Below are 62,506 nucleotides of genomic sequence, written 5' to 3' on the forward strand. Positions count from 1 at the left end.
CTAGCACACCAGAGCCGACATCTTGAACTCATCGGTTTGAATATCAGCTCTGCCATTTGACAGGCTGGGTGCTTACATGAACAACGATTGGCTTGTTGTTCCAGGAAAGGGGGGCGAAGAGGACCTCATAACTGATGCAATTACGACCTCTGCTGGCTGATTGATGGCGCCTGTACAGAGACAGGGGATAATGGGATCAGGGTGTGGCTCTCCGTACACAAAGCTGATCCACATATGAACTCGTGAAAGGTGAACAAATGCAGTCGGCTACTGCACATGTGTCAGAGGGGGCGTGTGTTAGTCACGGCTCTCCTCAGTCAAAGTAGAGGTCAGCATCAGTAGAGAGGAAGCGTAATGCAATCAGGTTATTGGATACGACTAAATTGGGAGGAAAATTGCGGGGAAAATGCAAATAAAAATTCATTTATAAGCTAGCCCTTTATCACTAATAGTCATGGACTGGCCTTCACAGACTCCTGGCTGTCAAGGATTCAGCCCCTCTGTGTTCCTGGAGAGTGCCTATGTGCCACCCCCCACCCCCCCCACCCCCTCTCTCCATGAGCACTCTCAGTCTCCAGACAACACCCGTCCCTTGCTAATTACCCTCGGGGTCATAAGGAGGCAGCTGGGAGGACTCAGTGGAGACTATTTTGATGTGACTCTGTTCTGTTGGTTTGGTTTGTTTGAATTGACCTTAGCTAGTGATGGCATAAATGGGGCTTTTGAGAGATCGAAGCAAATGAAACAAATGATTCGGAAAAAGATTCGAGCTTGTGAAACGTTTGAATCATCGCACCACAGTGACGTCTAACGTCCAATCAGTGGTCTAACAGTAAGATCTGTCTTATAGATCACTGAAAGAAGTGTGTTTTGATAGTGGTATGAAACATCATTCCGTCATACTGTATAATGAGTGTCCTTGACACTGACCATTATTTATTATACAGTCAAAAGGGAAAGTGCTTGTGCAACCAGACTGTGCAATATTATTACACATTGACACATACAGTTGATCAGTTTCGAACCATTTCGAAACAGCTTGACATAATGAAACCTTTTCCGGGACAGTCACATGACTTTTTCATTTCGATATGGACTTTGAAGCAAAGTTTCGAAACACTGAGCTTCAAATGAATCGATTCAGTTACGAATACGAGTTTCGAGGTTGACATCACTAACATTACCAAGTGATTTTGGTCTGTCTGTCTGTTTGTCTGTTCTGCCTTAGCCTTTGTTTGTTAGCCTTTGTCTTTGTTTGTTAGCTTTAGCCTATTTAGTTCTGTTTGGCTCTGTTTAGCTCTGTTTAGCTTAGTGTTTAGCCTTTAGATTAGATTTGCATTGTTCATGTATGTTCAGTGTAGGTTAGCATTTAGCATAGGTCTTGTTAGTTTGTCTTATCTAGTCCCTACCTGTCTTGTGTAACCTTGTCATGTGTCTTGTCTTTGTTAGTATTAAATCTTTGTTAATACATCTCTGCATGTGTGTCCGCCCTCTCTTGTCTTTCATAGCCCATATCATTACACTGGCCTACATATTATTACATAACATATCACCTGAACCAGTGTAAATTTAAGTAAGAACTCAGGAAAGTGCTGAAAGAAGCCTGGTAAAATATATCAGAAGATTACGTTAAAAAACCTCAGGACAAAAGAGTTCAAGAGTTAAGTTTAAGTTTAAGAGTTTAAGGTCACACTAAATACTGACTTTTGCCTGTATAAGCAAAATACTGTATGTGTGTGGGTGTGTGTGTTAAAATTTTCGATGGTTCAACATTGGTGTAGTGTAATGAATAGTAGGTGGAATATGCAGCCATGTACATTTGCATACATGCACAAGTGTGCAAATGTGTGCCAGCCATACTTGACTTTACTCCAGTGCACATATCTGGACACGTGTTTGTTTGCCATCCTGCTGTGCTATAACTTACCAGGCCAAAGCAAAGGGAAGAATTCTCTGTTTGAATCATGAGTCATCACTGGTTGGGTGTGTACCATGTTGCATACACTCACAATACTCACCACATACAAACTTGCTTTCACTACCACACCAAGGTTGGCAGAAACAAAGAGATTTATTTAGCATCTGGATGAATAAGCGTCTGATCTAAATAAAACTTAACACATTGTACTGTGGTAACACAGGTTAAGGTACTAGGCTAGTATTTAGAAGGTTGCTGGTTCAAACTCCATCATGGTCAGGTTCTTACTTATGGGCCCATGTGCAAGACTCCTAACCATCAGTTGCCTAGACTGTAGTCAGAAACAAAGTTACTTTGATAATAATAGATGTTTACTGTGAATGCGCGTCATGTATCATGCTGAGCATAAGCAGCTAAATTGAACTCAATAAGTAGCTAAATTGAACTCAATGAGTAAGATAGCAGTGGGCAGGGCATTGTGACTGATTTGTTCCTGTATCTACGTGCACCTGTCTGTCACTCATCATTGTGACCTTGCGTCTGGGATCCTGTGACACAGCTGGCGAAAGATGAAAGATGGACATTCTCTCTCGTCATTGATTTTAGGAAAAAGAGCCTCTAACTGTGCACACACTTTAATATGAGAGTGGCTCATGTGAAGCAGTGGGTGAATAAAAATAAAAAAAACCAATGCAGAACAATATATCTGTAATATAATATGCTTTATTTCCCAAACTGAACTGTATATCAAAGTCAGAATCAGCTTCATTCACCAGGTATGTTTGCACACACTAAGTATTTGTTTACTGCTGTTGGTAACTCTCTACAGTGGTACCTTGAAACTCGACGTCAACAGGTTCTGGGAGTGGTGTTGAGTTTAAAAGGCGTTGAGTTTTAAGGTATTTTTCCCAGTAGGATGTATGTGATACCTGTTAGTGCGTTCTGTGGTTCAGTGGAACTGCATATATTTTAGGCTAATGTAAAATAATGGGGTTGTTTTTGACACTTATACACTGAAAATAACACAAATATAATATACTCAATTAAATACAATTAAAACAGTTAAAAACTAAAATAAAAAGTGCAATAAAACCTGCACTTTACTTCTTTAATGTTTTCTCTATGCTTCTTAATTATGGAAATGCTTGATCTTGGAATACTGCATTCCGTTCAGTACCGGCACATTCACATGAGAAGCGGCAAAAACACTTTTGCGCTGGTGCACAAAGCTTACCGTGACTTATTCTGCTAAAACAAAGAGCAAGGGATTTCATTAGTGGAGAGAACTTATGAGCAGTTTTCATGTTCTCCTCGTGTCTGCGTGGGTTTCTTCCGGGTGCTCCGGTTTCCTCCCACAGCCCAAAAACATGCCACCAGGCTAATTGGAAACACTGAATTAGTCCTATAGATACCTAGCCGCTAGATGCACAAACCAGTGCATTGTAGTGCCGGTCCCAAGCCTGAATAAAATAGGGAGGGTTGTGTCAGGAAGGGCATCCGGCATAAAAATTGTGCCAAATCAATGCGGATCATGATCCGCCGAGAGCCGACCCCGTAACCGAACGAGACAAAGGCCGAGGAAGAAGAAGAAGAAGAAGTGAGAAAAATACAGATAAACACAGATACATGCGGATGCCTTCAGAGTGAATTTGACAGTTAGTTCATGACGTTTGTTTAATGACGTTTTACCGCACCGTTCACTGTTCAATAAGTTTACTCCAAGTCACGCTGTTTTAATACCGTTTTAATTGAATGTCCAACAAGCTCATGGTCAGGTGTCCAAATTTTTCTGGCCATACAGTGTAGCTCCGAACATTCACATTATCTGTAAATCTGTATAATTTTATAATAATCTATATAATTTATCTGTGTGGGAAATTGTGAGATAACTTTGTTTTCCCTTTATCACCCAACAAGTGATGCAACTATTTTAAAGCTAGAGCTGCTAAGAAGTGATTTTAATCTAGCCCAGACATAGATCATCAAATGCTGAAGCTCGATTACAGGCTGAAAATAGCAGAAGCTTACTTTAATGAGATTTCAGCCTACAGTAAACACTAGAATGGTTCTGTACAGCCTTTTCAGTGCCTCATAACCCATTATTAAAAAGGCATGCAAAGCTTATATAGAGCATTAAATGCAGGCTGTCTGAAATGAAGAAGACGTACAATGATGATTTAAACAGAAGTAAATACAGACAGCAGAATAAAAAGAAGCACTGATTATAGACCTTCTGTGATGAAGATAGTTCTTATTTCTCAGAATATTTCATGCCTTGCTTTTTATTTTCAAGTATGAAGTCAAGTCAAATTTATTTGTATAGCGCTTTTTACAATGGACATCTCCATCTCAAATCAACTTTACAGAATCCAGGATCGACAGACCAAAAAACCCTGTTGAGCAAAACAAGGGTGACAGTGACAAGAAAAAACTTGAAGCGGCCTGGAGGACAACTTAAATGAACACAATCCACACAAATCATACATTGAACTTAAAGTTATAACTAGCAAAAAAATTGTTCTTCATCATTCAGTCCAGTCTGTGATGAAGTCTGTAGTGAGTTCTTGACATTTTTGGTGCAAACACACCAGGTTCCCCTCAAATCTAGCAGGAGCAGCATTGTTGGCGCGGCAGTCTCGACAACCCCGGGTGGGTGAACAGGTTTCCATCAGAACCACCTTGGGGTAAAACAACAGAAGATGTAGCCAAAATGTGAAATCATTAAGAGTAAAAATGTCAGTTCTGCAGAGAGTAGCTTTAGACTCCGGCACCTGTAATTATTACAGCATAACTAAAAGGGAGAGTGAGCGGGTAACACAGTCATGAAGGCTTTCAAAGGACATCAGTGCCCATCTCACCCACCGTCATCAAACTTGAGTGATTGGACAAGAGAGGCAGAATGACAGCAACCCAACATCCCTAATCACCACAAGTCTCTATGACCTAGAACCCCCAAGCTCTGTGCCTTTGTCTATAATTGTGGTGGGCAGCTCCAGTCCTAGGGGTCAGAGATCAGGTGCAGCCAGAAGCAAACATAAGAGCACCAGACTGCCCAGACCCCAGACCTCCAGGATCAAAGCCACACACCTCTAGTTTGGAAAGACTAATCAAAAGCCTGAGTAAATAAATATGTTATTTATTGTATTCACTGTTAAACAGAAAAAGAAAAGATCTTGCCTTGCTAATTCATGTCAGTGACCAATAGCAGGGCTGTTTTGCAGTGTCATAAACTAGATAATAATCTATCCATGAAAATCCTACATAACTCAAATGATCCCAATAAAAGCTAATAGCTAATGGATTACACAGATTAAATCTATTTTATGTTTGTGCTTTTTTTATTGTTTACAAGGACTGAGTTAGCTTAGCTTGCTATCTGTGACTTGGACAGCCAAGGCACACTGACAACAACTTTCCATTGTACTTGACTTAATGGGTAAGACTAAATTTGGTCCCTTAAACACATTTTGAAAGATAATTATGAAAGCTTTAATAAATGTAGCAAAACTATTTTTAAAATTGCAAGTTAGCCATAGCTAAAATGCTACGTTGTGACTAAATTGCTAACTAAATCATATAGGCAGGCTATTCTGGGAAGGAAGGAGTTATATTTTACACTTTTGTATATCTGTGTCATGTGTAAGATGTAAGTATTTTGTTTATATAACAATGGACCTCATGTTCGACCTAGCTACATGGAAAAATGTATTGTATGTGTTTTCTACTGCAGAAATGACTTTATTTATACAACCCCAAATCAGAAAAAGTTGGGACAGTATGGAAAATGCAGATAAAATAAAAATGCAGTGTTCCTTTCATTTACTTGACTTTTATTTGATTGCAGACGGTTTGAACCTGAAATATTTCATGTTTTATCTGCTCAACTTCATTTCATTTGTTAATATACCTCCATTCCTGCATTTCAGGCCTGCAACACATTCCAAAAAAAGTTGGGACAGGGGCAAAAAAGGTGAAAAAACTAAATTATGTGATTCCAAACTAGTGATGTCAACAGATGATTGTAATCATGGTTTGGTACAAAAGCAGCATCCAGGAAAGGCTGAGTCTTTGATGAGTAAAGATGATCAGAGGATCTCCAGTTTGTCAACAAATGCGTGAGAAAATGATTGAAATGTTTAAAAACAATGTACCTCAAAGAAAGATTGGAAGGGATTTGCATAATTCTCCCTCTACAGTGCATAATATCATTAAACGATTCAAGAAATCAGGAGGAATTTCACTGCGTAAAGGCCAAGGGTGCAAGCTAAAGCTCAACGCCTGTGATCTTCGATCCCTCAGACAGCACTGCATCAAGAACCGCCACTCAACAATAGCTGATGTAACCACATGGTGAGGGATTACTTTGGCAAACCTTTGTCAAGCACTACAATACACAGTTACATGCACAAATGCCACTTAAAACTTTACTGTGCAAAAAAGAAGCCTTATGTTAACCATGTCCAGAAGCGGCGTCGTGTTTTTTTTAATTATTATTTGCATTTTCCATTCTGTCCCAACTTTTTTTAATTTGGGGTTGTACTATAACTCAAATAACCTTTACATCTTTACATCTACAGTGAGCAGAAAAGGATCTGAAAATGCCACAAAGTGAAATCTTCAAAGAGGATGAACTACATCAGAAGACCACTCCTGTCAAAGAACATGCTGTTTATGTTAAATTCTGACCTTACTATTTGCATATCATAAATCTAGATTTATCAGACCAGGCAATGTTTTCCTATGTTTCTTTCAAGGCCGTAGCCATGAACTGAACATGGGGGAGGGGTGTCCTGCCATTGCAAAATATTCTGCAACATCAACAACGTATGTGAACACTGACAGATCCCAACATTTTGCAAAGCTAGTGAGCAGAATGAGTTTATTTATAATTTTAACAGTATATTGGGTGGGGGTGGTGGCATAGGCTTGTTTTAGAAAGGCTATGCACATTGTAGCCTCAGATTCCAGTTGTTAGCTGACAGGAGTGGAACCTGCTTCTACAGTTGCATTTGCCTCAAGGTTTGTTCTGTTTGTTTCTGCTCACTATGGTTGTAAAAAATAGATATTTGAACTAAACTAGTTAAACTAGTCAGGACATTCTCTTGAGGATTCGTTAAGCAGTTTTATATTAGTTCTGGTTCTCTTAAACCTTTTAATGAATGTCCTGTGGGTTGATACAGGTTTTTTTAGGTGTGTAGTGGGATACATTTTATAGCTGATAGTTACACTGATCAGGCATAACATTAAAACCACCTCCTTGTTTCTACACTCACTGTCCATTTTATTAGCTCCACTTACCATATAGAAGCACTTTGTAGTTCTACAATTACTGACTGTAGACCATCTTTTTCTCTACAAACTTTTTTAGCCTGCTTTCAGTTTGCATATACAGTGGTAGCTTGTAACTCGACGTCCTCTAAACTCTAAATCTTTGAAATTCAACGGCCTTCATTGAGAAATTTGTACCCTTAACCTTGACATTTAGTTTAAACTCAACGTGTGCAGCGTTTTTAAAAATTATTTATTTAATTTCAAACTAACAATGAACAGCCACACTCTAAAGTCATGTGTTAAAAACGACACACACTGTGTGGAATTTCATGTACGGAGTGTGCTCAGGGACGACACATACTGTGTTGATTTAAACACTGTAAATGTGTCATCCTGTTTTTGCACACCCACCGTGTTAGGGTACTTAACACACACAATGTGGTGTTCTCACACAATGTGTGTTGATTATGTGTAATCAAGAAAATGGGTAAAATAAAGACTAATACAAATATAGCCATTTTATTTTACTGTATAATATTACAAATGTTTAAATAACATTCTTTTTTTTGTGACAATACATTAAAACAAGATTACAAACAGTTTAACAGTAAATGTACAAAATACAGTGTATCACAAAAGTGAGTACACCCCTCACATTTCTGCAAATATTTTATTATATCTTTTCATGGGACAACACTATAGACATGAAACTTGGATATAACTTAGAGTAGTCAGTGTACAGCTTGTATAGCAGTGTAGATTTACTGTCTTCTGAAAATAACTCAACACACAGCCATTAATGTCTAAATAGCTGGCAACATAAGTGAGTACACCCCACAGTGAACATGTCCAAATTGTGCCCAAATGTGTCGTTGTCCCTCCCTGGTGTCATGTGTCAAGGTCCCAGGTGTAAATGGGGAGCAGGGCTGTTAAATTTGGTGTTTTGGGTACAATTCTCTCATACTGGCCACTGGATATTCAACATGGCACCTCATGGCAAAGAACTCTCTGAGGATGTGAGAAATAGAATTGTTGCTCTCCACAAAGATGGCCTGGGCTATAAGAAGATTGCTAACACCCTGAAACTGAGCTACAGCATGGTGGCCAAGGTCATACAGCGGTTTTCCAGGACAGGTTCCACTCGGAACAGGCTTCGCCAGGGTCGACCAAAGAAGTTGAGTCCACGTGTTCGGCGTCATATCCAGAGGTTGGCTTTAAAAAATAGACACATGAGTGCTGCCAGCATTGCTGCAGAGGTTGAAGACGTGGGAGGTCAGCCTGTCAGTGCTCAGACCATACACCGCACACTGCATCAACTCGGTCTGCATGGTCGTCATCCCAGAAGGAAGCTGACACACAAGAAAGCCCGCAAACAGTTTGCTGAAGACAAGCAGTCCAAGAACATGGATTACTGGAATGCCCTGTGGTCTGACGAGACCAAGATAAACTTGTTTGGCTCAGATGGTGTCCAGCATGTGTGGCGGCGCCCTGGTGAGAAGTACCAAGACAACTGTATCTTGCCTACAGTCAAGCATGGTGGTGGTAGCATCATGGTCTTGGGCTGCATGAGTGTTGCTGGCACTGGGGAGCTGCAGTTCATTGAGGGAAACATGAATTCCAACATGTACTGTGACATTCTGAAACAGAGCATGATCCCCTCCCTTCGAAAACTGGGCCTCATGGCAGTTTTCCAACAGGATAACGACCCCAAACACAACCTCCAAGATGACAACTGCCTTGCTGAGGAAGCTGAAGGTAAAGGTGATGGACTAAACCCAATTGAGCACCTGTGGCGCATCCTCAAGTGGAAGGTGGAGGAGTTCAAGGTGTCTAACATCCACCAGCTCCGTGATGTCATCATGGAGGAGTGGAAGAGGATTCCAGTAGCAACCAGTGCAGCTCTGGTGAATTCCATGCCCAGGAGGGTTAAGGCAGTGCTGGATAATAATGGTGGTCACACAAAATATTGAGACTTTGGGCACAATTTGGACATGTTCACTGTGGGGTGTACTCACTTATGTTGCCAGCTATTTAGACATTAATGGCTGTGTGTTGAGTTATTTTCAGAAGACAGTAAATCTACACTGCTATACAAGTTGTACACTGACTACTCTTAGTTATATCCAAGTTTTATTTCTATAGTGTTGTCCCATGAAAAGATATAATAAAATATTTGCAGAAATGTGAGGGGTGTACTCACTTTTGTGATACACTGTATATCTTCCTTGAACTTTCTTTTCCATTCTTAAAGATGGTTGCAAAAACTCGTAAAACGTCTGTTCCTCTGTCCTAAAAGAAAGACAAAAAATATCATTACAAGGTACTGTGTAATCACAATACAAAATATTAACTGAGACATTTACAACATTTAATATTTTGTATAACATTCTGATTAGTCAACCAACCAAATGAGTAATCAGCTAACAACTAATATTCCTCCAAATTTGTCATCAGATGTCTCTAATTATTCACATAGGCTGTTTAACAAATTATTAAACAAGTCACCTGAAAACTAGTTACAGCATACAAGCTAAAATGTTTACTTTACCAGAATAAAGTAAATCGGATGATGAATTTTGGAAGAGTTGTGCTTTACCCTAAATATATCCACCACTACTACAGTACTTTAATGCTAATAACAATAAGCAATGTTGCTAACGATTCGATTTAAAGAACCGATTCTTCCGAACCGATTCTGCACTTCGGAACCAACTGCATTAGGACCACTAATGAATCAATCGATTCAGTTTTTCGATTCGTTTAAACGGATGATTTAAAAGAACCGATTCGGTAAAACGAACTTTCATTTTCAGCATTTAGCGGACGCTTTTATTCAAAGCGGCTTACTGTACACAATGAGCAATTGAGGGTTAAGGGCCTTGCTCAGGGACCCAACAGTGGCAACTTGGTGGTGGCGGGGCTTGAACCGGCAACCTTCTGTTTACTAGTCCAGTACCTTAACCACTGAGCTATCACTGGCCTAACTGAGCTAAACTAAGCTTCTCATAATGAGATTTAACTTAAATAATGTTACTCAATCACTGTAATCACATAGTTCCAATAGGTCAGTTAAGTAAGTTACCTTGAGAACACTGAAAACACAGAGGGTTGCTATGGTAACCTTACCCAGTCATTATCCAGTGGCGCCATTTTGACCAAACTAAAAGTCCAATTTACGGTTAGCCAGTTAGCTAACGATAAATCATACCAATAAAAAGAAAGACTAGTCAGGTTTAACAGAACATTTATTACTGAATAGTAACAGAAAAGCAAACTTAGGTTTATATTAATGTAATTCGTGCTTCCTTTTTTACTTAACTAAGTCATTTGTGAGACTATTGTAAGTTAAAAAAGGTCACAGGGTTAAAACCTACTTTTTATAGCTTTGCTTGACTTCATAAAACACACAACAAAACACTGATAAACATGAACTAAATAAACATTAATAAAACATACTCGATACTAGACTATTTTGAAACCCCACTGCTTTTGCAACTTACCAATAAGGATAAGTCCTGCTCCTTTCCTTGCATGGTCCTAAAGGAGGAAATCAACCGTGAAACACAGATATACTCGATAGGAGAAATGTGATTGGTTAACGCATATTTTTAATTTATTAATTTATTTTTAATCTTTCATGGGAAATAATCTATGTTTCTAGTCAGAAATGCCATTATTTTATCCAACAAATTTAAGTAAAATTGAATAAATATATATTTTTACACAGTGTATTTTCTCACAGTTCTACACATAAATGTGTAGACTAACTATTGGAGTTACTTTACACGTGTCTGTGTAAGAAGTGGCCAGAAATGGCACAAAACATGTTACAGACCACAGGACACAGTAGTTGTGTAGAAAAAATGACACATTTTTTAGAGTGCACTTTTAGAGTGCACTTTGTTCAGCGCTCGGCTTGAGCGGTGCGATAAAACGTCATCAAAGTGCAATATGAGACAAATCTGCATTTGTGTGGAATAACAGTCAAATCCACTCTGAAAGCTCCACATGTATCTGTGTTTATCTGTATTTCTCCTGTTTCACTTTCAAACTTGTGTTATAGCTCGGGGTTCTGAGAATCAGCTTTTTTTCTTGAGAGTCTAAAACACTTATTGTTAAAAAAAAGCTTAACGTGACTTAATGTATTAAAAGAACTACACAGAAACTCTAAATCTCTCTTAATTATTACTGCTCATAAGTTCTCTCCACCAATAAAATTCCTTGCTTGTTTACTGAATGGAATACTGTGGTACCTCAACGTCAATTGGTTCTGGAAGTGGTGTTGAGTTTAAAAGGCATTAAGTTTCAGGGTATTTTTTCCCATAAGGATGTATGGGAATTCGGTTAATGTGTTCCATGGCCCTGTAAAACTACATATATTTTAGGCTTATGTAAAATAATGGGGTTGTTTTTGACACTAATACTAATACACTGAAAATAAGACAAATATAATATTAAAACACTGAAATACAATTGAAAAACAGTTAAAAATCAATATAAAAATACAATAAAACCTGCTCTTTACCTTTACTGTGGCGGTGCACAAAGCTTAACGTGACTTATTGTACTAAAACAACAAGCAAATTTTATTAGTGGAGAGAACTTATGAGCCGTAAAAATTAAGAGAGGTTTAGTGTTTCTATGTTGTTCTTTTAATACATTAAGTGTTGTTAAGCTTTTTTTTTTTAATGATAAGTGTTTTAGACTCTCTGAAAGCTGATTCTCACAATTCTTCAGAACCCCGAGCTATAACAAGTTTAAAAGATACATGTGGACGCTTTCAGAGTGGATTTGTCAGTTGTTCCACACAAATGCAGATTCATCTCATAAGTACACTTTAATGACGTCTTACTGCAACGCTCCAGTAACAATCCATTTATTAAAAAAGCTGAACACGTTAAGTTTAAGCCAGTGATAGCTCAGTGGTTAAGGTACTGGACTAGTAAAAAAACAGAAGGTTGCCGGTTCAAGCCCCGCCACCACCAAGTTGCCACTGTTGGGTCCCTCAGCAAGGCCCTTAACCCTCAATTGCTCATTGTGTTCAGCTCATTGTGTAAGTTGCTTTGGATAAAAGCGTCTGCTGTAAATGTAAATGTTTAAGGGTACAAATTTCTTGACAAATGGGGTCGAGTTTCAAAGATTTTGAGTTTAGGGGGTGTTGAGTTACAAGGTACCACTGTACAGTATTCCAAGATCTAGCATCTCCACGCCTAAGAACAACAAGGAAACAATAAAGAAGTAAAAGTAAAGTGAAGGTTTTATTGTATTTTTTTTATGATTTTTTAACTGTTTTTAATTGTATTTCAGTGCTTTTTATATTAGATTTTCAGTATATATTAGATATATTAGATATTCAGTGTATAAGTGTCAAAATCAACTCACTATTTTACATAAGCCTAAAATATACGGGACCATGGAACACATTAACAGGTTTCCCATACATCCTTATGGGGAAAAATACCTTGAAACTCAACGCCACTCCCAGAACCAATTGACGTCAAGTTTTAAGGTACCACTGTACTTGTAAGGGACATGTACTTTACTTTATTCAGTTAATTTTTGCAACTGTTTTGTGACTTAATGACTGGTAAACATTTATTTGTCTGAAAAATGTTTTACAAATGTTAGTTCTTTAATAGGTTTATTGTTCGTTTGCTTAAAATATATACAAACCTCATTTCTAGAAAAGTTGGTGCAATAAAAACAAGATTTTTTTTATTTGTTGACTCTCTTGAAATAGAAATAGAATCATACATGTACAAACATTAACTTACTTTGGTAGTGTACAAAGTTCTCTTTTGGTATTAAACTTTGTGCAGTTCATTTTCTTTTTCTTCTTTCGGCTGCTCCTGTTAGGGGTCACCACAGCATCTCTAAGAAGCTGAGAAATGTATGAGTTGGATGTCGACTGTGATTCTGGGACACCAATAATCCTGATGTTCTGCCGGCGAGACCTGGATTCCAATTTATCGCACTTAGCGTCTAGTTTACTGAGCTCTGCGATTGAATAATTGACCTTAGCTTGTAGACCCATGACATCATCTGAAAATCAGGCGAGAGACTGTTCCTCATTTGAAACAGTCTTCTTGAGATCAGTGAACTCTGATCTCAAAGCAGCGTTATCTCGAAAATGTCTGCCTTCAAAGCCTGGAACTCCGACCGAATACTAGATCTAAACTCCTCCAGTGCAATGCGCAGCTCCTCTTGCACTGGGCCCCGGTGTTTTTGGAGGCATCGTAACAACAAAAAACCGATCCAAAATAAATAACTAAAAGTTAACATATATTCAAATAAAATAAAGACCTAAATGTGCCTTAAAAAAAAAAAAAAAAGATGACTTAGTTCAGGGGGAAACACAAGCGCACGCTCCATGTGGCGTCAAACCAGAAGTCTCCACACAGCATCTCATTTGACTCCATCCTGACCTGTCCTGAACATCCTCCTCTGTCAACATCAACAACCTGAATGTCCCCCCTCACCACATTCATAACCTCTTCTTTCTCATTTTCTTTATTCATTAGCTCCACAAAGTTCTTGTTCAACCTTCTCAATACACACTCCTAATTTGACAGCACATTCCATTTCACCTTCCCTAGAGTCCAACCTCTCACACAGCTTGCCATATGCCGTTGCCAATGCCGTTGCCACTTCTCTCTTTGCCTTATGCAACATCTTTTAATACTGTCTACTTTTTTGTCTCTCAGGAGATTCTGCTTCTTTTTTGTCAAACTTTTCCCTCTATAACTTTCCTGCACTTCCTCATTCCACCACCACGTCTCACTTTTTGTGATGTCACAGCAAGTACTATCATAGCCTATTCCTTTACCAGTTTTGCTGTTGTTGCCCACTTGTCTAGCACTCCTTCACCACCACCCAGTCTCACCAATTCCCTGAATTTCACACCACTCTCGTCCTCCTTTAACCTCCACCATCTGATCCTTGGTTCCACCCTAGTGATGGGAATTATGGCTCTTTGAAGGGAGCCGGATCTTTTAGCTCTGTTCCTTTTAAAGAGCCGTTCAAAAAAAATGGCTCTTCGTTCTTTTTGTTTCAGGCAGTGGGAGGCGCACTTGGATACCCCGATAATAATATCAATGATCAACAATAATGCACATTTTGCTACCTTGCCTTAAATGTAGGCCTAATTCAAACAACACTTAAATGATAAGAAAAAAAAGGTTCGTAATCCGAAATTTGTTCGTACGTTAAGTTGAAAAAGATCGTTTGTAACCAGAAATGTTTGTATGGTAAACCGCTCTTAACTCAAGGGTCGACTGTAGTTTAACAAAAATAGTTTTAAATATTTGCAAATAAATAAAGTTTGTATCATCTGTTGTGCGAACGACCCATCACTATTCCACCCTCACTCCCTCCTCTTCACCTCTAATGACACTCTCCCCTGCCACCAGTAATTAATACAATAACAGTAGCAATAACAGGACGATTTGCTGTTGTTGTGGTGGTTGTTTTTCTGTAGCCCTGTTTCTTTTGTTTGTTTTTCACAATGTTTTAATGAAATATATTGCAGTTTGATTTTAATTATAGTGCTTTTATTATCTCACTCCACTGGTGATTCTGTTTGATCAATCATAGTCCAAGTGAATGCTTAGCCCCTGGTCAAGAAGGTAACCAAATGCAGCCATAGTAATTAGGTACAATACAGGTCACGCAGCAATGGAAACAACCACTTAATGTTGGATCATGGACTTAACAACCTGCCCTAGGTTACCATGCAATGGAAAAGGGGCATAAGGCTGCATTATCATGGAAGAGATCTACAGTCTTGAACCTGTCTGGGCGTGCCTGAACAAGGTTTTGCATGTCCAGACATGACTGCACCACTGTATTCTAAGAATACATCTTTCTCTTATGTTTTATTGGCTACACCAGTCAAAAAGACCCACCCCTAAAATGTAGAAAGCTTTGAAGTGTCATTTAACTTTGTACTATGTCTCCTAATTACTTATTTGTGATTATTATTGACCATAGCTGTTGACTTGCCCAGATACATTTGCAATTGGAAATACAGTAGACCCTTGAGTTATGAACGGTTTACCATACGAACATTTTGGGTTACGAATGATCTTTTTCAACTTAACGTACAAATTTCGGATTACGAACCAAAATTCGCTAAACACGTGACGTCACAAACAAGTTGACTTCGACAGTCTAATCAGCCCCTTCACCTTAAAAAGTAATAGGGTGATGTGTATACTGTAGAATGTTATAAAATATACAATAATATTTATTAATACATACAGTACATTTTAATAACACAGGTTGACAATGTTACATTAAAAAAAAAAACATCTAGTTCTCTTGACAAATGTCTATGTGCACTATTACTGAACCCTCAGCCTCAGTACTTGGTGAAACATTATTTTGACTTTTAGAGAGTGCTTACATGTTTCTGACACATCTCTTTTGGAATACACTCCCTCTCTTCTCATGCAAAAGCTTTTAGCTCATTGTGGTTAAATGGCATTTGTGCTGCAACTGGACTGATTGTTTAACCAAAATTTGGTTGATCTGGAAGTATGCTTGGGATCATTTTCTTGCTAAAAAATCCAATTATCTAGGTAACATTTCTCTTCTAAATGCCTTGGTATTTCTGTGAATCCATGGTGCCAGTCAGATGGTCAAGATTGCCACTTCCCTCAGACGGCACTGCATCAGGAACCGTCACTCAACAATAGCAGACAAACCACATGAACAAGGGATTACTTTGGCAAACCTTTGTCAGGCACTACAATATGGAGTTACATGCACAAATGCCACTTAAAACTTTACTGTGCAAAAAAGAAGCCTTATGTTAACCATGTCCAGAAGCAGCGTCGACTTCTCTGGGCTCGGAAGCATCTAGGATGGACCATCACACAGTAAAACGTGTATTGTGGTCAGATGAATCAGCATTTCAGGTCTTTTCTGGAAAAAATGGACGTTGTGTGCTTCGGACCAAAGACGAAAAGGACCATCCAGACTGTTATCAGCAACAAGTCCAAAAGCCAGGGTCTGTCATGGAATGGGGCTGTGTCAGTGCTCTTGGCAAAGGTAATTTACACTTCTGTGATGGCAGCATTAATGCAGAAAAGTACATTGAGATCTTAGAGCAACATGCCTTCAAGATGTCATCTGTTCCAGGAAAAAGCAAAACCACATGCTGCACACATTACAAAGGCATGGCTGTGGAAGACGAGGGTACGGGTACTGGACTGACCCGCCTGCAGTCCTGACCTGTCGTCAATAGAGAATGTGTGGAGACTGTTTCACATCTTAAGACGTGTTTGCAGGAAGAATGAGACAAAATAAAAGCTGAAACACTAAATCACTTGATATCCTCGGTGCCAAAACGTCTTTTAAGTGTGGTGAAAAGGAATAGCAACATTACAAAGTGGTAAATGCTTTACCGTCCCAACTTTTTTTGGAATGTGTTGCAGGCCAGAAATGCAGGAATGGATATTTATTAATAAATGAAATGAAGTTGACCAGACAAAACATGACTGCAATGAAATAAAAGTCAAAGTAAATGTAAGAAACTCTGTGTGTGTTTTTATTATTTGCATTTTCCATGCTGTCCCAGCTTTTATAAACATATAAATGTATCTATTTAAACATACTGTACATTTGGTAGTGATTATAAATACATTTGGTTGTTATATTTAGGGAAACAGGTCTAGGAAGGATTCTGTATATAAAGAGATCAGGTTTAAAAAGATATATTTTAATATTTGGTTTTATGACTTTCATTCATTATAAGTATCGGTTTGTTTGCTAGTTAGCACACATGCTAGTTTGTAAATCTTTATTGAAAGAAACGTGAGATGGGCGTGTCTTAGGAGCAGTTACCCAATTAAAATTCACCACCATGGCCGCATGATGAAACGGGCGTGGCTTAAACCGGAAGTGCTGTAGTACTGGACGGCCGGCTGTCACACATAAGGTTAGTGTGTACAGACCATACATTGCGAAGTAACACCAGATAAACCATAACATGACATACCATAACATAAGCGTATTGTGGTTAAATCAGTATAACGGACGGTCATAAGTGTGGGAGGTTCGGGGAGTACTAATGAGTTAAACCGTGCACTTGGAGTGACGAGTGGTTGGTGATGCAAAGGGTCCGGAGCGTGTACATTAGTACTGCACTAGGTTGGAATCTGGTTTAGATAGAGAGAATTTGTCGGTGTGTGACACGACGACTGAGAGCAGAAGGGAAATTACCCCCCACCAGCTTCTCTCTCTCTCTTAAACACACACACACACACACACACGAAAAACGTCATCAGCTTTTTTTCTTGTAGTTAAATGGTCGAGACTGAGGAGGTCACTGGCGAAAAAACCAAGATAAAAACACGAACGGTAGGTTGATTTGAGCTATTTTGCTATTTTTTGTGTATCACGACGCACCCAGAGCTTAACATCGCATGCATGTATGGCTAAAACCATGAATTTAATCCATTAACTAATCATGATCTAAATGTTTCTGCTATTTGGCCTATAACGACGCAGTCGATTCAATTGCGGGTAACTTCCTCCATGCTTTAGGTCAGAGTTTTCTCTAATTCATTACAATGCATAGATCCTGGTTTGTCCTGGTTTAATCAGAAAGCTCATCAGGTTTCTACATGCAAGTGCCTTTTAAACCATTGTTTGTTGCCTGCATTGTAAGTGCATTAGAGCTCCTTGATTTCTGCTCAAATGGAGGTGATCCTGTGCCATATGTTGCAGATATATTCATGACTGTATGACTATTGATAGTGAACTGATGAATGGTTTAATTTAATTTAATCTGACAGCATGGGTCATTAACTGGACAGCATCAAAAGAGTAATTTATTAAGTTTACAGTAAAATATCTGGATGCATATGTTCTTCAGTAATGGTAAGCCATATAGCCAAAATCCTCTGTTACGTCCATACACTTGTATGCAAATTTTGTGCACTCAAGGCCAAATAGCTTATTTTGTTGAGTTTATCAGGAAAATATACATAATAAGCTTGTACTTATTTTAAATGAATGATGAGAAAACTTCTAGGGGCATTCCAAAAGCTTCAGCTTGTGTTTAATAAAGTAGTTGTTTTATATCTTAAGATATGTTTTGGATTATTGTCTCTCTAGAAGCTGTATTTTTTTCAGTATTAGTTTTTTGACTGATATTTATTTTTGGAATTCAAAGATATTTAATAGAATTACTTCTTCTATTTGCAATTGTTACGTTTCCTGTGACACTCAAGGCCAAATTGCATGTTTTGTTGATTGTATTAGGTAAATATAAGTGAACACTATCTTTACATCAAGCATTTAATAATTGCCATTTTTTTCTGCAAATATTTACTTTGTACCTACTTTCGGGCGGGTACTTTCTGTGCGGAGTTGGCATGTTCTCCATGTGTCTGTGTAGGTTTCTTCTAGGCGCTACGGTTTCCTCCCACAGTCCAAAGACATGCAAGTGAGGTGAATTGGAGATACAAAAATTGTCCTTGACTGGAAAGATTTAGCTTGCATTGATTTAAGTTGTTTTTATATTTTAAGATATGTTTTGGATTGTCCTGCTCTAGAAGCCATCTTTATTTCAGAATTAGTTTTTTGACTGATATTTGTTTTCGGAATTCAGTTATATTTACTGGAATTCATTCTTCTATTTACCGATGTTGTTACCTGTGATACTGGTGGCCACACAACCTGTGAAATTCTTTTTATTGAATGCTCATTTATTTATTTTAATTTCAGTTCCACCCCTTTATCCTGGTCAGAGTGGTGGCAGTTTATGTTCCACTTAACGCAAGGCAGGAATACCAAAAAAATCAATGGTTAAGTGAGGCTGAAAGCATGAGCCATATATTTATTAATTTTTACAATGAAATATCTGGATGCATATGTTCTTCAGTAGTGGTAAGCCATATAGCCAAAATTTTCTGTTACATCCATACACTTGTATGCAAATTTTGGGCACTCAAGGCCAAATAGCTTATTTTGTTGATTTTATTAGGTAAATATACATATTAAGCTTGTACTTTAGCTTGTACTTATTTTAAATTAGTAATGAGAAGGCTTCTAGAGCTATTCCAAAAGCTTCAGCTTGTGGTTATTGAAGTAGTTGTTTTATATCTTGAGATATGCTTTTGGATTATTGTCCTGTTCTAGAAGCTATCTTTATTTCAGTATTAGTTTTTTGACTGATTTACTGATATACTTGTATGCAAACCAGTGTTATGTTTCCTGTGACACTGGTGGCCACACAACCTGTGAACAATAATTTTTTATGAAATGCCCATATATGTAATTTCATTTCCACCCCTTTATCCTGGTCGGGGTGGTGGCAGTTCATGTTCCACTTGGCGCAAGGCAGGAATACCCAAGACAGGGCGCCAATCCGTTGCAGGGCTTTTGCCCTTACCCCCACCCCCATCAACATAGGCGTGTAGATGTTTGGCCAGCCAATATACCTGTATGCAAACCAGTGTTATGTTCCTGTGACACTGGTGGCCACATAACCTGTAAAAAATCTTTTTATTAAATGCTCATTTATTTAATTTTATATTCACCAACCCCTTTATCCTAGTCAGGGTGGTGGCAGGTCATGTTCCACTGGGAAACACTGGGGGCAAGGCAGAAATACACCAATCCGTTGCAGGGCTTCTGCCCTCACCCCCATCAACCTAGCCTATCATGGGTGTGTAGATGCTTGGCCAGCCAACAGCGCCCGTTGAAATATGAACTCGGATCTCAGCAGTGGTAGGCTATCATAATAGACCACTAGGACATTGGAGCTCTGCTCATTTACATACATACAGTGCATTGAAAAATGATTTGCCCCCTCCAAATCTTGTCAACTTATGCATATTTGTCACACTATGTTTTAGATCATCAAACTACTGTTAATATTAAGGAGATCCAAATTACATTTTAACATGGGCGATGTAGGTTTTGAATACGTGTTATTCTTCTAGCAAATAGAACAAATTGAGTAAGGGGCAAATACTTTTTCACAGCATTGTAAATAAGTAATTAGGTTGAAGGTAAGGTTCCTTTTTTTAATATTTACTCTAGGTTATGTTGAAGTATAACAGTGCACCACCACTCCTGTGTCAGAAAAATGTTCCTGCAGGTCATTAACTGTCACATTAGGGTGTTTGGTTTATTTTTCTGGCCAGTAGATACACAGTTCTGTCTTTACTGAGAAAATAAGGTTTTCCTTTTAAAACAAATATTGTTGACTTGACACAAGTACAACTATTAGTTTTTTTATGGACATAACAAACACAAGCGACGTAACTAATGTTTAGCTAGAAAGTAAAGACAGTAACATCTATTGTTTAACTAGTTAAATTTTATGGTTGTTTATAATGTTCTTTAAGCTCCATGTCAGACTGTTCATGCTAGAATCCTGGGAGAGAGCCTAGGATATGCCCGAAATAGATACCACGTTTTTACAGATAGATATAGATATCATATTCTTGATTTTATAAGTATGTATCACACATACATGATAATTTGATAAGTCACTGCAGGGTAAACATTAAATGTAAACAGTATTAGTGTAGAACAATTTACCCAATGCTGTATTTATTGTAGGGTGGCCCGGTGGGTAGCACTATCGCCTTACAGCAAGAAGGTCCTGGGTTCGATCCCCAGGCAGGGTGGTCCAGGTCCTTTCTGTGTGGAGTTTGCATGTTCTCCCTGTATCTGTATGGGTTTCCTCCGGGAGCTCCGGTTTCCTCCCACAGTCCAAAAAACATGCAGCCAGGTTAATTGGAGGTGAATGTGTGTGTGTGTATGTGTGTCTGCCCTGCGATGGACTGGCGCCCCATCCAGGGTGTTACTGTTTGCCTTGCGTCCATTGAAAAGCTGGGATAGGCTCCAAGCACCCCGCACCATAATGGGGTGAGTGAGTGAGTGAGTCCCATGTTCCAGAAAAGTTGGGACGTTTGGTAAAACGCAGTACACTTACAGCGTTTATCAGATGCATTTATCCAAAGCGACTTACAATAGTCATGAATACTGTCTAAGCAACTGAGGTTTAAGGGCCTTGCCCAACAGTGGCAACTTGGCAGATGTGGGGTTTGAATCAGCAACCACTAAACTACCACTATACTTTTCTATAAAAAGAAAGATACTATGATTTGTAATTCCAATGTTTTCACTGATCAGCCTCATTGTATTTTGTAAATAAAAACACATTTAAAATTAAATGCCTGCAACACTCCAAAAAAGTTGGAACAGAGCAATGTTTACCACTGTTTAATCTCTTATTATCTCTCTCCTATTAATGAGACTTTTTAATGGTTTGGGAACTGGGAACACTAAATGTTGCAGTTTGCAAGTGGAATTTTTGTCCATTCTTGCTTGATAGGAGGCTATTGTCTGAGTCTTCTCTTCATGCTGCATCATACGTTTTCTATAGGAGACAGATCTGGACTGCAGGCAGGCCAGTCAGGCACATGCACTCTGTGCTTACAAAGCCAAGCTGTTTTAGCATGTACAGACTTAAGCCTGGCATTGTCTAGCTGATATAATCATGGACTTTCTGGGAAAATACTGTATGTTGCCTTGATAGCAGCAGGTGTCTTTTTAAAATTCCAATATATGCCTTAACTTCAATTGTACTTTCACACATATTCAAGTCACACAAACCTGGCCACTGAAGCACTGGACAGATGTTGGCTTTTGCACCTTTCAATGATAACAGTCTGGCTCGTCCTTTTCATCCTTGGCACATAGAACCCAGTGTCTGTTTGTCTCGAAAACAAGCTGAACACAGCCTTGTGTACGGAGAGACACACCCTGATCCGCACTCTTTCCCCGCAACATCAATCAGCCAGCAGAGGTCGTAGTGCATCAATTACGAGGAGTCCCTATCAGGCCAATCGTTGTTCATGTGGTCGCTTAGCCCAGCCAGATGGCAGAGCTAGGTTGCATTTGTTTTGATGCAGTAGTGGACTGCGTTTAGTTGACAATGATTTTCTGAAGTGCTACTACTGAACTTATATAGCAATATTTCACAGTAGCCCTACGATTTCTCAAGCAGTGCCATCTGAGGGCTTGAAGGTCTTGCACATTCAGCAGTGGTTTACAGCTTTGCCCTTGCCCACTTTAAGTGCTTGAAGAAATTTGTGTCCAGACAATGACTCTTATCTGACCTAACTGATAAACCACTTCTTTTTCTCCTTTAGGATACTGAAAAACCGGTCCACCTAAATGGGGGACTATAAATTTGGAGTCCTGGTTAAAAACAACGTCTCGAACAAAGCTGTATTCCCAGTCAGAATTCATCCACATCTGCAACCTCCAAGTCCACCTCCTTTTATCAACTATAATAATCCAGCCGGTGGAAATGATGGGTCTACCTGGCTCTTCCCTGCTGTAACAACTTTCCCAGAGGCACAAGATGAGATCCTGGAGCCGGACAAAGCCAAGACTCAACAAGATGACCAAGAGGGACAAGAAAAGCGGCTTTGTTCGCCACATCAAGAAACCCAAATCATAATGTCTGAACTGGAAAATGCTCTGCCAGATGAAGGTACACTGGAGAAGGGAGCCATGGACAATGGCAACACAAAAGAGACCCTGAGAATCGAATCTCCAGTGCTATCAGGGTTTGACTATCAAGACCCACCCGGCATTGGGACCTTAGCACAGTCCAGCAGCTCCTCCTTTCCTGGCTTTAGTAGCTGGTCTACAGCTATTCCTGCCAACCCCGCTGCCATGATGGAAGAAGTTGGGTTCTTTAGCCAAGCACCTACAACTGCTAATGCCTCTCCCATGCTGTTCCAGAATTTTTCGCATCATGCCAGTTCTGCTTTCGGAGGAAGCTTTTCCCACCAGATAGGACCATTGACCCAGCACCATCTTCCTCCACCACACTTCCAACACCATCACAATCAACACCAACATAACCGCAGGTCCCCGGCCAGCTCACACCCTCCTCCATTCAACCACCGCAATGCAGCATTCAGCCAGATGTCTCATTTGGGAAATAACCTAAATAAGTTGTCTTCACCTTGGGGAGGCTATCAAAGCCAGTCCTCTGCACTTTCGTCCAGCTCGTGGAGTCCAGGAGGAGGTTATGGCGGTTGGGGTGGTTCTCAGGGTCGAGAGTACAGACGAGGCCTGAATGGTGGTGTGAATGCGATTAACTCCATTTCGCCATTGAAGAAATCCTTCCCAAACAGCCAGACGCCATCACAGAAGTATTCACGCAACAGTTCGGGCTTCAACCTCAAACCCTGGATGGAGGATAGCATAAACCGCAATGACAATTACTGTTCTTTTCAGGTAAGCCTGCAGCATCTGCTTTTTTTCTTTCCCCTTTTGTTCAGCTTGAAGGCTTAGATCTGGTATGGCTCTAATGCTGAAACTTATCTGTGTATTTTATTTATCTTGTATGCATTTACACTTATCAATTGTGTCCCATTTAGCCATGAATTTATTTACACATACTGTTTCACATATGGGGGACTTACACATATGTCCTGACCATTAAAGGGGGCTAACAAAGCATGCAGAGAAACAGATGAAACAAAGAAACAGAGAAACAGATGGACTACAGTCAGTAATTGTAGAACTACTTCTATATGGTAAGTGGAGCTGATAAATGGGACAGGGAGTGTAGAACCAAGGAGGTGGTTTTAATGTTATGATTGACACAATCTCTATTCATATTCTATTTTATATACATATATATATATACAGTATATATATATATATATATATATATATATATATATATATATATATACAGTGTATCACAAAAGTGAGTACACCCCTCACATTTCTGCAAATATTTCATTATATCTTTTCATGGGACAACACTATAGACATGAAACTTGGATATAACTTAGAGTAGTCAGTGTACAACTTGTATAGCAGTGTAGATTTACTGTCTTCTGAAAATAACTCAACACACAGCCATTAATGTCTAAATAGCTGGCAACATAAGTGAGTACACCCCACAGTGAACATGTCCAAATTGTGCCCAAATGTGTCGTTGTCCGTCCATTGTGTCATGTGTCAAGGTCCCAGGTGTAAATGGGGAGCAGGGCTGTTAAATTTGGTGTTTTGGGTACAATTCTCTCATACCGGCCACTGGATATTCAACATGGCACCTCATGGCAAAGAACTCTCTGAGGATGTGAGAAATAGAATTGTTGCTCTCCACAAAGATGGCCTGGGCTATAAGAAGATTGCTAACACCCTGAAACTGAGCTACAGCATGGTGGCCAAGGTCATACAGCGAGTTTCCAGGACGGGTTCCACTCGGAACAGGCTTCGCCAGGGTCGACCAAAGAAGTTGAGTCCACGTGTTCGGCGTCATATCCAGAGGTTGGCTTCAAAAAATAGACACATGAGTGCTGCCAGCATTGCTGCAGAGGTTGAAGACATGGGAGGTCAGCCTGTCAGTGCTCAGACCATACGCCGCACACTGCATCAACTCGGTCTGCATGGTCGTCATCCCAGAAGGAAGCTGACGCACAAGAAAGCCAGCAAACAGTTTGCTGAAAACAAGCAGTCCAAGAACATGGATTACTGGAATGCCCTGTGGTCTGACGAGACCAAGATAAACTTGTTTGGCTCAGATGGTGTCCAGCATGTGTGGCGGCGCCCTGGTGAGAAGTACCAAGACAACTGTTTCTTGCCTACAGTCAAGCATGGTGGTGGTAGCATCATGGTCTTGGGCTGCATGAGTGTTGCTGGCACTGGGGAGCTGCGGTTCATTGAGGGAAACATGAATTCCAACATGTACTGTGACATTCTGAAATAGAGCATGAGCCCCTCCCTTCGAAAACTGGGCATCATGGCAGTTTTCCAACAGGATAACGACCCCAAACACAGCCTCCAAGATGACAACTGCCTTGCTGAGGAAGCTGAAGGTAAAGGTGATGGACTAAACCCAATTGAGCACCTGTGGCGCATCCTCAAGTGGAAGGTGGAGGAGTTCAAGGTGTCTAACATCCACCAGCTCCGTGATGTCATCATGGAGGAGTGGAAGAGGATTCCAGTAGCAACCTGTGCAGCTCTGGTGAATTCCATGCCCAGGAGGGTTAAGGCAGTGCTGGATAATAATGGTGGTCACACAAAATATTGATACTCTGGGCACAATTTGGACATGTTCACTGTGGGGTGTACTCACTTATGTTGCCAGCCATTTAGACATTAATGGCTGTGTGTTGAGTTATTTTCAGAAGACAGTAAATCTACACTGCTATACAAGTTGTACACTGACTACTCTAAGTTATATCCAAGTTTTATTTCTATAGTGTTGTCCCATGAAAAGATATAATAAAATATTTGCAGAAATGTGAGGGGTGTACTCACTTTTGTGATACACTGTATATATATATATATATATATACACAGGGGTTGGACAAAATAACTGAAACACCTGGTTTTAGACCACAATAATGTATTAGTATGGTGTAGGGCCTCCTTTTGCGGCCAATACAGCGTCAATTCGTCTTGGAAATGACATATACAAGTCCTGCACAGTGGTCAGAGGGATTTTAAGCCATTCTTCTTGCAGGATAGTGGCCAGGTCACTACGTGATGCTGGTGGAGGAAAACGTTTCCTGACTCGCTTCTCCAAAACACCCCAAAGTGGCTCAATAATATTTAGATCTGGTGACTGTGCAGGCCATGGGAGATGTTCAACTTCACTTTCATGTTCATCAAACCAATCTTTTACCAGTCTTGCTGTGTGTATTGGTGCATTGTCATCCTGATACACGGCACCGCCATTGGATGCACATGGTCCTCCAGAATGGTTCGGTAGTCCTTGGCAGTGACGCGCCCATCTAGCACAAGTATTGGGCCAAGGGAATGCCATGATATGGCAGCCCAAACCATCACTGATCCACCCCCATGCTTCACTCTGGGCATGCAACAGTCTGGGTGGTACGCTTCTTTGGGGCTTCTCCACACCGTAACTCTCCCGGATGTGGGGAAAACAGTAAAGGTGGACTCATCAGAGAACAATACATGTTTCACATTGTCCACAGCCCAAGATTTGCGCTCCTTGCACCATTGAAACCGACGTTTGGCATTGGCACGAGTGACCAAAGGTTTGGCTATAGCAGCCCGGCCGTGTATATCGACCCTGTGGAGCTCCCGACGGACAGTTCTGGTGGAAACAGGAGAGTTGAGGTGCACATTTAATTCTGCCGTGATTTGGGCAGCCGTGGTTTTATGTTTTTTGGATACAATCCGGGTTAGCACCCGAACATCCCTTTCAGACAGCTTCCTCTTGCGTCCACAGTTAATCCTGTTGGATGTGGTTTGTCCTTCTTGGTGGTATGCTGACATTACCCTGGATACCGTGGCTCTTGATACATCACAAAGACTTGCTGTCTTGGTCACAGATGCGCCAGCAAGACGTGCACCAACAATTTGTCCTCTTTTGAACTCTGGTATGTCACCCATAATGTTGTGTGCATTGCAATATTTTGAGCAAAACTGTGCTCTTACCCTGCTAATTGAACCTTCACACTCTGCTCTTACTGGTGCAATGTGCAATTAATGAAGATTGGTCACCAGACTGGTCCAATTTAGCCATGAAACCTCCCACACTAAAATGACAGGTGTTTCAGTTATTTTGTCCAACCCCTGTATATATATATATATATATATATACAGTGTATCACAAAAGTGAGTACACCCCTCACATTTCTGCAAATATTTCATTATATCTTTTCATGGGACAACACTATAGACATGAAACTTGGATATAACTTAGAGTAGTCAGTGTACAACTTGTATAGCAGTGTAGATTTACTGTCTTCTGAAAATAACTCAACACACAGCCATTAATGTCTAAATAGCTGGCAACATAAGTGAGTACACCCCACAGTGAACATGTCCAAATTGTGCCCAAATGTGTCGTTGTCCCTCCCTGGTGTCATGTGTCAAGGTCCCAGGTGTAAATGGGGAGCAGGGCTGTTAAATTTGGTGTTTTGGGTACAGTTCTCTCATACTGGCCACTGGATATTCAACATGGCACCTCATGGCAAAGAACTCTCTGAGGATGTGAGAAATAGAATTGTTGCTCTCCACAAAGATGGCCTGGGCTATAAGAAGATTGCTAACACCCTGAAACTGAGCTACAGCATGGTGGCCAAGGTCATACAGCGGTTTTCCAGGACAGGTTCCACTCGGAACAGGCTTCGCCAGGGTCGACCAAAGAAGTTGAGTCCACGTGTTCGGCGTCATATCCAGAGGTTGGCTTTAAAAAATAGACACATGAGTGCTGCCAGCATTGCTGCAGAGGTTGAAGACGTGGGAGGTCAGCCTGTCAGTGCTCAGACCATACGCCGCACACTGCATCAACTCGGTCTGCATGGTCGTCATCCCAGAAGGAAGCTGACGCACAAGAAAGCCCGCAAACAGTTTGCTGAAGACAAGCAGTCCAAGAACATGGATTACTGGAATGCCCTGTGGTCTGACGAGACCAAGATAAACTTGTTTGGCTCAGATGGTGTCCAGCATGTGTGGCGGCGCCCTGGTGAGAAGTACCAGGACAACTGTATCTTGCCTACAGTCAAGCATGGTGGTGGTAGCATCATGGTCTTGGGCTGCATGAGTGTTGCTGGCACTGGGGAGCTGCGGTTCATTGAGGGAAACATGAATTCCAACATGTACTGTGACATTCTGAAACAGAGCATGATCCCCTCCCTTCGAAAACTGGGCCTCATGGCAGTTTTCCAACAGGATAACGACCCCAAACACAACCTCCAAGATGACAACTGCCTTGCTGAGGAAGCTGAAGGTAAAGGTGATGGACTAAACCCAATTGAGCACATGTGGCGCATCCTCAAGTGGAAGGTGGAGAAGTTCAAGGTGTCTAACATCCACCAGCTCCGTGATGTCATCATGGAGGAGTGGAAGAGGATTCCAGTAGCAACCTGTGCAGCTCTGGTGAATTCCATGCCCAGGAGGGTTAAGGCATGCTGGATAATAATGGTGGTCACACAAAATATTGACACTTTGGGCACAATTTGGACATGTTCACTGTGGGGTGTACTCACTTATGTTGCCAGCCATTTAGACATTAATGGCTGTGTGTTGAGTTATTTTCAGAAGACAGTAAATCTACACTGCTATACAAGTTGTACACTGACTACTCTAAGTTATATCCAAGTTTTATTTCTATAGTGTTGTCCCATGAAAAGATATAATAAAATATTTGCAGAAATGTGAGGGGTGTATTCACTTTTGTGATACACTGTATATATATATATATATATATATATATATATATATATATATATATATACATAAATGATACATTGTAGATATTTATAACTATAACAACATTTTTATCTCTATATTTATTCCTACATATCTGTATATATTGTTTATAAGAATAAACTCTTCTTTCTCTTTTGTTAAACTACTGGAGACCAATAATTTCCTTCGGGATAAATAAACTATCTATCTATCTATCTATCTACAGTGCCTTGCAAAAGTATTCAGCCCCCTTGAACTTTTCAACCTTTTGCCACATTTCAGGCTTCAAACATAACGATATGAAATTGTAATTTTTTGTGAAGAATCAACAACAAGTGGGACACAATCGTGAAGTAGAACGAAATTTATTGGATATTTTAAACTTTTTTTAGAAATAAAAAACTAAAAAGTGGGGCGTGCAATATTATTCAGCCCCTTTACTTTCAGTGCAGCAAACTCACTCCAGAAGTTCAGTGAGGATCTCTGAATGATCCAATGTTGACCTAAATGACTGATGGTGATAAATAGAATCCACCTGTGTGTAATCAAGTCTCCGTATAAATGCACCTGCTCTGTGATAGTCTCAGAGTTCTGTTTAAAGCGCAGAGAGCATCATGAAGACCAAGAAACACACCAGGCAGGTCCGAGATACTGTTGTGGAGAAGTTTAAAGCCGGATTTGGATACAAAAAGATTTCCCAAGCCTTAAACATCTCAAGGAGCACTGTGCAAGCGATCATATTGAAATGGAAGGAGTATCAGACCACTGCAAATCTACCAAGACCCGGCCGTCCCTCTAAACTTTCAGCTCAAACAAGGAGAAGACTGATCAGGGATGCAGCCAAGAGGCCCATGATCACTCTGAATGAACTGCAGAGATCTACAGCTGAGGTGGGAGACTCTGTCCATAGGACACAATCAGTCGTACACTGCACAAATCTGGCCTTTATGGAAGAGTGGCAAGAAGAAAGCCATTTCTCAAAGATATCTATAAAAAGTCACCTGGGAGACACACCAAACATGTGGAAGAAGGTGCTCTGGTCAGACGAAACCAAAATCGAACTTTTTGGCCACAATGCAAAACGTTATGTTTGGCGTAAAAGCAACACAGCTCATCACCCTGAACACACCATCCCCACTGTCAAACATGGTGGTGGCAGCATCATGGTTTGGGCCTGCTTTTCTTCAGCAGGGACAGGGAAGATGGTTAAAATTGATGGGAAGATGGATGGAGCCAAATACAGGACCATTCTGGAAGAAAACCTGTTGCAGTCTGCAAAAGACCTGAGACTGGGACGGAGATTTATCTTCCAACAAGACAATGATCCAAAACATAAAGCAAAATCTACAATGGAATGGTTCACAAATAAACGTATCCAGGTGTTAGAATGGCCAAGTCAAAGTCCAGACCTGAATCCCATCGAGAATCTGTGGAAAGAGCTGAAAACTGCTGTTCACAAACGCTCTCCATCCAACCTCACTGAGCTCGAGCTGTTTTGCAAGGAAGAATGGGCAAAAATTTCTGTCTCTCGATGTGCAAAACTGATAGAGACATACCCCAAGCGACTTGCAGCTGTAATCGCAGCAAAAGGTGGCGCTACAAAGTATTAACGCAAGGGGGCTGAATAATATTGCACGCCCCACTTTTCAGTTTTTTATTTCTAAAAAAAGTTTAAAATATCCAATAAATTTCGTTCCACTTCACGATTGTGTCCCACTTGTTGTTGATTCTTCACAAAAAATTACAATTTCATATCGTTATGTTTGAAGCCTGAAATGTGGCAAAAGGTTGAAAAGTTCAAGGGGGCTGAATACTTTTGCAAGGCACTGTATCTATCTATCTATCTATCTATCTGATCAGTGTAAATGTGTACTACTTACAGACGATGCTTTTGTATTGTATTGCTAGAGAACTAACTTCTAGTTATCATTGTTAACGCTACTGTATACTCTACCCCGCGTTCTTTTGCCGCTAAAACGTAAAAGTGACATGGCTTCTTAGCAAAGGTCAAAGTTAGTTGCCATATTAGGATCTAATTTGGTTGCCAAGTTCCTGTGTTGTTTTCTTCTTTTTAATGTGTCAAGATCTTATTATGCATAGCTTTTTCACTTTCCCTAAGAAGTTTTCATGCTTGCACTGTTGTTCCAGAACTAGGGCAGTTTAGACTAAGAGGGTGTTATGGTTGGGCAAGTGTGTTAAAGCAGCTTTCAAGCCTGGTTGCTATTTTAGGAACTGGATGCTGGTCCACTTAACAGTAGTGTGGTGTCATTTTTACAGTAACCTAGCTGATTCTCAGCATGCAAGCTATGCAAAAAAGGAAAATGTGATCAGGGTCAAGATGGACTGGGCCATAAAGATCACCAGGATGGCATTTAGCTTAGACCAGGCGTGTCTGTCATTTTCACCGAGGGTCACGTGCATTATGGTGGCCCTCAAAGGGCTGATTGTAACGTATCCTGCTGTGATTGCAGTCTGCATTTTAAATCTTGGACAATTTGTTTTTCTTAGAGGCAAAATTCTGTTTGGTGTAAAAATGCCAAATTTATACTGTATATTTATTAGGGCTGGCTCGATACCACTTTTTTTATGTCCGATACCGATACCAATCCGATACCGTCATTTCTCCTCTCAAACAATTAAGCAGTAATAATACACGTCTCAATGCACCATGGTTAAACTATCTATCTAAATAACAATGCTCAGACTGTGAAACAAATATTCTAAAGGAATAAATACAGAACCTACAACATCACACTTATGCAAAACTGCTGTTTTTATTTTCACTTTTACACACAACATTTAGCAGCATTTTTGGCTTGTTTAACAAAAGTGTCTACAATTGGAAGATGTGGATGTCAATCAAATGCGATGGACCAATTAGCATTGACGCAGAGTTAAGATTCTGTCTGAAGTTCTGTCATGTTTTTAGATTACTAAAAACCAAAGCACGCTTATTAAAAAACCCTGCTGTATTTTGAAGAAGAAAACGGGAAACGGTGTAGTTTGTTTTATTTCATAACACTAATGGATTAATCGTTGAGGATGTGAGAGATCTCCAAGCCGGGACGAGATAGGTTTTCTTTATCTCAGGTGAGCGATTTATCATTTATTAAGCGATTTTTATTGTGCTTAAACCGTGTTTTTAGATGTGGCAGTAGTAGAAGATTTTTTAAAAATGCTAAAAGTTGAAGTAGATCAGTGTGTTTTAATTTCTGAATGGCTGTTGCGGATGAGTTGTAGATCAGTGGCACATGTTAATGATGTCATCAGGAGTAAGCTGGCAATAAACGGCACTCTGTTGGAACGTATCTTTGTTATTTGCTTTACACACAAACAATAGCCTTATTTACATTAAGTGTTATTTACATTAAGTGTTATTTACATTAAGCAACAGTATCGGATCGAATTACATGTTTTTTTCCTTCCAAAATCTGATCCAGTGATTTGGGCCAATATCTGACTGATACAGAGTATCGGATCGGTGCCAGCCCTAACATTTATAATGTATCTACATTTATATTATACTCCTTTACCACAGACACGGCCTCATAACACGAGACGTACCGTTTTTTTCTTCTTGAAGCACAAACTTGTATTGTATTCACTTTCCCATCTTTCATTAAATTTCCTCCTTCTGCTTTAATTTTCTCTTCTTGTACATTTTGGGATTATTTGTAAATATTTCTCAACATCGTCTAGTGGTGGGATGCGATCCATTTGCGGGTCACAAAATCGGCATGCATTGTTGGAAATGCAGTTTATGTACGAGTTTACAGATTATTTTAAGACAATTGTTCTGCCCTCGCTAAGTTTTCCCCCTTATTCTCAGCTAGACCGACAAAACTGTATTTTGGAGAGAGTTGTCTGTCTGTTTTATTTGCTTCTCAGCTGTACACCGTGTGCATCAGAATGGAGTAAAACTACAAAATACAAACAATAAAAACAATAAAAAACATAATACAGTACATGCACATAGCTGTAGTTAAGTGTTACATCTAGCACAATATGAAATTTAACCAAATGTAAAATAGCGCTAACAAGTTAGCATTTTGTGTAAAAATACTAATTGCTGTAGTAATGGTAATAACTGTATTTAATTACAGAATTACTGTAAATTCGTAACTGAAACGCTGTAACATACTCGCTAAACATTTACAAACAACTGAGAATATAAATGTCTACTACTAACAAATGATGCTTCTGTATTGGATTGCAAGAGAATTAACTTCTATTTATTATTGTTTACGCTACTGACTACGCTACCCTGCGTTCTTTTGCCGCTAAAACGTAAAAGTGACATGGCTTCTTAGCAAACATAATCTCACGCACTCACTTTCTTAACCGCTTATTCAGTTAGGGTTGCGGGGAACCTATCCCAGCTTTTCAATGGGCGCAATGTACACAGTAACACGGGGCGCCAGTCCATCGCGGGGCAGACACACATACACACACCCATTCACCTGTAGGGCAATTCAGTGTCTCCAATTAACCTGACTGCATGTTTTTGGACTGTGGGAGGAAGCCGGAGCTCCCGGAGGAAACACACGCAGACACGGGGAGAACATGCAAACTCCGCACAAAAAGGACCCAGACCGCCCGCCTGGGGATCAAACCCAGGACCTTCTTGCTGTGAGGCGACAGTGCTACCCACCGAGCCACCATGCCGCCCTAAAACATAATCTTCTGACAGTAAACATGTCGCATTGTGTGTTCTAAGACCACCAGTCCTTACACATGGCCAAAAAACCCTTTTACGCTGTATGAAATCTGGCTGTTTTTGGTAGAGCACTATATTGATTTGAACACAGAGTAGTTGAAAGTACATTTCCAAGCCCTCTATGTTTACTGGTGCACACATTTAGAGAAGATACAATAGATTTTTGTGAGAGATGCAAATTTTGCCAATTTCATTTCACTGATACTATTGTCGATATATACTGATAAGCTTATAGCACCACTTTTATTAAAATATGAGTTTAATAACAAGTCTCTGTACTTTATTTAATAAAAAGTCGTCAGGTCAAATTTATTTATATAGCGCTTTTTACAATAGACGTTGTCTCAAAGCAGCTTTACAGAATCCAGGACGGACAGACCGAAAACTCCTATACAGCAAGCCAGGTGTGACAGTAGCAAGGGAAAAAAACCCTTAAAATCACAGGAGGAAATCTTCAAGAGAAACCAAACAAGAAAAGCACTTTTACATAGAGAATGTGGCAGTAATTTAGAACAGTACAATTCACAATCAATATGAGCCAAATTAGTTGTGCATTCTGATTGTAGCTTTTATACCACCAGTTTAATTTAGGCACTATTTAAACATGTCAATCAAAAATATAGATGTATTTGGTAAATTAAAGCTTTTCCTGATGACATTATTGTTTAAGATGAGGTTGGCACGGTGACTCGGTGGGTAGCCCCATCGCCTCACAGCTAGGGCTGCAACTATCGATTATTTTTTAATCGAGTATTCTATCGATTATTCCAGCGATTAATCGAGTAATCAGATAAGAAATACTTTTGCTTTAATGAAGAGCAAAAATAAACATATATAAGATTACATAAGACGTGTCTTTTAAAACAAATTCCTTGCATACAGTATAGCTTAAAGAGAACACTTTGAAATGCAAAAACAAATACATAAATAAATCAAATTACTTTTATAATGTATACAGGCAACCTAAAACTAAGGCATAAATAATAATAAACAATAATACATAAATTGCCTCTAATTTGAGCAACTTTCAGAACTAAAAGTTTCAGCTACAGCTCACTCATAACATAAACCTTTAATATTTTGTTGGGAGGCTTTGTGGCATTTGTAGAAGGCAAAAAAAAATCTGTCAGGATTGTATCTCCTAGATGAGGTAGATTTGGTGTTTGTGTGCGTGTACGTCTGTGTTTGCCTAAGCCTTCAAAAAAGTATGTGGTGGTTGCAATGAAGAAAAGTCAGCGTATCAACAAGACAGTATCAACAAGATGGTGTGGATGTTATTCTGAGTTTTCGTCTTTTCCAGCTTAAAATGATCTCAAACTTTCTGTTGTTTTCTTTGTCAGGTCTCGTCTATTCGCCCCTCGCTATTTTCTCTCTCTCCATTTTGCAGTCCGCGCTATACTGAACAGTACGCAGGAGCGGCGAGTGTGTCCAGATACGTAGTATTCATTGAACTCTACGCGAAAAGTACCCAGTTTAAGTCCTGTCTAAGTACTGTTTAAGTGTGAGATTTGGGACGCAGCCCTCGGCTTCTATACGTCACCTGCCCACAGCGTGAACGTGTTGTGCAAAAGTAAAAGTCTTCCGTGCGAAACACCGTGAGCTGTATATTGTTGTATGGATTAAACGATGCCTCTTTAGTGATGATTTTTAGTAATCTAATTACTATTAATCAGCCCTACTTTTACAGTAAGAAGGTCCTGGGGTTGATTCCCAGATGAAGTGGTTGGTTCTGTGTGGAGTTTGCATGTTCTCCTCGTGTCCACATGGGTTTTTTCCGGGTGCTCCGGTTTTCTTTTCACAGTCCAAAGATGTGCAAGTAAGGTGAATTGGAGGTACTAAATTGTTCGTGACTGTGTTCGATATAACCTTGTGAACTGATGAATCTTGTGTAATGAGTGGCTACCTGTTCTGTCATGTAATGTAACCAAAGTGTAAAACGTGGTTAAAATCCTAATAAACAAATACTGTATATTTACATTTACATTTTCAGCATTTAGCAGACGCCTTTATCCAGAGCGACTTACAGTACAGTATACAATCTGAGCAATTGTCTGCAATCAAATAAAAGTCAAAGTAAATGTAAGAAACTCTTATTATTATTATTATTATTACTATTATTATTATTTGCATTTTCATGCTGTCCCAACTTTTTCTGATTTGGGGTTGTAAATGACATTTAAACCGAGAGCATTATTCAAACAATGAGTTCATTGTCTGTTATTGTGTAATCGGTTCATTTTAAACGTCCCTAAATTCTGTTTACTTTTTGCATGGTGCAGTCTTTGTCTTTTGCTCTGTCTCATCTTGAAGTGTGTAGAACTGGTTTGTTTGGTTGACACATTAATACAAATCCTCCGCAGCAGTCTTGTTTCACTTCAGCAAGAAAGTCCAAACATAATTTACTCATGTTTGATAAAGCTCCTGTTGTGGAACAGTTTTAAATTAGCTATGATAATGTTAGACAGGATCTCAACTCAGGATTTTTATTATTTAAAACTAGACTCTTTAACAGCAGTGGTGAAGAGAACAGGACGTCAAAAACCAAAACTGAAAAACAAGAAAATTGGGCGTTATTCGTTTTTGGTTTCAAGATCAAATATTAAATAACAAACAAGCAGAAATTGAAAAACGGGTCGTATTTTAATTTTCCCAAATTAACATTTTCTATCAGTTCAACTGGAAATCAACGCTTCTATATTTACTTCATATAGACAAGTAAATCAAGTGTTAAGAAGACAGAGCAAAAAGTAATAATAACGTTACACCACGTCCCCTGTTGTTCTGACTTTTGTGTCTGCTGTACTTTTTCCATGCCCTTGTAATTCCCAAAGAACTATTTTTCCTAAATAAAAGGGCTATTCTAAGAAAAAGAATGGTCTTTATAACGTCTCTGTCGTCACAAAATTTACATCAATATTTTTTTTTTTTTGCTGTATAGAACTCAATTCTGTAATACGTACATAACTAAACGTACATGTCACTGTGTAACTATTACAATATTTAATGCATTTTATTCAGCGTTCTTCTTCATGAACTTTTTAGATGCTCCCTTAGTTTATCACAGACAAACCTTGCATTTAAGAAATAGCTTTAACTAAAAGTTAACCAAATAACTTTTTAAAATATATTTGATTGTTGTTTGCTCCTTATTTACTGCAAAGTTATTTCGTGCAATTTTATTCATTTTTGGATGTTTATTGGCCGAGAACAAGAAATACTATAATACAAGAAAAATAAATGAATTACATCTTGGTTGTCAGGCGATCATCCAGTATAAAACTAACATGACCACAGTGGTGTACAACGTCCAGTACGCTTCCCCATAATGTTTGTTTTTTGCAGATATAAATATATGCACGTAAGATACAAACACAAAGACAATACAACTGGGGATTATTTTTACTTTTTCAACAGTTGTGCCTGATTTACACCGTCTGTATGAAGCAAATGTACGCATGTCAGCGCGTGCATACACTTGCACGTTTATTTCCGGTTGAACTGATAGAATGTTGATTTCAGAAAAAGTTTAAATACAACCCGTTTTTCAATTTCTGCTTGTTTATTTGATTTTTGATCTTGAAATGAAAAATGAATAATGCCCCGTTTTCCCGTTTTTCAATATTGTTTTTTGAAACGAAAAACAGTTTTCTTGTTTTTCAGCTTTGGCATTTGAAGTGAAAAATGAATGACCAAAGGTACACAGACCTGATCCTCTAAACATAACCATCAAACCAGGCCATTGTGCTTCTGCCTACTCTGCTTCTGCAAGCTGTGCATGTCTTCCGTATAAAAAGACTTAGATGAGTGAATCAGTATCAGTAGATGGGCTGAAGTGTGCTGCAGGAGGAAATTAAGAAGATGAATGTGTGTCTGTTATGGTTGATGGCTCAGGACAGCATGATTATCTGTAATTCCAGACTGCAGAAGGGGGAAAAACATCAGGAACTGCTGTAGGACCAGTTTCAGAGTGGTCTACTTTTGCTTCCAACTCTCATCAGGAGTAATTATGGGGTGTTGCATTGAAAGATGGACATAATTTGTACCAGACTAGTCACATGAGTTTTCAAACTGTATCATGCCGTATCCCGGATACATCTAATTATTTATATAGTAGATTTTGCTGAGTGGAAATTGAACTTAGGCTTACTAGCTAGTTAATGTTTAGAGTTTGTTAGTTAGCATTTTATATTGACTTAGAGGTTGTTTTTATTTAAACCAAGTTGCAATAGTGAAGGCTTATGCTGAAAACATACACTGTCGTTTCATATGCTTAGTCAGTCCTCCTTTCTGCACAGTTTCTAACCCAAATCCAGGAACAGAGCTTGTATTGTGCTTGCAAGCTTGTTTGCCCTCGTTTTTCAGACCAAGCCTGTTTAACTAACAGAGATGAGGAACCGCATAACAGTAGCTTGTCTTATAAAAATGGGTTATGTAGTTGTGCTTTTTATAATTATAAAACATTCATAACATGACACACCCCTATTAACTAAAACTTACAACCCCAAATCAGAAAAGGTTGGGACAGTATGGAAAATGCAAATAAAATAAAACTGCAGTGTTCCTTACATTTACTTTGACTTTTATTTCATTGCAGACAGGATGAGCCTGAGATATTTCATGTTTTGTCTGGTCAACTTTATTTCATTTGTTAATAAACATCTATTCCTGCATTTCAGGCCTGCAACACATTCCAAAAAATATGGGACAGGGGCAATTTAGGGCCAGTAATGAGGTAAAAAAACTAAATAATGATTTGATTCTAAACCGGTGATTGTAATCATGGTTTGGTACATTTACATTTTACATTGTCAGCATTTAGCAGATGCCTTTATCCAAAGTGACTTACATTACAGTTACAGTATACAGTTTAAGCAATTGAGGGTTAAGGGCCTTGCTCAATGGCTCAACAGCAGCAACCTGTCAGTGGTGGGGCTTGAACCAGCAACCCTCTGTTAACTGGTCCAGTACCTTAACCACTAGGCTACAGCTGGTACAAAAGCAGCATCCAGGAAAGGCTGAGTCTTTGATGAGCAAAGATGGACAGAGGATCTCCAGTTTGTCAAAAAAAAGATTGGAAGGGATTTGCATATTTCTCCCTCTACAGTCATAATATCATTAAATGATTCAAAGAATCAGGAGGAGTTTCAGTGCATAAAGGCCAAGGGTGCAAGCTTAAGTTGAACGCCCGTGATCTTTGATCCCTTAGACAGCACTGCATCAAGAACCGCCACTCAACAATAGCTGATATAACCACATGGGTGAGGGATTACTTTGGCAAACCTTTGTCAGGCACTACAATACACATGCACATACACATGCACAATTGCCACTTAAAACTTTACTATGCAAAAAAGAAGCCTAGCTTATATTCCTTACACTATCAGATGGTCTGATCTGGGACTCATCAAGAGAGATGACTTAAAACTCAGTTGCTGTAACTGAAAATGAAGTTCATTAACTCTGTGTTGTACAGAAAGAGGCATTATAGAGGAGTTGCAAGAAGAATCCCTTAAAATCATTTGTAAAATGTAATTTAAAAGACTCGAACACTGGCGGAAGGTCTGCCAATCTAATAAACATCAAGTGTAATGTTTCATCTTAGTAAAATGTTTTAGCAGCAAAGACTGGCATACTGGTCAGGAATGATTGGAAGTCAATAGTTCCTGCTCTTCCTTTACAAGAACACTTGAACTTAAAAGAAAATTAAATCCACTGACACAAAGTGCACTTCCAAAGCAACACTGGAGTAGCTGGATGCAAGTTACAGAGCAGACTTTACTTATTATGCTTATAATACTTATATTTTAAGTTGCATAACAACCACAACGTTTAAAACCTTAGCTATCCATCCACCCATTCATCCTGCCGCATTTCTGCACATTTCAGTGTCAGGGTTGACTTTTCATACACCGATCAGGAATAACATTATGACCACCTTCTTGTTTCTACACTTACTGTCCATTTTATCAGCTCCACTTACCATATAGAAGCACTTTGTAGTTGTACAATTACTGACAGTAGTCCATCTGTTTCTCTACATACTTTTTTAGCCTGCTTTCACCCTGTTCTTTAATGGTCAGGACCCCCACAGGACCACTACAGAGTAGGTATTATTTGGGTGGTGGATCATTCTCAGCTCTGCAGTAACACTGACACTGGTGGTGTGTTGTGCTGGTATGAGTAGATAAGACACAGCAGTGCTAATGGAGTTTTTTTAACTCCTCACTGTCACTGCTGGACTTAGAATAGTCCACCAACCAAAAATATCCAGCCAACAGCGCCCTGTGGGCAGCGTCCTGTGACCACTGATGAAGATCTAAAAGATGACCAACTCATACCGCAGCAATAGATGAGTGATCGTCTCTGACTTTACATCTACAAGGTGGACCAACTAGTTAGGAGTGTCTAATAGAGTGGACAGTGAGTGGACACGGTATTTTAAAACTCCAGCAGCGCTGCTGTGTCTGATCCACTCATACCAGCACAACACACACTAACACACCACCACCATGTAATTTGTCACTGCAGTGCTAAAAATCATCCACCACCTAAATAATACCTGCTCTGTGGTGGTCCTGTGGGGGTCCTGACCATTGAAGAACAGGGTGAAAGCAGGCTAAAAAAGTATGTAGAGAAACAGATGGACTACAGTCAGTAATTGTAGAACTACAAGGGCTCCTATATTGTAAGTGGAGCTGATAAAATGGACAGTGAGTGTAGGAACAAGGAGGTGGTTTTAATGTTATGGCTGATCGGTGTAAATCCTAATAAGTGTGTAAATAAAGATGCAACCCACAACCTCTACTCAACATATACTAGGCTGCTCTTGATTGATGCAATAACAGTTTTTTCCCAACTCTCAGCAGGATCGAAGTCGGTCTTTCGATGGCTTCAGCATGCACTCCCTGGAGAACTCGCTGATTGACATCATGAGAGCTGAGCAGGATTCTTTGAAAGGTATGTTTTACAATATCACTTATTCCATCACTCATGCATCTGATAACATTATTGTAGATTTTAATATGGGGAAAATATCTATAAAAAGTAGTACTAGGAACAGATGTTTGATAAGACATTGTATTGTATTATATAGCTCAGTGGTTAAGGTACTGGACTAGTAATCAAAAGGTTGCCGGTTCAAGCCCCACCACCGCCAAGTTGCCACTGTTGGGGTCCTGAGCAAGGCCCTTAACCCCCTAAGGCCCTTGTGTTCAATCATACCTGAGTCACTTTGGATAAAAGCGTCTGCTAAATGCCAAAAATGTAAATGTAAATGTATTCATTATTGTGTTAACAGCCAAAAAATAAGGAAGGTTAAATTTTGTTCAGTGCTACTGTACTGTCACACAAGTTTAATGGCATTGTAGTCTTGTTGCAATATTAGTCTGTCATACTACATTAGTTATCATGCTTTGACTAAGCAATCTAGTCTGTTTTAATGTCTGTTGTATACTTTTAAAAAAAATGTAAGTCAGTTATCTTACCCCAGAACTAGTTCATTAACAGCTCCCAATCTCACCTGATTAGCCCTGTTATGACCATTGACTTTAGATCGTGATTTTTCTGTCTTATTCTTAAACATTTATTTGGCTTAAAATAGCTTTTTAGGTTTGCTGTTTGGTTATAAAATCACAAATAGCCCACTGCTAGATGACCATTTAGTTATAGCCAAAGAAGTGCCATAGGAAATCAGTGGCAACCTGGCAGTGGTGGGGCTTGAATCAGGGACCTTTTGATTACTACTCCAGTACCTTAACCGCTAGGCTACATCTGCCCTTTAGCAGTAATGACAAGAACTTAACACTTTCACTGGAAAAACTAAATGTTTTCACATCACTGGATGAATTTTAGTCCACTTGTCCTTGCTGAAAGCTTGTTTCAGGTCTTGCTACACAGTCTCTGTTGTACTTTTTGCCATGGTTTTGGTTAATATTCCATGAATCCCGAATCTTCCTGAGTCAACACCACTGACCATAGCTATAGCTAAACTAGTTTGCTTTTCCATCACTGAATGATAAAAAGAGCAACAAAAAATAAATCCTTGTCTTCACTGTCTTTTATCTAGTAGTTGCTATGGTTACATATGATCAGCTTCATAATGTTGCTCAGGTTGCTTTTAATTTCCACACCCAGTATACTATAAATAATTCCGTGTAATTTACACTAGCAGTTACTTATGCATTACTATTATTTTAATACCCAATAAACAAAAACATAACCAAGCATCTATTTTGGCTGTTCTTTTGTTTATTCAGTGCAATTCTGCAGGCCTCAAAGCTCATAGACTTTGCTTCTCCAAGCAGTGAAATGTATGTTAATTTCATGGCATTTGTTTCTGCTTATTTTCTTTTAGCAGTAGCCATGGTAAATTTACCACATTTTATCATTATGTTCTATTGGGTGCATTGTGATTTTAAAATTGTGATTAAACCTTGTCCCAGATCCACAGAGCTTTTTGTTGTAACAGTATAACTGTATAAACACATACATGCATCAGAAAATATATCCAGGTTCATAAGTATAGAATGTTATTGTCTGACAAAGATGGGCTATCCTCAGTAAATCAGTGTAAGCTAGATCATTGAATATTTTAGATCTCTTTGGTTGTAATGGTCACATTTTTGCACAATGTAGATTTACACCGATCAGGCATAACTTTATGAACACCTTCCTAATATTGTGTTGGTCCCCCTTTTGCTGCCCCATATGCAACAAACTGTGATGCACTGTGTATTCTGACACCTTTCTGTCAGAACCAGCATTAACTTTTTCAGCAATTTGAGCTTTAGTAGCTCGTCTATTGGAGCCAGCCATCACCCCCACGTGCATCAATGAGCTTTGGCCACCCATGACCCTGTCACCGGTTTACCACTGTTACTTCTTTGGACCACTTTTGATAGATACTGACCACTGCAGATCGGGAACACCCCACAAGGGCTGCCATTTGGAGATGCTCTGACCCAGTCATCTAGCCATCACAATTTGGCCCTTGTCAACTCACTCAAATCCTTACGCTTGCCCATTTCTCCTGCTTGTAACACATCAACTTTGAGGGTAAAATGTTCCCTTGCCACCTAATATATCCCACCCGCTAACGAGTGCCGTGATGTCAGTGGTCATAATGTTATGCCTGGTCGGTGTAGTTATAGACATTCAAGTATTGTGGGTGTTTAAATGTCTTAAGTGCTTATTTCTTTTGACTGCTACCAGGGCAGTTATCGAGTTTGTAATAATGGTTATTCATGTTATAAATCTGTAGTACTTCAGGCTTCAACAGACAGGTAAGGAAGCTGACTAACAGACAGAAGAAGGGAGTTGGTTGTTTATGCCTGTGGGCTCACATTTGAATGACGTAGATGCTATGACTTTCCCCCAAATAGCTTTGGGTGTAAATACTGACTTATCAAAGCTCTCTTTTTATGTAACATTTTGCACTTCTAAAAATAGGTCAGGCATTACCATTCATCTTTGAAACACAGTGCAAAATAGCAAAAGTGCCAGCTAAAGCAGTGTTTCTGGTAAGATTTAATATATCACAAAACCTGACTACAGATTATTTAATAAAGATGTAGTGAGCAAGTCAGGAGATCAAAATAAATGAATTAGAGTATGTAAACATCATATTTTATTACTAAATATATAGGCACCTCAGATTTCCTACAAACTTTTATTGTATATGGGTGCTCAGGTGGTGCAGTGGTAAAACACGCTAGCACACCATCTCTGCCATATGGCTATACTGGGTGCCTACATGAACAATGATTGGCTGCTCAGAGACAGGGAAAAAGTGTATTGATCAGGGTGTGGCTCTCCGTACATAAAGCTGATCCGCAAATGAACTCGCCTAGTGCCGGTAAAAAGATGCAGTCGGCTACTGCACACATGTCGGAGGGGGCGTGTGTTAGTTTTGTTCTCCTCATTCGGAATGGGGATTGGCATCAGTGGAGAGGAATGTGTAATGTAATCAGACAGGTGGACAGAGAGGGAAGATCGGGAGACAAAGGGGAGAAAATTATATATACGTATATATACAGTAGAGAGAGAGAGAGAGAGAGAAGAGAGAGAGAGAGAGAGAGAGAGAGAGAGAGAGAGAGAAGAGAGAGAGAGAGAGAGAGAGAGAGAGAGAGAGAGAGAGAATCCATTGTATACAACTGTGAATATGTGCAGCCTGGTTTGTTTTCCCAGTAGAATTCGAGGGCATTTACAGTAGTGTTAAAAAAAATAGCAGTGGTTTTAAAAAAGTGAATAAAGCACAAAATCATTATGATAACTTTTATTTCCATAAATGCAAATGCACTGAAAATACTCCACTTTCAATTCTAATTCAAAACATTAACAAAATTTAGCCAGTTTGTGTTAATCCTATACAGAAAGTTAAGAAAAATGAATATTAGGCTGTTCAAAAAAATAGCAGTGCAGCATTTTTCTTTAACAACTAAAAATTTATCTATAACATGAAAAAATGTTTAAGGTTTCACTTTACTTTCATATTTAACTAATAATAACTAATATTTAGTGGCGTAACAATTGTTTCTGAGATCTGTGTTGCATGGAGTCGACCAACTTCTGGCACCTCTGAACAGGTATTCCAGTCCAGGATGATTAGACGACATTCTACAGTTCTTCTGCATTTTTGGGTTTTGCCTCAAAAAAACGTGTTTCAGATATCAGAACACAAGTTCTCTATGGGATTGAAGTCAGGGGATTGTGCTGGTCACTCTATTACCTCAGTCTTGTTTGTCTGTAACCAGGATGGTTTGGGTCATTGTCATGTTAAAACACCCATTTTAAGGACATTTCTTCTTCGACATAGGGCAACATGATCTCCTCAAGTATTCTGATATATTTAATCTGATCCATGATCCCTCGTATGTGATAAATAGGTGTAACACCACGGTATGAAAAACATCCCATATCATCATTTTGTACCACCATGCTTTACTACCTTCACAGTGTACTGTGGCTTGAATTCAGTGATCGGGGGTCGTCTGACATACTGTCTACGGCGCTAGACCAAAAAAGAACAATTTTGCTTTCACCAGTCCACAAAATGTTGAGCCATTTCTCTTTGGACCAGTGAATGTGTTCCTTGGCAAATTTGAACCCATTCAGGACACGTCTTTTTCTTAACAACGGGACTTTGTAAGGAGTTCCTGCTGGTAAATTGGCTTCACTTAATCATCTTCTGTACTCACTGGTAACTTCAGATGTTCCTTGATCTTTCTGGAGGTGATCATTGGCTGAGTATTTGCCATTCTGGCTATTCTTCGATCCATTCGAACAGTAGTTCCAGGCTTCCTTCTGCGTCTTTCAGGTTTTGGTTGTCACTTCAAGGCATTTGAAATAATTTTAGCTGAGCAGCCAATAATTTGCTGCACTTCTCTGTATGTTTTTTCCTCTACAATCAACATTTTAATAAAAGTACGCTGTTCATCAGAACAAAGTCTGGAACAGCCCATTTTACCCAGTATTTCAGAAGGAAATGTGCTATGACCAACCTGTGCAACATTTGCCACCCTCCTACCTTAAATAAGGGCCAAAATTGACACCCGTTCTTCTGCAGAATGAACGACTTCACCAACTGAACTCCTCACTGCTATTATTTTGAACAACCCCCTTTCAATCAATGCTTCGATTACTCAGAATGAACGGCATGCATGTCCTAATTGTTGGGTTTGTTTTGTTGTCATTACTCTTTCAAGTACATTTTTTGATATGTAGAAATAGCATTTCTACTAAAAACAGTGATTTATCAGGTTAATGGTGTTGGACTGCTATTTTTTTGAACACCACTGTATAAAGCTTGCAAATAGGTAGAATTATCAAATTATAAGCTGGGTATAACTAAAATACCAAATGAATGCTAAAATGATAACTGCACCACAATAATTGACTATTTCCACTTGCAATCTAACAGTGTCTGGAAGATCAGGCCTACTTTCCAAAGTAACGGCATTTACATCAGAATCCAGTGTAGTTTTCAAATGAACAGACTTAGTTGTGTTTACATTCACATTTTACCAAAGCAATATTTTATCATGAAGGTTTTACAAACTTCTTAAATATGTTCCAATTTATATATCAGCTTTTTTCTGGAACAAATAATATTAAAAGTCAAGTTTATGTTTACTTTGGCCTGTTTTTTTAAATGCAGTTACATTCATTTAAGTTTTTCCTATTCATAGAACCCAGCATACTGACAGTAGCCCTTGTGATTGCAGAGCTCTTTGGGATTAGTATATCATGGGTTATTTGGAATTGCACCAGTTAACCATAACATTAAATTCACTGATATTGTGTAGTTTCTCCTTATGCCACCAAAACTGCTCTGACCTGTTGGTACATGGTGCCACAAGGCCTGTGAGAATGCCCTTTGTTGTCTAGCAGCAGATCCTTTAGGGCCAGTATGTTGCATGAGGTCCTCCATGGATTGGACATGTCTTGTCCAGCACATCCCTCAGACACTTAATCAGCAATAGTCAACATCTTAAACTCTCTTATGTTCAATATGGGAACAAATTTTATAGTGTGGCACAACACATTATTTTTCTGATAATCACCAATTTCATTTCGTTGCCATGAACAGATGTTATTGGTCTGAAACAGGTAAGTGGTAACTGGCAAAATTACTTCCACATTTAATCCAGGTTTCCCAGCAGAACATCACACCAGAGCATCACACCGCCTTTACTGACTTGCATTCTTTCTCTAGTGCATACTCATGCCATCACTTCCCTAGGTTAGTAACACAAACACACTCTGTTGTTCACATGATGGACAAGAACACATGATTTATCATACCTGCCCCACTTCTGACATAACTTAGTGAATAAATAATCAATTTAACTGATTAATCAGAACTTTACAGTGCATTGTCAATTGATTCTGAATTGGTCCTTAGTAGCCCAATACTGTACAAATTACCATTTGCTACTGATGATGATATTGACACAATTTTTTTCTTCACAGGTCGTTTTGGCTTTTCTCATCCAGCAGAGGATGGTTCTCTATCAGCAAATGGTATGTCATGTTTTTGTATCCTTACATATTTGGATATATGGCTGGTAATTATGACCATGACTCTAAGTGATACCAAATTGTCTCTTCCTACTTTGCATGCAGCAAGAAATTATGGGAGGCGTCAAGGTAAAGCTGCATGCTGTATTAGTCAGAGTTTGTTTTTTGTCCGTGTTTATGTTAAACCTGCTTTTACCCTTCCCACATCTCCACTGCTTGTTCTGACACTTACTTATAGATTTCTGCAGTTAAAGTTGATAATGAATTGTGTGTGTGTGTGCGCGTGCTAGGTCCATCATCCTTATTCCCCATGGAGGATGAGCACAGCTTTGGAGATGATGATCGTTCTGAGAAGAGCCTTGGAGTTTTGGGTTCCCCGCACTGCTATTCTCATCAGAACGGCGAGCGAATCGAGCGCTATTCTCGCAAGGTCTTTGTTGGTGGATTACCTCCTGATATAGATGAAGGTACACAAGTCTGAAAATATAGCAAAACAAAAAAATGGCAGTATTCTAGTGCTTGAGTAGTCAGGTGGCATGCAGGGCGGGTGAAGAAATGGTGCTGTTGTGGGGGTGCACATTTTATTTACAGTGCTATGAAAAAGTGCTGAGTTTGCTCCATTTTTGTTTTTCTATTTTGTAATTTGCCACACCTAATTGTTTCAGACCTTAAAACTATTTTAAAATTCAAATTTTGTCTTTGAATTTTATTTTTAATTATTGAATAAAAAAGTAATTCAGCCCTGACCCTTGCTTATAGGTATATTTTTAATGCGATTATACAATTTAAAATTGGTGCAAAATTGTTTTATACATAATGTTAGAAGTACAAAATTAGATCAACTTCACCTAATGGTGGGAATGATTTATAGATGATTAGTGAACACCATGTCTGAAATTCCACATTTTCTAATCAGATTCCTGCAGTGAAAATACATTTCAATAATATGTCGTTTCAGATGAGATCACTGCTAGTTTCCGTCGATTTGGTCACCTGTTTGTGGACTGGCCTCACAAGGCAGAGAGTAAATCCTACTTTCCACCCAAAGGTAAGTCTAAGAATCTGTCAATTTGGACTGCAGTGACATGCAATACCCCATTCTAGCAAATACAACATGGTTTCACAAGAATGTTTTAAAAAGAAAAATGCTAATGGAAACTTTCCATTACTTAATCTTTCTTGCAAAATTTGGATTTTTATTAAGTTTTAATTTTGTTTATTATTTATTTGTAGATTAGCTATTAGCTAAAAGCTGCTTGTCCTGGACAATCCAAAATGTGTCTAAATAACTAATTTAGTTTGAATAACTGTTTTTTCTGGAAATTCAATTTCCAGGATAATACACTAAAAACTGAAATCTGTAATTTGTTCACTTGAAACTTTATTCAGTAGACAAGGGACAAAGTAAAGCCTTGTGTTTTAATGGTAAACCTGATTCTATTTGTTAAATATTAACACATTTAAGGCGCCCAGGTGGCACAGCGGGATATTCCGCTAGCACAACAGCGCCGAGATTCTGAACTCCTCGGTTCGAAAGTCGGCGTTGCCACCGGTCGGCTGGGCGCCATCTAGCGGGCGTAATTGGCAGTGCGTGCAGCAGACACGTTTCTGCTAGGGCGGTATGACCGGACTATGTGGGTGGAGTCATCAAACGCTGTGTAAGGACCCTGATTGGCAGATAGAGAGGCACCTGTGCAGAATGCATAGGTGACAAAGGGTTCTGCTAAGGGCTGCGCGCGGGTCGGAAATAACTCAATATACAGCCATTAATGTCTAAACCACCGGCAACAAAAGTGAGTACACCCCTAAGAGACTACACCCCTAAATGTCCAAATTGAGCACTGCTTGTCATTTTCCCTCCAAAATGTCATGTGATTTGTTAGTGTTACTAGGTCTCGGGTGTGCATAGGGAGCAGGTGTGTTCAATTTAGTAGTACAGCTCTCACACTCTCTCATACTGGTCACTGAAAGTTCCAACATGGCACCTCATGGCAAAGAACTCTCTGAGGATCATAAAAGACGAATTGTTGCGCTACATGAAGATGGCCAAGGCTACAAGAAGATTGCCAACACCCTGAAACTGAGCTGCAGCACAGTGGCCAAGATCATCCAGCGTTTTAAAAGAGCAGGGTCCACTCAGAACAGACCTCGCGTTGGTCGTCCAAAGAAGCTGAGTGCACGTGCTCAGCGTCACATCCAACTGCTGTCTTTGAAAGATAGGCGCAGGAGTGCTGTCAGCATTGCTGCAGAGATTGAAAAGGTGGGGGGTCAGCCTGTCAGTGCTCAGACCACACTACATCAAATTGGTCTGCATGGCTGTCACCCCAGAAGGAAGCCTCTTCTGAAGTCTCTACACAAGAAAGCCCGCAAACAGTTTGCTGAAGACATGTCAACAAAGGACATGGATTACTGGAACCATGTCCTATGGTCTGATGAGACCAAGATTAATTTGTTTGGTTCAGATGGTCTCAAGCATGTGTGGCGGCAATCAGGTGAGGAGTACAAAGATAAGTGTGTCATGCCTACAGTCAAGCATGGTGGTGGAAATGCCATGGTCTGGGGCTGCATGAGTGCAGCAGGTGTTGGGGAGTTACATTTCATTGAGGGACACATGAACTCCAATATGTACTGTGAAATACTGAAGCAGAGCATGATCCCCTCCCTCCGGAAACTGGGTCGCAGGGCAGTGTTCCAGCATGATAATGACCCCAAACACGCCTCTAAGACGACCACTGCTTTATTGAAGAGGCTGAGGGTAAAGGTGATGGACTGGCCAAGCATGTCTCCAGACCTAAACCCAATAGAACATCTTTGGGGCATCCTCAAGCGGAAGGTGGAGGAGCGCAAAGTCTCGAATATCCGCCAGCTCCGTGATGTCGTCATGGAGGAGTGGAAAAGCATTCCAGTGGCAACCTGTGAAGCTCTGGTAAACTCCATGCCCAGGAGAGTTAAGGCAGTTCTGGGAAATAATGGTGGCCACACAAAATATTGACACTTCAGGAACTTTCACTAAGGGGCGTACTCACTTTTGTTGCCGGTGGTTTAGACATTAATGGCTGTATATTGAGTTATTTTGAGGGAAGAATAAATTTACACTGTTATATAAGCTGCACACAGACTACTTTTCATTGTGTCAAAGTGTCATTTTGTCAGTGTTGTCCCATGAAAAGATATACTTAAATTTCTGCAGAAATGTGAGGGGTGTACTCACTTTTGTGATACACTGTATATACTCTGTATGAACAAATTTAGAAATTTATGCCTGCAACACACTAAAAAAAGCTGCGACAGAGGCATGTTTAACAGTGGGTCACATCAGCGTGAGCATTAATGTGGGCATATTTGCAGGTTTCCACTGTCCATCTCGGATGACTTTGAGACCAGATAACTTGTTGCCGTTTGGCAAGGCTTCCTCTTTGCATAATACAGTTAAGTTGCATTACTTGATGCAGTGGCGAACTGTGTTAAATGTAGGTGATTTTACAAAATAGTCCCAAACCCATGTGACTATGTCCATCGTGGTAGCATGACGTTTCTGAAACAGTAGCAGAAATTTTCTCTAAATATTTTCATGATAATATGAACTGTTGATTTAAAAAAACAACCATTTTTTTTATTTTTATTAAATTTACTCACACACACACACACACACACATATACATAATATAAATGATGCCTTTTCTATGAATTCTTGGCTGTATATTTAACAGTTCATTTTAGGCACCATGAAGCTTCTCACACCAGAGATGGGGACTCGAGTCTGCGACTCAAGTCCGAGTCGCACGTAAGACAACAAAAGTCAGCATGTGTTAACATTGGTTACGTGTGACAATTATATATATGTATGATCCAACATCATTATGATTGTGTCATTTTCTGCTCTCTGAAAACGCTCCGGCCGTCTTAACCCACAACGCACGCAATGGGTAAATGTTCCAGCCAGCTTCCGGCGTAATGATGAAGCGTTGCTCCCTACTCCCTCCTTTGGATTGGAATCTCACTTAAAATGGTGGAATACCTTATGTAGTGCACTTCACAGGAACAGCTGGTGTGAATGGAACGCTTCTACAGAATTGGTGCTAATGGTTAATGGTTCCAATATATGTTTTTTGTATATTATATTGAATCATGACTTGACTCGGACTTTAGCCTAAAGACTCGTGACTTGACTCGGACTCATTTTTTGTGACTTGTGAACATCTCTGTCTCACACATGGTTTCCTATCTTTAGGATATGCGTTCCTGCTTTTCCAAGACGAGAGCTCAGTTCAGGCACTGATCGATGCCTGTATTGAGGAGGAAGGGAAGCTTTATCTCTGCGTATCCAGCCCCACGATTAAAGACAAGCCTGTAAGAGTTTGCACCCTGCATAACCACTTTACCACTAAGTATTTTTAACCTTTCTTTTAATTTATTAAAAAAGGGGATGTGTGGGGGTGGGGGCCTTCTGGCTGCTGTGTGACTCTGCTCTCCCAAAGTACATGCAGTTAAATATAAACCTGAAGAGCAACTCTGCACTTGTGCACACACTGTGCTCTATTTGCGTGACATATGGAGCAGTGGTGCAGTGCCAAAACTTGCAATGTCATGGTGCAGATGGATTTTATACTATCCACCTTTTAATGTAATCTATATAATCTGTACAATTCAATTAAAAATTATAGAAAAACTCACATAATGTTGTTGCATAAATATGAACCCATTTAAACTAATACCTTTGAAGCACTTTTTTATTTTGACAGCATTCAGTCTTTGAGTAGGAGTCTTATCAGCATGGCACATCTTAACCTTTTAGTCTTTGCCATCTCTTCCTTGCAAAAGCAGTCAAAATCTGTCAGACTGCGATGACATCTCCTCTGCACAGCCCTCTTCAGGTCAACCCACATTTTTTAAATTGGATTCAAAATGTTGATAATCTTCATGTGAAGCCATTGTTTGTTGATGTGGAGGTATGCTTTGGGTTGTTGTTGAGCTGAAAAGTAAAATTCTACTTCATCTTCAGCTTTTAGCAGAGACCTGAAGGATTTTGCGCCAAATTTTACAGATATTTGGAACTGTTCATAATTCCCTCCAACTTGACTAAAGCCCTGGTTCCAGATGAAGAAACCCAGCCCCAAAGCATAATGCTTCCACCACCATGCTTCACTGTGGGTATGGTGTTATCTAGTGTTAGAGTCTGATGAATCTGATAGTTCCTACATCTGCAATATCATATTGTGCCAAAAATACTCTTGACACATTTCTTCACATGTATTTGACTTGAAGGTTTTTGTAAAATGTTGACAGGCTTGGATGTTTTTCTTGCCAGCCTACACCACAACCTAGTCATATGAAGAATACAGGAGAATGTTGTAACATGTAGTACACCTGCAGCTTTTTTGATGTTACTGTAGGCCTCTTGTCTTTTTATCAATTCTAGAGGGTTTTCCAGTTTTTGATAATGCCACTGTTGTGCCATACTTTATCCACTTGTTGATGCCCGTATGCAATGAGTTCTATGGTATATGTAATGCCTTAGAAATTTTGTTGTATCGTTTATCTGACTAATACCTTTCTACAGTAAGTTCCCTTTGATGCCTTGTGAGCTCTTTGTGGACCACGGCTTTTGCTGTTAGATGCAACTAAAGAAATGTCAGGAAGAGCCTACTTGATCTTGGTCAACTGAAACTTGGTCGTAGCGGTTAAGGTACTGGACTAGTAATCAGAAGGGTGCTGGTTCAAGCCCCACCACTGCCAGGTTGCTGCTGCTGGGCCCTTGAGCAAGACCCTTAGCCCTCAATTGCTCACTGTATACTGTCACAGTACTGTAAGTTGCTTTAGATAAAGGCGTCTGCTAAATGCCGAAAATGTAAATGAAGAGCTGAACTTTACAAAGGGTTTATCAGAGTTACTGTAATTGATGGCAGGTGTCACTGATTACACTTTAACACAAATTAAAATGTGATTGGTTTATTTTGAACACGGTCACATCCCCTAATATAAAATACATATAGGGTGTGTTCAAAAACCTAGGGAGCTACCTTGCTTTCTTAATGCCTACATAGGCAGCTGCCTCAGTAGAGAGGGTTCTTATGTATCATGGACTTATAAGTCAGGTTATTCAAACGCACTACTTAGACAACGATAACATCGGGTTTCGCTTACTAAGCTAACACCTTTATACATATTAAACATAAATAATACTTTATTTACATTTGAAAATGACTCTGTTTGTTGCCCCGCGTCGTCTGCCATATTTTTTTCCTTTTTTTTTTTGTGAGAAAAGTCCTGCCGCATTGAATGCTGGGATTGTCTTCGCCGCTTAGGCAGCATCGGATGCTCACTCGTCCTACAGGCAAAATACTGTTGAAATTTTAAGATACTTTACCAGACAGCATATTAAGGCATCTAGGATTTCGAACAGCCTAGCTCTCGGGAGCGCGCATAGAAGAGTAAAATGCTTTTTGTAATATGTTTATTTTCAGGTACAGATCCGTCCATGGAATCTTAACGACAGCGATTTTGTGATGGATGACTCTCAGCCTCTGGATCCCAGAAAGACCATCTTTGTTGGGGGAGTTCCACGACCTCTTCGAGCAGGTATTCAGTTATGGTGTTTACACTATTTATCATTTTGCATGCCATCTCTTTTTTCTTATTCATGGACCATATTTTTATTGAATATGAAAAATTTGTAACATTGTGTCCAGTGGATTATTGCCAGTCAGCTAAACAGAGTAGCAATGATAAAATAAACAAAATAAACATAATTATCTAAACTATATTACATGGTTATTTATGATGTTTTACACTCTTAGTTACATTCATGACAGGACACAAATTTCAAACACAGTCATGGACAATTTTGTATTTCCAATTCACCTCACTTGCATGTCTTTGGCGTGTGGGAGGAAACCGTAGCTCCCGGAGGAAACCCACACAAACTCCGGGAGACCATGCAAACTTCACACAGAAAGGACTCGGACCACTCCATCTGGGAATCGAACCCAGGATCTTCTTGCTGCGAGGCGACAGTGCTACCCACTGAGCCACAGTGCCACCCCTATATTACATGGTCAAATGCCATATAATATAATGTGGACACCAGACCATATGTTTGTTGGGCATTCCATTCCAAATTCATTTGCATAAATATGGTGTTGGCACCACTCCTTTTGGAAGGCTTTTCACAAGATATTAGAATGTGTTTGTGACCCACATAAACCCTTCCTGCTGTGAATATAACTCACAAGAGTAAACGCAGCTTTATAGATAGATAGATAGATAGATAGATAGATAGATAGATAGATAGATAGATAGATAGATAGATAGATAGATAGATAGATAGATAGATAGTGTTTGTGAAAACTCATCCCATTTAATCTATAATGCATTTGTGTCGTGGCTATATAATTACTTTATGTAACCAAACTGTTGCTCACCACTGTAAAATACCCCATAACAATCAAACACATACTAACAAAGTTAGTACCACTAGGAATAACAAAAACTACCTGTAACGTACACAGTAAATGGAGTATTTAACCAAACCCAACAAAAGCGGATACTCTTATCAAGTTTTTTAAAGCACAGAACTGATTTAGAACCAGTTTAGAAATCAGCATTATGGTTTGGAGTAACTTTGCTGCCCTGGGACAAGGACACAGCTTACAAGCATTAATAATTTATTTTGTTTGATAAACTTATATGGGAGAATGTCATCATAGTCTAACCCTGAAACAGAAGTTAATCAACAAGAGTTAATTAGTCTGATCTGACAGTGTTTGACATTGAATTTGAACTGATGAATCATGGGTAACCTGTAACTATTTGTTCTGCCATGAGTTTTACCAGTGTTAAACATGAGGTTAAAATCCTAATAAACCTAACAGAACCCACTCTGACCATGTTATTTTGCTGGTGAACCATTTTTAGCACTACACCGTCATTACTATGTTGGTGTCATTGCAGCATGGTTGGTGCTAAGTGACATTGCTCTCTCTCTCTCTTTCTCTCTTTCTCTCTCTCTCTCTCTCTCTCTCTCTCTCTCTCTCTCTCTCTCTTTCTCTCTGTGTTTGTGGCAGTGGAACTGGCAATGATCATGGACAGGCTGTATGGCGGGGTGTGTTATGCTGGCATTGACACTGACCCTGAACTGAAGTATCCTAAGGGAGCAGGGCGCGTAGCTTTCTCCAACCAGCAGAGCTACATTGCTGCTATTAGTGCTCGCTTTGTGCAGCTGCAGCATGGAGAGATTGATAAACGGGTAGGTGCGGGAACAAGGTAAGGGGTGGGGGAAAAAAGATGATTAATAAATGCCATAAAGATGGGCTGCTATCCCACTTATAACCTTTATTTACAATTAGGTATAGAAGTAAGGCTGCAAAAATACTTCTTGGCATGTAAAAGTGAAATGAGCTCTTAGTGGAGTTGCACTGGCATGATAGTCATGTCAAATTAATTTTTATAGTGCTTGTTACAGTGGACATTGTATTAAAGCAACTCTACAGATTCCAAGACCCAATACCCCTAATAAACAAGCTGAGCTCAACAGTGGGAAAGAAAAACTCCATATTTGTTATAAGGAGGAAACTTAAGGAGAAACCCCACTGAACAGAAACCTCCATCCTCTTGGGTGGCTTAGATGATATTTGGATAAATTAATCAACATTTGATTAAATAAAGAGATATTAAGGATATCAAAATAAAATTATAACAATTAAGCATAATTAAAGGAACTAAAGTCTGATGGTGAGTTGGACATTGTGGGTGGAATCACTTTCAGATTCCAATCACATTCAGCTGGAACACCATTGCATCAAACACACGGGCTTCAGCCTCAGGGACAAAAAGGTTCACATCAGAACCACCATGAGGTAAACAACAGAAGATGCAACTAAACTTTGTCAGTTGTCCAGAGTATAGCATGAGAATATGGCACCTTATTACCCTTCATTATTACAACACAGCAGAACGACAGCAACCTAACATTCTCTATAAGAATGAACACCTAAGCTCTTTGTCTAAGGCAGAGGTGGACAGTCCTGGTCCTAGAGAGCCAAAACCCAGCACAGCCAGATGACCCAACATATCATAAAATTGGACAAGAGGTGGGACAGACCTTGACAGCACCAAACTGCCCAGATACCCAGGACCTGAGTGATGCACTTTTTTTAAGCCGAAGATGAATAAAAAACCTCAGTAAATAAGTAAGATTTTAATCCGGAATTAAAGATTGAGATTCGTCTTAAACACCCTAGCACACCTGAGCTGACATCTCAGATTCACTAGTTCGATATAGGCACCAAGTCTGTATAGGCACCAGCAGGCCGGGTGCCTATACAGACAATGATTGTCTCGTCTGTCAGGTAAGGATTGCTGGAGGTGATTCCTCATAACTGCTGCAATTACAAGCTCTGCTGACTGATCATTGTTGTCTGCACAGAGACGGGGAATAATGGAGATCAGTGCGTGACTCTCCATACATGATACTTGGCTCCATACATGAACCTGCCTCACGCAGGTGAAAAGAAGTAGTCGGCTACTGCACTTGTGTCGAAGGGGGCATCTCCCTCAGCAGCAGTTGAGGGAGCTAAACGTGATTAGATAATGGGATCTGACTAGATTGGGAGGTAAATTAGAGGGAAAAAGAATAAAAACTGCATGAAAAGATTTAGATATCTCCGAAACCCAAATGGAGGCAGTAAGATTGTTCCAGAATTGTGCGGCAGTGTGTGTGATTTTTTTTTTTTTTGTGGGCCTCTGCTGTGAATTAAAAGTAGCCCCTAATCTTGTGGTTGAAGTAAATGTAGTATGTTGTAATGTTCAGTAAGTTCACTCAAATACTGTGAAGCCAGGCCATGCAGTGCTTTATAGGTTAGTAAAAGAACTTTGACTGTTACCAATTTGAACTGGAAAGTTTGATTATAGTAGTCCTATCATCTTTCCACTCGCTGCCAAATAAATTCTGCATTAATTAGTCAAGTAGGATTTAATCCAGAGTGTCAGGTCTTTAACACCTAATGTATTTTCTAGCCTATCCAGTACAATTATATGATCGTAACAAAAGCTGCACTAAGATCTAATACAACAAATAAATACACTGTCCATTATCAGAGGAATAATTTCTATATTCTTATAAATCTATTATATATTCAGTTATGGTCAATTCTTTCTGTCATATCTCTAGGTGGAAGTGAAGCCATATGTCCTGGATGACCAGATGTGTGATGAGTGCCAGGGCACACGTTGCGGGGGCAAGTTTGCACCCTTCTTCTGTGCCAATGTCACTTGTCTGCAGTACTACTGTGAATACTGCTGGGCGGCCATACATTCACGCGCAGGCCGGGAGTTCCACAAACCCCTGGTGAAGGAGGGGGGAGACCGGCCTCGTCACATCTCCTTCCGCTGGAACTGAACCAGTGCAGTGGGGCTGACTCAGCAAGCATTAATGCACTTTTGTTTTTGATTTTTATTCGTACTTATTTTTACATCTGATATTTAATTTATTGTAAGTTTTTAATTTTTGAAAATAATGATAGAAAAAATCTATGTAATCTCATTTTTTTTTCTTTTTTGCTGGACCGCCATAGGCCAGCCAAGAATAGTAAATGTCCCTTACTGACTGACTGACTGACCTTCCTGTTTTTGAATCACTCATGAATGTAGTCACACAGTTGATACTGCTTTTGAGGGTACCTGTAAAAATTGACAACAATCACAGATTCATGTAAGATTCAATGCAGCAATAAATGGCTGCATTAAAATGGGCCCACCATCCTTTCATTATTTATTAAATGAATGACTTTGAATGGGTCATATGCAAGATTTTCTCTGTCTACCAGTAGGCTAACGATTTTGAAAGTTGGTTTGATTTTCCGAAAGTTGTACATGACCTTTCGTATGTTTTACTGCTCTTAGTGAGACGCCGTCTCTGGCAGGAGAAGACGCGGTCCGCAATTGTGTTCATTCTGAAGGGGGTGCATACACCGATCAGCCATAACATTAAAACCACCTCCTTGTTTTTACACTCACTGTCCATTTTATCAGCTCCACTTACCATATAGAAGCACTTTGTAGTTCTACAATTACTGACTGTAGTCCATCTGTTTCTCTGCATGCTTTGTTAGCCCCCTTTCATGATGTTCTTCAATGGTCAGGACCACTACAGAGCAGGTATTATTTGGGCGGTGGATCATTCTCAGCACTGCCGTGACAATGACATGGTGGTGGTGTGTTAGTGTGTGTTGTGCTGGTATGAGTGGATCAGACACAGCAGTGCTGCTGGAGTTTTTAAACACCTTACTGTTACTGCTGGACTGAGTGGTCCACCAACCAAAAATATATCCAGCCAACAGTGCCCTGTGTACAGTGTCCTCTGACCACTGATGAGGGTCTTGAAGATGACCAACTCAAACAGCAGCAACAGATGAGCGATCGTCTCTGACTTTACACCTACAAGGTGGATTAACTAGGTAGGAGTGTCTAATAGAGTGGACACGGTATTTAAAAACTCCATCAGCACTGCTGTGTCTGATCCACTCATACCAGCACAACACACACTAACACACCACCACCATGTCAGTGTCACTGCAGAGCTGAGAATGATCCACCACCTAAATAACACCTGCTCTGTAGTGGTCCTGGGAGAGTCGTGACCATTGAAGAACAGCTTTAAAAGGGGCTAACAAAGCTCACAGAGAAGCAGATGGACTACATTCAGTAATTGTAGAACTACAAAGTGCTACTATATGGTAAGTGGAGCTGATAACATGGACAGTGAGTGTAGAAACGAGGTGGTTTTAATGTTATGGCTGATCGGTTTGCAGCAGCAGGCAATGGGATATGACCAGATTGAAGGGGAATTTGGAAAAAAAATTATTCCACAAACAAGATGTCAAAGGAGAAAAGGTGGCATGTGCTAAGGGTAGGGCGGGGACATTTTTTATTTTGTTTTATTTGTTCAATATTTTGGCATTTTTATTCAAAGCAACTTAGAGTTTTGACAGTATACAATCTAAGCAATTGAGGGTTAAGGCAGTGGTGGGGCTTGAACCGGCAACCTTCTGATTACTGGCCCAGTACCTTAACCACTAGGCTACAACTGCAATATGTTTTGTTTGGCATCTAAAAAGACTCTGTGCTCTAAGATTGGCAAACAGTGCCATATTTAAGTTTGTTCCCTCTAGATGATGATTTCAAATCATAAGACTGTAAACTGCTGTTATTGGTTTTTTTTTGTACTACTGATTTTATATTGTGATGAGTTGGAATCATGACACTGACTGAACTACACCTACACGGTGATAGGCAAGAGGCAGGGTCATTAACAGTACACATTTCACTGTACTTAATAAGTAGTTTTTTTAGACTGTGGGCTCAAATAGTTGCATGACAAACAGATGAACTTACTTCTAGGAGACCAAACCTACTGTATAACTAACAAAGGTGGGTCTTATGAAGCAGTGTGAGCACTACTGACAAGGCTACATGTAACCGAGTTTGTGGCAGACATATTACTGGTACGTGTCTACAAAAATATGCATTTTATTTATACTTGGACACTTTCAGTCTTGGTTACTTGATATACTTAATATGTGTAATGATACAAACAGTGTGTATGACTTTATCTTTTGTATTGCCTGTTCCACAGGACAGGCAGACCAAAGATAAGCCTCAGAGATAACAAATGTCTTAAGCTGTGTGAAATCAGACTTTATTGTTGTGCAAATTATGGCAAATTGCTGTTTATTTGGTTTGATAAGAATACATCTGATAAGAATACTTAAGAATAATGACTCTTGTAATGGCTATGGCAGTAACATTACTCACCTGTCAGGGGATTTGTGCAAATGTTGTAGTACTTAAAAAGAATTACTGTGCTGTATTGATAATGTTTTACTGCATGTTTTCCCATTCGGATGGGGCATTGTGATAAAAAAAAATTTCATTTCAAATAATATCTTTGGTCACAGAAAAAAAAAAACAGATATTGTTTTATATATTTATACGGTATGCTGAGTTTGTACTGTTTTGTAGATGGTTATTTTCTCATTAACATATGCACTACTTTTCTATATATTGTTTTTCAGGTCATTTAGGCACTTTTTTCCGCAAATCTTTTTGTGATACCTCATTTTCCAATTTTCATATAGATTTTATACCTTTGTTATAAATAGACCTGGATATAAGACAATAAGTTAATAAAATTTCACTTCTGCTTTTTCTAAATGATTACAGGAGTATAGATTGAATGAAGTGTCCATTTTAAAAATATATAACACCAATATGTTGTTAAATATTAATTCAAATTACTTTCCTTATCAGTGACTGTAGACTGTAAAATGTAAAGCAATGTATTTAAGCTACATAGTGAAATAATAAGGCTTATAGGTATGCCCCCTAAGTGCAGTGATCACTGACATTCGCAGCCATAACATTAAAATCACCTCCTTGTTTCTACACACACTGTCCATTTTATAAGCTTCACTTACCATATAGAATCAGTTTGTAGTTCTACAATTACTGACTGTAGTCCATCTGTTTCTTTACATACCTTTTTAACCTGCTTTCACCCTGTTCTTCAATGGTCAGGACCCCCACAGAACCACCACAGAGTAGGTATTATTTAGGTGGTGGATCATTCTCAGCACTGCAGTGACAATGACATGGTGGTGGTGTGTTAGTGTGTGTTGTGCTGGTATGAGTGGATCAGACACAGCAGTGCTGCTGGAGTTTTTAAATACCGTGTCCACTCACTGTCCACTCCTACCTAGTTGGTCCACCTTGTAGATGTAAAATCAGAGACGATTGCTCATCTATTGCTGCTGTTTGAGTTGGTCATTTTCTAGACCCTCATCAGTGGTCACAGGACGTTGCCCACAGGTCGCTGTTGGCTGGATATGTTTGGTTGGTGGACTATTCTCAGTCCAGCAGTGACAGTGAGATGTTTGAGTCTGATCCACTCATATTAGCACAACACACACTAACACACCACCACCATGTCATTGTCACTGCAGTGCTGAGAATGATCCACCACCCAAATAATGCCTACTCTGTGGGGGTCATGACCATTGAAGAACAGGGTGAAAGCAGGCTAAAAAGTATGTAAAGAAACAGATAGACTACAGTCAGTAATTGTAAAACTACTAAGTGCTTCTATATGGTAAGTGGAGTTGATAAAATAGACAGTGAGTGTAGAAACAAGGAGGTGGTATTAATGTTATGCCTGATCGGTGTATAAATGTGCATGAGCCTAAAAATGCTAAACTATTAAGACATTATGACACAGCTTCATTAAAGCTAAAATCTGTAAACTTCAGTAATATGGATACCCTTCTAAATATTTATATATATATATATATATATATATATATTTATTTATTTATTTATATTATTTCAAGCAGAAACATTTTTTATTTTAATTCCCATCCTGGGCATATTCATCTGATGGTTGTGACCATAAAGTATTATGAGTAAGAGTTGGAAAAAGTGGTCAGCATAAGCCACTGTTTATTTCGGTATGTACTGAATGCTTTTAATGCTTCCACAAATCAAGCGCTCCATGGAAAACAAAATTACCGAAATGAAACAAACATATAAAGATGCTGCTAAGTTTATGGGAAAACAAACCTTTCAGCAACACACTGGATTTACATTAAAAAGCTGGATGCATTAACCAGAAAAAGCTGCTCCTGTACTGCAGCTGAAAACAGAACTTTTGCCAAACAGTCCATCTTTATATGCTACAGTGATTCTTGGCCTCCGAGACTTGAATATGACACATCTTGCAAAATAACCTCAGATTATGTGCAATATCTCTTAAAAATAATTTTTTCTTAAATTGTCACATTAAAAAAAAAATCTTTCATCTCATTATCATTCCTTAAACATTTTTATTTTCTTATTTGTACACTAAATGCCACTAATATATAAGAAAAAAGTTGGTTTTTTTTTTTTACTGTTTGTGTACCTACATATTTTTCTACTTAATTTCATGCTACTGTTATAAAGAGCTGTAATAATTAAAAATGTATGATGTGACGTTTTCAACTAGAATGCTGAAACCTTGACAGTTATCAATTGGTACAACAGTACCCTAGATTAGAATTATATTAGATATTTTCTAAATATTATGCATTGTGTGTTTGAAATTATGAGAAAAATGTTGTGATTGCTAATTTGAATTAACAGTTTATTACAGAATGTTGAAATTATGAATAGATTTTTATAAGAACTCTAATTTTGCTATGCCATTTGTAAGTTTACTTTTTTTAGTTTTTGTTTAAAAAAAAACATTGTTTTATGGTCTGGTTAACATGCTGTTGTAGTCCAATGTCTTATTTGCAACCAGCTGTTTATAATGGTATACCTAGTTTTGAAGTATTTGTATTGTGAATTGTTGAATGAATAAACTTAATGGCAAAACGCAGATATTTTTGACTTCTGTAAAGGTAAGTGAAGGGGTTTGCTTAGACAACACAAGGTGATTGGGAGCTTCATCTCAAAGCTGCATATGTAAACACTGCCACATCACATTTTTATACACAATAAAATTATTACAAGATATAAAGTCCAGATACACCGATCAGGCATAACATTAAAACCACCTCCTTGTTTCTACACTCACTGTTCATGTTATCAGCTCCACTTACCATATAGAAGCACTTTGTAGTTCTACAATTACTGACTGTAGTCCATCTGTTTCTCTACATACTTTTTAACCTGCTTTCACCCTGTTCTTCAATGGTCAGGACCCCCACAGGACCACCACAGAGCAGGTAATATTTAGGTGGTGGATCATTCTCAGCACTGCAGTGACAATGACATGGTGGTGGTGTGTCAGTGTGTGTTGTGCTGGTATGAGATCAGAACAGCAGTGCTTCTGGAGTTTTTAAACACTGTATCCTGTCCACTCTATTAGACACTCCTGCCTAGTTAGTGTATTAGAGCCATTTACACTATATGGCCAAAAGTATGCTTCCCAGGTGAAGTGGTCCGAGTTCTTTCTGTGTGTTGTTCTGTATGCGTCTGTGTGGGTTTTCTCCGGGAGCTCCGGTTTCCTCCCACAGTCCAAATACATGCAAGTGAGGTGAACTGGAGATACAAAATTGTCTGACTGTGTTTTATATTAAAAACATGAACTGATCAATCTTGTGTAATAAGTAAATTACCTGTCATGAATTTAACCAAAGTGTGTAAAATATGTTGTTAAAATCATAATAAGATTCCTTTATTGATCCCCATGGGGAAAATTCAAGATAAACAATAATACTGCTCACATTTGTTATAGCAGTTTGTAAAACCCTTTCCTGTTCCAGCATAACTGTACCCCACAAAAAGCAAACATGTTTGATGAGTTTGTTGTGAGGGAATTCTGGTGG

General features: G+C 39.3%; 1 protein-coding gene across 2 annotated transcripts; it reads left to right on the plus strand.

Annotated features, from left to right (window-relative positions):
- Window positions 1-17,292: 17,292 nt before the first annotated feature.
- On the plus strand, window positions 17,293-56,935 carry cpeb4a (cytoplasmic polyadenylation element binding protein 4a). Of its 2 annotated transcripts, none has more exons than XM_062990076.1 (10): window positions 17,293-17,551; window positions 22,366-23,467; window positions 39,992-40,085; window positions 46,098-46,148; window positions 46,436-46,612; window positions 47,104-47,193; window positions 50,377-50,495; window positions 52,610-52,724; window positions 54,209-54,390; window positions 56,314-56,935. In XM_062990076.1, exons 2-10 carry the CDS (start codon window positions 22,391-22,393, stop codon window positions 56,539-56,541), a joined length of 2,133 nt encoding a protein of 710 aa, XP_062846146.1. In that variant the 5' UTR covers window positions 17,293-17,551; window positions 22,366-22,390; the 3' UTR covers window positions 56,542-56,935. The 2 variants fall into 2 exon arrangements, with proteins under 2 accessions (XP_062846146.1, XP_062846153.1); XM_062990083.1 differs by having other exon boundaries at window positions 39,995-40,085.
- The last annotated feature ends 5,571 nt before the right edge of the window (window positions 56,936-62,506 follow it).

The sequence above is a fragment of the Trichomycterus rosablanca genome, chromosome 1, assembly GCF_030014385.1.
Source record: "Trichomycterus rosablanca isolate fTriRos1 chromosome 1, fTriRos1.hap1, whole genome shotgun sequence".
Lineage (NCBI taxonomy): Eukaryota > Metazoa > Chordata > Actinopteri > Siluriformes > Trichomycteridae > Trichomycterus > Trichomycterus rosablanca.

Bases quoted from the DNA above. Each gene is read 5' to 3' on its own strand.
- cpeb4a (XM_062990076.1), top strand. From the start codon at position 22,391: ATGGGGGACTATAAATTTGGAGTCCTGGTTAAAAACAACGTCTCGAAC. The intron at 46,613-47,103 runs GTACACAAGTCT...ATGTCGTTTCAG, and splicing joins ACCTCCTGATATAGATGAAG to ATGAGATCACTGCTAGTTTC. The intron at 50,496-52,609 runs GTAAGAGTTTGC...GTTTATTTTCAG, and splicing joins CCACGATTAAAGACAAGCCT to GTACAGATCCGTCCATGGAA.